Source organism: Perca flavescens, chromosome 18, assembly GCF_004354835.1.
Source record: "Perca flavescens isolate YP-PL-M2 chromosome 18, PFLA_1.0, whole genome shotgun sequence".
In the NCBI taxonomy this organism is placed as follows: Eukaryota; Metazoa; Chordata; class Actinopteri; order Perciformes; family Percidae; genus Perca; species Perca flavescens.
In genome coordinates, this window is record NC_041348.1 from 2,826,417 (window position 1) to 2,879,830 (window position 53,414).

Here is a 53,414-nt window from a genome sequence, read left to right on the forward strand (position 1 = left end):
ATGTAAAAGTAATAGGTAATGTATATTATGCAATGATGTGATATGTAGTTCACTGAAAAAACTAACTACAACAAACCTACGACAAACTGAGACTTTCTTCACTTGCAAAATTATCTTTTAAATTGATGAACATCATATGTCATCCACACACACTCGTGGCTAAATTCAAACAGGATCAAAACAAAATTTGTCTCTCCCCATTCACTACCATACATATTTTTTTGGAGAAAGGGTCCCATGGAGTCCATGGGAAGGAGAGGGACTTCTCTATAGTCATTAAACGCGTATTCACTTAACAGTAGGGTTGGGTATCGTTTGGATTTTTACGATTCTGATGCCAAAACCGGTACTTTTAAAACGATTCCGATTCCTAAACCAATTCTTGAAAAACGGAAAAAGTGTAATATGTTTACTAGCGATCACGTGCAGTGAATGGTTAATATGCTTTTACGTCCGTTTTTGGTGAGCCCAGAGGGAAAATATGGCATTTTAAAAGTAGCCTACATTTATGGTAGCTAGCTAACGGTAGACTACAGAGAAAGTGCGATATATTTACGTCCGTTTTGGAGCGACAGAAGGAAAATATTTCAGTCGATACATTAAGTGGAACCGAAATGAGGAACCGAAATTTGCGTTCTAATCCGGTCCAATTCCTACCGATTGCGTAGGAACTGGTTCCATAGTGGAACCGGGTTTAGGTACCCAACCCTACTTAACAGCAGGAAGGGTCTTTGCAGTGCTTACCACTCCAGATCAATCAGATTTGATCAGTCAAATTTAGACATAACAACATGCATACAAAGTAACTCCTGCCATTGCCCATGACGAATATACTGGCATTATAACTGGAGTTGGATTCCGGGCGTCAGACTATGGCTACCCACTGCTCCTGAATAGTTAGGAAAGGTTAAATGCAGAGGATATATAATCCTTGTATACGTGAAAATGTACTTGGCACTTAAATTTCACCAAGTGAATATTTTTTTGTCTGGTCTTTCAGTTCAAGCTGTGGTCAACAGCAATTGGCTGCAGCCACAAAGATCAGCACAGGTTGGGTCAACGTCAACAAATTTGAAGACACACACACACACACACACACACACACACACACACACACACACACACAGACCGACAGACAGACAGACAGACAGACAGACGAGTGAAGTGTGTTTACAATTCCCCAATGGGTGAACACATTGTTATTGTTCTTAACTTGCCAGATTTTCTTACTCACCCTTTTAGGCTTGCTGTCCAACACTACAGGCCTCCTGCACTAAGTACTGCAACTCCAAGTCTTATCTGGTCCACTGTTTGCAGTGTCGGATTGGTTTGAAAAAAAACATTGTTTACACTTTGTTAATGTTAGTCTTTAGTCTCATTTGACCAGACCTGTCTCCAAATTCAGTGCTTCGAATGTGTAGCGTCATCTCAAACTGCCTCCTGTCAACAAATAACAGAGACTTTGGTGAATGAACCATTTTCAATACATACATGAATCCATTCCTCGGTATATAAGGTGTGTGTGTGTGTGGGGGGGGCAGTCATTTGGAGTCATACTAAACAATAAAGACTACAAGCAACATGCTCATGTTTTACCAACATGACCCAGACGCTCTACACTCTCTCTGGACAGAGCACTAACATGCTGCTGTAAATAAGACAGCTTTGTATGGCACACGCCAGGATGAAATGTGTTGTTTCCTCTGGGTGGAGAAGTGTTTCTACACAGCATAGAATAACAACATCAAATCTACAAGGTAACAATAAGTGATAACAGGAAGCTTAGATAGATAGGTAGGTATATAGATAGATATATAGATAGATAGATAGGTAGGTAGATAGGTAGATAGATAGGTAGGTAGATAGGTAGATAGATAGGTAGGTAGATAGATAGATAGGTAGGTAGGTAGATAGATAGATAGATAAATAGGTAAATATATATATAGATAGATAGATAGATAGATAGATAGGTAGGTAGATATGTAGGTAGGTAGATAGATAGATAGATAGATAGGTATGTAGGTAGGTAGGTAGGTAGGTAGATACCGTAGGTAGGTAGATAGATTGGTAGGTAGGTAGATAGATATCTATAGATAGATAGATAGATAGATAGATAGATAGATAGATAGATAGATAGATAGATACTGTATATAGGTATGTAGGTAGGTAGATATATATATATATATATATATATATATATATATATATATACACTACTGGTCAAAAGTTTGGGGTCACTTAGAAATTTCCATTCCAGACACAATACCTGCTGAGATCAGTTGTATTGTTTTTTTTAACCAGGGCAGCAGTTTTCAGATTACATTATGTGCTTACATAATTGCAAAATGGTTCTCGACTGTTGTAGAAAGAAGTGGCTGAAGAAACACTTGAAATTCATGCTTTTGGTCTAAACGTCATACCCAAATTAAAAGTGGTACAGCTCCCATATACTTTGACACTCAGGGGTGTGCCTGATATCATTGGAAAGGTGATTGATGTGGGTTTGTTTGTGTATTTGAGAAGTGTTGTATTTTGTAGTTTTTTGGCTTTTTTATTTGCACTTTTCAAATAGACATAAAAAAACGCACAGACATATTTGTAGAAAAGAATTCATATAAAATCCATTTTTGAGTCTTTTAGCTTCTGAATTTTTTTCTGTAGTAAGCTGAGACGTGGCTAATGCTGTGTTGTCTGTCACCTGTCAGATGTGTTTACAGCAGTGTATTTTAATAATTTTACAGATTTATAACTTGGACAGAAATAAAAAATCTCCATTCTAGCCTCTGTAACTCTGTGTCAGTAAGGCCTAGAATCGCCCTGACACTTGTAACAAAAACTTGAGAATGTTTCCTTTCCAATGATATCAGGCACACCCCTGAGTGTCAAAGTATATGGGAGCTGTACCACTTTTAATTTGAGTATGACGTTTAGACCAAAAAGCATGGATTTCAAGCATTTCTTCAGCCACTTCTTTCTACAACAGTCGAGAACCCTTTTGCAATTATGTAAGCACATAATGTAATCTGAAAACTGCTGCCCTGGTTAAAAAAAAACATACAACTGATCTCAGCAGGTATTGTGTCTGGAATGGAGTGGAATGGAAATTTCTAAGTGACCCCAAACTTTTGACCGGTAGTGTATATATATATATATATATAGGTAGGTAGGTAGGTAGATACCGTAGGTAGGTAGATAGATTGGTAGGTAGGTAGATAGATATCTATAGATAGATAGATAGATAGATAGATAGATAGATAGATAGATAGATAGATAGATAGGTAGGTAGATAGATAGATAGATAGGTAGGTAGGTAGGTAGATAGATAGATAGATAGATAGGTAGGTAGATAGATAGATAGGTAGGTAGGTAGGTAGGTAGATAGATAGATAGATAGATAGATAGATAGATAGGTAGGTAGGTAGATAGATAGGTAGGTAGGTAGATACCATAGGTAGGTAGATAGATTGGTAGGTAGGTAGATAGATATCGATAGATAGATAGATAGATAGATAGGTAGGTAGGTAGGTAGATAGATAGATAGATAGATAGATAGGTAGATAGATAGATAGATATATAGGTATGTAGGTAGGCAGATATATAAATAGATAGATAGATAGGTAGATAGATAGATAGATAGATAGATAGGTATGTAGGTAGGTAGATATATATATATATATATATATATAGATAGATAGATAGGTATATATATATATATATATATATATATATATATATATATATATATATATATATATATATAGATAGATAGATAGATAGATAGATAGGTAGGTAGGTAGGTAGGTAGGTAGGTAGATACTGTAGGTAGGTAGATAGATAGGTAGGTAGATAGATAGATAGATAGATAGATAGATAGATAGATAGGTAGGTAGATAGATAGATACCGTAGGTAGGTAGATAGATAGATAGATAGATAGATAGATAGATAGATAGGTAGGTAGGTAGATAGATAGATAGATAGATAGATAGATAGATAGATAGATAGATAGATAGATAGATAGGTAGGTAGGTAGATAGATAGATAGATAGATAGATAGATAGATAGATAGATAGATAGATAGATTTGATAGATAGATATGTAGGTGACACCAGTAGACATCACACACAACATACACATACATAATAATGATGAAATAAATAGCAAAAAAAAAAAAAATCCACATGAGTGTACCAAGGGATGTATAAGCATGAGATGCTTGCAGTGACAGGGCAGGTAAGGTGCTCTATGAGACCTATGAGAGTGTGTGGGCATGGTGGTAGTGCAAATACAGTGAGTCCAATAGTGCAAGGATAAAGTCTAGAGACCGGCATTAAATATGGACATCGTAGAGAATAATGTAGACATAGTAATATAAAAGCTATATAGCTGTGCAAGGATAAAGTAAAAAAAAAAAAAATACCATTAAATATGGGCATTATAAGGGAATAAAGTAGACAGTAGGATAGACACAAATCAACAGTCAATATTAGAGGTTTGAAGTAATAGGGTTACAGCCATCGTTCAAGTACGAAGTTAGACCTCAGTCCAGGCTGGGGGGAGGAGGGAGGGAGGGGTTGTGCATATGGGCTAATATAGCCAGTAAACAGTGTAAACCGTGTAAGTTTAGTGTAGTATATCACCCCAGATAGTCTGTGATGCAGTAAACCAAGCAGACAACAAAGATCTAAAATAGATAAGTCAGGCTCTTCTCGACAGAATACTTGCTTTCAGGTATTTAGGGAGACACATTTTCTTGTAAATTCCTGCAGAGAGAGAGAGAGAGTTGTCTACACACTCAACAGCACTAGAATGTGGTGTGAGTCCATGGCACTGTGAATAGCAGTGTTGTAAACAAAAGGAAAACGTGCATATGCAAATTCCAATTGTAAGAATGTATTAAGGTGATAATTATAGATTCAGGTGGGGAATGCCACTGGATCAGTCCTTCAACCAGAGCAGGAATTCTCAGACGTATCACTCAAAGGCCCGCATCTGATTTTTATTCCAGGTCAGAGGTCAGGAACAGTTGGAGGTAACAAAAACAGTTAATCAACTCATTTTTTACTTTTAATAGTCAAGTTGAGTACTCCGATTTCCTGCTCTCAACTACACTTTTGTACTGACCAACGGTACCTTTTTTTCGAGCTTCATGAACTAAAAGGACGTTTTGATTTTTTTCCCCCCCAATGCTTTTTGTAGGTTTTCCCAATCTTTATGACTTTTTTTGTTGACATTTGTGTTGCCTTTTTCAACTTTGTTTTTCCTGTGTACATTCAACATCACTAACAATTTATTGATCAATAGAAACATTATTTCAAAATAGAAAATGTTACAATTCATAGCATATTGTATATGCTCTGGGTCCGGATTGACTTACAGTTTGGTCCGGATGGGGACCTTGGTCCGGACTTTGAGAACCCCTGAACTAGAGGTTCAGTCTCCTGCCCAGGTCTCCTTTAGTAGCACAATGAATTCCTATAGTACTACTATATTCAGGACTGCTGCTCTGTAGCCAGGGTTGGGTAGTAATGGATTACATGTAATCGGTATTGCATAATCAGATTAGAAAAAATAACTATTATTATATATTATACATAAGTAACTATTATCAGACCACATTAGGCTGTTGAATACGTACAGTACACCTGTAAAATACAGACAGTACACCTGTAAAATGCACACAGTGCACCTGTAAAATACACACAGTGCACCTGTAAGAATATACACAGTACACCTGTAGAATGCACACAGTACACCTGTACAATACACACAATACATACACCTTTTCAATGGAATTCCATTGCTAGGCAACAGTCTGGACCCTTGCTAACTTCCTCTCATATGATACCATTAACATTACACTGCAACAGGAAATCAACTTGGGGCCATTTAGAATGTTTATTTTTACAACTGTGAAATGGTCTATACATGTAGAATACACACAGTAGGCTACATCTGTAGAATACACACTATACACACAGTACACCTACTTGTGGAACTCACAATTTTGTGGCTGCGTCCATTTTTCTTTTAGTACAGTAAGTGCAATATTTTCTATGTTAGATTTTTGAAGTAATCCAAAAGTATTCCGATTAGATTACATTTTCTTCGTAATCCAATGACTGACTACAATTCAAAGTAATTTGACCCAACCCTGTCTGTAGTTGACCTCTGACCTTCAACCTCTCTCTGAGGAAATGTAAAGAAAATCAATATAGTATATTATTGTTGTCATTGTTCCCTTTGAAGAGTCAGACCAAAGCAGACCTTATTATTTAGCTGTCCCACTTCTCTTGCTTAGTTTGCATTGCAGAAACCTTAAAAATGTTCGGAGTTTTATTTGGCTGCATCTGCACCAGCAGCAGTGCAGCTCAGCTCAACTCTCTCCTCCCTCAGCACAACTTTAGGAAACTAAAAATCTCGCGATAGTAACTTGCTTATGCAGCCGCCATATTCTGTGACAGTATTTTGATTCGTATCTGCTGGAAGTGAGGAAAAAGAGAAAAGTGAAGGGCTGTCGAGGGGAGGGGGGGGGCTGAAGAAGAGGAGCTGTCAAAAAGTTATTCCCGAGTCTCTGTCAAACGGCGGAGAGCTAAAGCTCCCTCCCCTAACGCTATTTCGAGGACACACAAGGCCCGGGGCCTCGGTGCAGTTAGCTCTTCGTCTCCCTGGTAGTAGCTGGACTCCTCTCGGCTTCTCCTGTCCCAGCTCCGCGGCCCTCTGGAGGTCCGGCGGCGGTCTCGGGTGTTGAAGGCGGCCCGGGGAGCGGCGGCGGCGGCAGCAGAGACGGAAAGGTAAGTTACATTAACCAGGCTTTGGCCAATTAGCAACAGCCGGAAGAAAGCAGCTTTAATAGCGTTACTGTGAAATGAAAACGCATTTCAGCGTCCTGTGCGATAAGCGCCTTTACATAATATCCCTTTCTGTTGGAAGAAAATGGAGAGGAAAAACTTTTCAGATGTGGAAAAAGTTTTTGTCTACAGCAAGTAACGTTAGCTAGCTAAGTTAGCTAACTTGAAGTGTTTGGAGGCTGTTGCCGTCTCGGTCGAGTTGGCAAATCACTGTCTTAAGTTCAAAACAGATTTGTTAACTTTCCCCCAAAGTCCTCTTTAATATGAATACATGTAATGTTAAATATATATTATGGGTCTTTTTTATTTTACCCACAAGCTGGCTGACGCTACATGTTTTGTAGCCCATGTTAGGCTACTTTTTTCCATTGAGCTCCACTTTTGAAACGTCGCTTGTCTGGATGGAAACGTTAAATCAGAAAACCCATACAACACGGGTTATTTGATCTCCAATAAGCCTCAAAATGTAGCTGTTAACGTTACACCTTCATTACTTGTTTATCTCTTTGCTATAACACTGACACTATTTGTGTGTGTGTGTGTGTGTGTGTGTGTGTGTGTGTGTGTGTGTGTAACATGGAAACTTTCTCGTAAGTAATCTACCAGTTGTGTGTCCGTCAAATTATCAAACCTACAAGTTAATGTTCTTGTAAGCTTCACTATATGTAGGCCTATTCTGTCATTTTCATAATAAGATGATGCAAATAGAGCACAATAGTTGTGTAGTTGCACAACTGTGGCCAAGTTAAACTAAAGAAGACACAAAAGCAGGTGATGAGTGAGTCACTTCACCTGTTTGATAACTTTCTGACATTTTTGTCCCTCATGGATCAGATGTTCCTGGTAGTTATGAAGGAAACGAATGGGTGGGTCTGAGCCTTTGACAGTTCAGATTTTGTGATGCGTTCTTGGGATAGTTCAGATGAGAGATGTTTATCCTGTCATGTCATATATGCTATAGGTGTCCGATGGGCTGGGAGGCACAGGTTGCAACATTTGAACTATTGGTAAAGTTGAATGTTTGTTTGTAAGAAAAAACCAGAGACATGGAAGTTTTGACCGAACATGATCGAGTGTTTCAGCTTCACCGAAGATCTTTGAGATATTTTCCTGGCTTTGTTCTTGTTGGTGATTTTCACGCAGTCTAAATTGTATTGAATCATGCTGATCGCAACCGAATGTAACACAAATATTACTGTTTGATGACAGGTTTGTCCATTATTTTTTTGTAATTGCAGTGCACGTTTATAAAGCCTCTTTCAATTCATGGTAGCGTTTGTGGTGGTCCACATGGCACAGTGAAACCCCCTCTGGGTGTGTGGAGAGAGTGTTTCTCTATGTTGTATCACTAGGCTGGTCTACATATTAACACCAGCCACTGGTCAGATGATGCAAAATGTTGGTTGTGGCTGAAAAGCTCTACCAGCCAGTTTGGCAGGTAATCAACATGTTTCCAATTATTGTTTTTTTTATTCTAAACCTGGCAGCGAAGAAATGTGTAACGCTCTTTCAAATCCTAAATCGACTTTGTGACATAAAAGGTAGGTTTTCACTCTTGTGTAGTAAGAAATCACAATTCAGAGTACAACCTACCTGATTCCCATTATACTCTCCATCCTCAGCAGACGTTGACTGGCTTCTCAGCCTGTCTGCTTTGAGTTTATTTACAACGCTAAGGAGCTCAGAATCACTTCTGTCGGCCTCTAAACACCTTCAGTCTAAACTGTGTTGTCATAGCTAGACTGTAAGAGTGTATATCATTCATTAGCAGCTTGTGCCTGTCTTGACTTGCAGTCAACATTGCACTTCCTGACCAATAAGCTGCCATGGCCAACTGTTTATAGGTGCAGACCCCTAACTGAAACCATGTGTGCCTGTAGCATGGCAAATATGTTGCTAGGAGGCCTTGCTGATTTACCACTGGTAGGAGACTCCGCAGTGACTACTCAGAGCCTGTATGATAAGTGCTCAGTCGGAATTTTGGTGAGGATCGTGCACTTTTACAGACAAGCAGGCTGCTAATTGCTTTGTTTGGATGTCAATTGGCATACACTAACAGGCTAAACCAACAGGACTAAGTGAGGGCACAGATTCTAGATCTAAACTCAGAGTGCCTTGATGCTTGTTGACAGAGGTGAAGAATTCGGCTCACTTTCGTACGATAAACAAGCAGGACTAATACTTGCGTTTAAGAACTTTTACAACAAGCTGAGGTTGTGGCGTGTTGTCGCGAGGTCTGTGCCAATACTTAAATCTTCTTTCCTGAAAAACCTGTTTCCTGATTTATCGTTTGCAGTTTGCACAACAACTTATCACCAATCGGAGCAAAGGGTGGGGGTCGTGTAGTATTTTCCCCCTTTCACAAGGGGAAGGATAATTACTAGTATGTTTGGATGGAGCACACATGCTAGTTGTTTGGATCAACAGTGCACAGTCAGTTTAACCCAGGGAATTATATTGGCTTACCTTTCTCGTTCTCTGTGAGTCAGAACAGACTCTGAATCAGTGTAGATATAATACATGTTTTCAGGCAGCTCTTTGTCACTGACATGTCCACCTACTGTAGGTTATTATACTGTGTGTGTGTGTGTGTGTGTGTGTGTGTGTGTGTGTGTGTGTGTGTGTGTGTGTGTGTGTGTGTGTGTGTGTGTGTGTGTGTGTGTGTTGTCTTTGGAGTAAAAGTATCGGGGTAATACCTAAAATGCCAAATGGGAATCAAGTTGGTGGAAGGGTGGGATCCATCACATTATGCCCATTGCTGTAGACTCAGGAAGGGAGCTTGGTGTTTTTAACCCTCCCCCACTCCAGTGTGTGGCTGTCAGGAAGAGAGGCTCTTATTAAAGCCCCCTCCCCCTGTCGAGCTCTCCTGACTTCTCCGCTTTAAATGGAGTCCTCCATTACACATGCTGCTCATGGTCCTCTCCAGTTCAAGGGTTAAATTGCACGCATCGGGGCTGACACTGCAAAGTCCACTACACCTTTAGCTGTCGCCTCCTCAGCGCTTCTTCATTTTGCTGAGTGCATTTTGTAGGTTTTGCTACTTTTGCAGCAGTTAAAAAAAAAAAAAAAAAAAAGTATCCACAATTACGATAGCAATTCCACAAGATCATTTTAGGGTTTTCATTGCTTATCTGTGACACTTTGTAGTTGTGCATGACTAGGCTTTATTGTGACACAATAAAGCTGCATGTATTGATTTTCTTTATTTTCTTTGGCCACTTGAAGGCAGAAGAACTCCTCAACAAGCTGACAAACCCCCAACCTTGACAAATTCTGACTTTACAGTTGCCTGTTGTTTACACAGCTAGCAGACACCGCATAAGCATTCATTTGGAGATGTGTTTCTGGCCACCTGATATATGCAAGTCCAATATTACCTCTCCTTTAAGCTCTGGGTTGGTCTAGTTCAACCCATAGACAGTATATAATGGACCAATAGACCCCGTTGCTCTGGACGGAGACCAGTGAAGGCTATTAGAAGCACTTTTCCGGTGATGGCCAGCTTTACTACGCAGCCTCCAACTGAGAGAGACAACGTAAATGTGACGTGAGCAACGTGTCTGAAAGTTGTAAGTCTTCTGGTAGCTGTGCCAAGAGAAATCTCAATCATTACATTACAGAGAAGGAGAGTGTAGGTATATGTAAGGAGAAAACATGGGCACAGGCTAATTATTGACTAACTAAAATGCTAGTTAACATTAGTAATTAATCCTAAACAGCTCATGTAAGTTGAAACTGCCTGCAAGCTTATCCTGTACTATACGGTAATTCCTCTACTATGTGACACAATCGCCTATTTTTACAAAAACGTTTGCTACGGAGCCATAATGTGAGGTACAAGGTAATGGAGCCTTTTATACATTGTCGGGTTTCTTTAGAACTAAACAATGGACAAATAGAGTCTTTAAACGCTTCAGATGTAAAGTTATTAGCTGTCAAGTGGCGCCAAAATGAATGCTAGTCAGTGGAATGCTAACAGGAGGTGATGGCCAGGTAGCAACAAAATGGCGCCATGGGAGGTTCGAGTTCTGAAGCGAAGCTTACCCCCGCCCCTTGGTTCAACCCCAGTGAGTAACATGTGGGTCTTTAGTAGGGTTGGGTACCGTTTACATTTTTACCGATACCTGAAATTGTGTTCCGGTACCTTTTTTCATTACCTTCACTCTTTACATACGATTTTATTTTAGTTGTAAAAATAATTCCAAACCTAGTTATCATATTTACTTAGAACATTTTGTTATTTATTTATTTTGTGTAAAATACACACCACACAACATAAAACCCCACTCTCCCCTCCCAAACCTGTCCCTACAACCTATCAAATCAAATAATTATTAATTTCTTACACCACACTGAACTTTTATTCTATTTGCTATAGAAATAAAGTTGCCTTGCCCTACAACCTCCAGCCTGTCAGTCAGTCACCAGGGCATAGAGCAGGGGTCTTCAACGTTTTTTAGGCCAGGGACCCCTTAACTGAAAGCGACCGAGTAGGGACAACTACTGCATACATATATTGTATTCAACTGAGTTGCATATTAAACTGGGCTGAAAAGATGAAAATGGTTACTATTTATACATCATGTTTTAACGTTAAACATACCATACATGTACCTTCATGGTTGAATGCACTTAATGGAAGTAGCTTTGGATAAAAGCGTCAGCTAAATGTAATGTAATCTAATACATGTGAAAGGCACAGTTGATCCTTAAGCTTAACTGTATGGCTACCATAGTGGCCACCTTATCTATAGTAAGCTTATCTTCAATTTTTTTTCTTTTCACAAATAGGCCAGTTTATCTTTGCTATTAATATGTTGGATTCATATTAATGTATGTTTTCAGACAGAGATATTAACTCTGAGGATCCCCCTAGGAAGCACGGACCCCCTGTTGAAGATCTCCTGCATAGAAAACACTGCTGTTCCTGCCTGTCTCAGAGGAAGTGTAACCTGGGGCTGGGCAATATATCGATACTATATCAATATCGTGATATGAGACTAGATATCGTCTTAGATTTTGGATATCGTAATATCGTGATATGACGTAAGTGTTGTCTTTTCCTGGTTTTAAAGGCTGCATTACAGTAAAGTGATGTACTTTTCTGAACTTACCAGACTGTTCTAGCTGTTCTATTATTTGCCTTTTCCTCACTTAGACATTATGTCCACATGAATGAAATCTGACTGAAAATAAGTGTGAAGATATTTTATTAAAGCACCAATGGTCAACCCTAGAATATCGCCGCAATATCGATATCGAGGTATTTGGTCAAGAATATCGTGATATCTGATTTTCTCCATATCGCCCAGCCCTAGTGTAACCGCACCGCGGCCGTTTTCGGCTCGCTATAATATTATATTGCAGTGAACGCTGTCCGCGTGGAATTTTGAAAAGTGTAATGACACTTGCAAGCGCTTTACCAGCATTGCCATGACTCAAACAAACTGCTGAGGTGGTGTGTGTGTGTGTGTGTGTGTGTGTGTGTGTGTGTGTGTGTGTGTGTGTGTGTGTGTGTGTGTGTGTGTGTGTGTGTGTGTGTGTGTGTGTGTGTGTGTGTGTGTGTGTGTGTGTGTGTGTGTGTGTGTGTGTGTGTGTGTGAACCAAAACACTCGGCTAAATGAGGCTCAAAAGCTCCATAAAGCAAGAGTTGAGCGATGATTCTCAAATTTGACATTGTGAGCAACCCCTTTTAGATAAGTGGAGCTTTATATGTGAACTTTGTCAAAATAAAATACGGCAGTTAATAAAAAGTAATCTCCATCAAGCAGAGAATGAATAGTCATGACAAACATGGACGGTTATGTTACTCTGCTATGGATACAATTTGGTTTGTGCTCAGAAGTATTGAGCTAACTGCAAATGTGTTGCAGTAACACACAGATTCGGTAATGGAGATATATGAAGATTTAAATCATAGAAATGATAGATTATAAAAGAGAGCAGTGATGTTCCTATAACTGCCCCAGGCCATTTCTGTGTAGCTAAAACTGAGCTACCAACACATAGATACCTCACACATGTGTACAGTCTTCCATTTGCTTGATCTGGAAAAATAAAGAGAAGTGCCACCGACAATTTCCATTTTAGTTGCTTGGCACATTGATGGTTCTCCTGAGCTCTTAGTGACTGTCATTTATGGCATTTCTGTTGTTCTCGTACATTTCGATGTGGTGGCTTTTCTCGTTATATGACTGGTTGAGATCTTCTAAGAAATGACACTGAGGTAGTAATTTTAATCACAGTTTGCGTAACAAAAGCTGTCCTAGTAATTGTGAAGGGCTGTGGTGCTGCTGTCCGGGACTCAGTTTGCTCATGTTGTGTGAAAGATACTAGTGATAATTTGTGTGTAATCTTGCTGCTGTTGCCCGATTTTGTCAGGGCCTGTGTAACCTACAATTTGTGGATCCCAAGTAGTAACTCTAGCTTTAGTGTGTAACAACTCACACTTTGGTTTAGATTTTAAACTTGTAATATAGTCAACTTTGCCACACTACGCAACTTCAGGTGAAAGCTGCTTTAGGCAGCTTTACCCGGCGTTGCTGTCAACCGTGGGTTATTGCAATGCTGTGCACATGGGATTCAGTTCCACTTTGTTGGCCTTCTGTCGTCATGCCACACACTCTGCAGTCAAAGGTATTATTATAGCGTACCTTCTTTTTGTCTCTCTCGTTACATGCATCAATAAACAGGAGAAGAGTGAGGGAAGTCCCCTCCCCCACCCCTGTGCCCTTGACTTAGGTTGGCTCTAGGTTTCCTCTCTGATGGCTTTTCTATTCCCCTAAAATCACTGCCCCAGCTTCCCCACACTGACACATGCTCTTTCACACGCTGCAAAGACCTTGAACTACTTGGTTGGTCTACTTTCTCGAAAACTATCTATAATTTTACTTTAGGACAAAATCCAGGCAAAGTCAGCTTGACAAGTTCACTATCGGCACTCTCTTGGTTCAAATTTGCACAGGCGCACACATGTACACTTTGGAGCGGCCGTGCAAAACCACAGTCTTCAACTATATGGAGAGAGCAGTATAGGTGGAGCAGTAGATGGTAAAATGTCCTGGTTACCTGGGGGTTGGAGAATTGACCTGGCGGCCTTCTTTTCCTGTCCCTTGTATGTCAAGGCAACTGATGCTCCATATTTATTAGAGATAACCACGTCAAAATGTTTTTGTTCACCAGAATTGGAATCTTAATTACATATTCACCTGGTAGGTTTATTCATGCACAGTAATCAACACATTACGGTAGGGTTGTAAGAAAAAATCGATACACTTGAGTATTGCGATATTTTATTTTGCAATAATGTATTGATTTTCAAAAACGCAATATCAATTTTTAATATATATATTTTTAGTTTACGTTCAAAAATATTCATGTAAGACAGTGGTTCACGTTTATGTTGTGTTTGAACACCCTACCACTAGATGACTATGCTGAGACACACCACTAGTGTCCTTGCCTAACAGTGCCTAACAGTACCTGACTTTTTGCTAGAAGCTAACAATGTAGCTATGGTTGAACTTTGGCCTACTTTAGCATATAAACATTTGCTCACTAAGAACCTGTGAACCACAATCCCAAATTGGCAGTTTGCACAGCATGTCTTTTTTTAAATATTAGTTTTTCTAAAATTATACTATCGCCTTACGCACAGTATCGAAATATATTGCAATATATTGAATCGTGACGCATGTATCATGATACGTATCGCAAGATTCTTGCCAATACACAGCCCTACATTACGGTGTAATGCATCTGCAACAGTGGTGGAAGAAGTATTCAGATCCTTTACTTAAGTAAAAGTACTAATACCATACTGTAAAAATACTCTGTTACAAGTAAAAGTCCTGCATTGAAAATGTTACTTAAGTAAAAATATGTAGGTATTATCAGTAAAATGTACTTAAAGTATTAAAAGTAAAAGTACTGGAAAAGAAGCGAAACAGTCTAATCATTTCAGCTGTAGGCTACTTGGAGGGTGTTATATTGTTGGGTACTTTAATTAAATATTAAAACATTGTATGTTCTAAACTACATGTGTTTTGTGTGCAAACATCCTAATTTGTAAAGTAATTAGTAACTAAAGCTGTCAAAAGAATGTAGTGGAGTAAAAAGTCCAATATTTCTCCCTGAAATGTAGCGGAGTAGAAGTAGAAAGTGGCATGAAAAGACTTAAGTAAAGTACAACTACCAAAAGTGTTCACTTAAGTACAGTACTTGAGTAAATGTATTTAGTTACATTCCACCACTGGTCTGCAATAGAATAATACAGTGGTGATTCACTCATTAAGCGTGATAGCTATTTTGACAGCCCATTAAAATACTACTCTCTGCATTTGTTAATTATAGTAGGACGTTTGTGAAGTTACTATTCATCATTCAAACTTGATGGAAGCTTAGTGTTAGCAATAACTCTTAGTTTCAGTGATGAATAAAAGAAAAACAAATCGACAAATGCAGTAACGTGTCCTGTCAGTGGTGTGTAGAGATGAGGAATTACTGACTGAAATTGTCATGTTTAGGGCTGGATACCGAATTCAAGACTTTTTAGGCGCCGTCCGTATTGCCTCTAAAGTATAGAGTGTTGAAAAATGCCTCGTCATTCAATACCCAATTTCAATACCTAAGGAGGAAATCTCATGAGCGTCAGTGAGCCAATAAGCACGCAGCATGCTGTTACCAAGACCTAATAATGTCTGTGATTGGCTGTCTTAACGTTAGGCCGGTTACACACTGCACGCGTCGCGCGAGCGTGTCAGCCGCGTGGCTTGTCCGTTTATATTTCGGCTCCCATGTTAACAGGTTAGAGCTTACACACTGTCGGCGTGAGACGCGCGTAGGCCTGTCACAATAACAAATTTTGCTGGACGATAAATTGTCCCAGAAATTATTGCGATAAACAATAATATTGTCATCGAGAGACCATTTGCATCTAATATAATGATAATGTCATAATAATAATAATAATACTACAGGTACACCTTTTCAAAGATCAATACACTTTTATTTCTAAAGAATATTTAACACTGGAACTGGAAGACATTTTAAATATCCACAATATGTGTTTGATCTCCTTTGGTATGTCGTCTTTCACGCTGATGTACAGTTGTGGAATTGCCATTTGTGACACGTAAGTTCTCAGACTAGAGACTGTACTACATTTTACAATTATTTAACACTAAATATTACATTTAAATAATATATAATTAATAAATAAAATCTATATGTATGGCTATCTGCCACGTGGCGAGTAAATGTACCAAAATAGTTCTGTTTTTCAGTCTTCATTTTGGCGAAGGTGCGGCTTTTCTGCAGGTCGGAGCTTCGTGGGGGCGGGCCGACACGCACGCACGCACGCACGCACGCACGCACGCACGCACGCGCGCCAACTCTGACATACTTTCCACACTCTGTGTCCGCGGACAGCTGTAGGCTTGTACCGTTAATGTTCTGTGCATTGTCGGACACATGCAGCCACTTTCCTGAAACCGCTTGCGAGACTGACGAGTCTACAACGGCGTGTATGTCCGAGCCCGTCTCCACAGTCTCCACCTGCAGGTTGTCAGCTGTGTGGTTTGGAATGAAAGGGAGAAAATGGGACGCCGAGTAACACGGTGGATGTTGCTGATATACTTTTTTTTTTAACGGCGCCTTAACTGCAAAGTGCTGCAGGAAACCCTGCTCCAACTCTCTCGCTCTCGCCTGGAGTAGCCTACCGCCCACACAAAGACCATGCGACTGACAAGAGGGTTCACTCCTCGTTACGCTAAGGAACCGAGAGTGGAAATTATCGCGGCCGGAAAAATTATCGAGCTCATTTTTTTTTTATCATGCGATAACTCGATTTATTGACTATTGCGACAGGCCTAGACGCGGGTCTCCGGCGCGGCTCGAGGCGCGTGCCTGCTAGAAATAGAACCGACGCCTATTTTTCACGCGAGCGTGTTGGAAGCGTTTCCAGGCAAAATAGAATAGGAAAATATGTTTATATGTCATTTAGACATGAATGCATATTAATAAATGACATCTTGATGTTTGAAAGTCTAGATTTTGACATCAATGTAGATATAAATGTAATACAAAATTTCAGAGAAAACATTTTCAAATGTTGCACTGGTCATACAGAACGAAATATTCTGTAACATATTTTGCAGTCAATACTGCCAATGTTGTCTTGCTTTAATCAAATCAGTAGGCTATATAAGGGTAGTAGGATAGGCTACGATAACAACGTGAGTGACGGTCCAACATCAGATAGGCTGTATAGGCTCTTTACAGCTACACAGACAGCCCACTTACCCATTTTTCAGAGTTTGAATCTCTCGGCACTATGTCCCGAGATCAGCCCTCCCTGTATCTAGCAGCAGGAGCAGCGCCACGTCAGACACGCTTCTGGTGTGTAGGACACAGAAAAATCCACGCAGCTGAGACGCAACAGAAACGCCACGCTCGCAAGACGCGTGCAGTGTGTAACCGGCCTTACATGTCGTAGAGACACGCAGGAGAAACTCTACGTTACGCACACGTAATCAGAGCTGTAAAAAATGACTAAAAAAGATTAGTGCCGTCATTTCTTTCTGTATTATAAAATTGGTATTGGAAAAAAAACCATTGATTAAGAACCGGTATCGAAGTCACGGTATTGGTACCGGTATCCAACATTTTTGAACGATACCCAGCCCTAGTCATGTTATTATTCATTAGCTGAATTGTTCAGCTAAATAAATGAACTCAAAAAAAGACATCTCGTGTAATGGCACTTGTAAATCAGGCTCTAACGCGGTGGAATAATTAAAGAGTAGCTTTTCATGCTAATGAAGTGTTTTTCAAGTTGCCTTTGCAAAAACTTGGCTATGAAATAGGATAGTAGTGCAACCATCAATTAAAGGAATATAGTAGAGCTCCTCCGCCGGTTCCCTTTGAATGTAGCATTTAAACTAATTGGAACCAGAACTACTGGTGTGTTAAACAGGCATGTTTTGGAAAGACAGCTGTGCAGCTCTTGAGACACTTCGGCATTGTTAGTGGGATCAGTGTTGTGCTCGAAGTGCTCTTTTCCACCCTTGCTTTGTTTTTCTGATTTATTGGTCAATAGAAGCAGCGCACCAGTAGGATTACATTGCCCTTTATTCTGAGTGACAAGAAAATGTGCTGTCACAACAGCATAATACGCAATCACTTGAACCCACAGAAAAGTTGTTTACTTCCTGTTGTCTGACTTGAGTTATGAGTGTGATTTACTTTCACGTGAAACCAGGTGCCAGGAGCCAGCAGGTTTAGGATTCAGTTTGACAAAACGAAAGCGGTTAGAAAAGAATCTTTTTTTTTTTTTGAAGATTGCATTTTCTAATGTTAACTGCATTATGGTTTATCCCTGAAAGGTCAAGCTGGCGGCTGTGTCACATTCTTCCACATCAGTTAATGGCTGCTTTGAATTTTCAGCAGAAAACATCTCTCCGATTACAAATTGGCCGTCTGTGACTTTTCCGAGCCGCGCTCGCGCTGTTCAACGTGAACAAACAAGCCATTTAATATAAGTATATTTAAGTATCCCCTTCAATTGCTTGTTGGCTTTCTTTACATCCACAGATCTCCTGTCCTTTCTCGTGTTACGTGTCGCTGCACTCCCACATGAGCGCCGTTCTGACATGGGCTACGTTTGCCCCTGAGTGACAGGCAGCACACAGGAAGATGGTTCAGTGGTTATCTTTGGCTTCTGTGCTCCTCAGAGTCGTGCAAACCGTAGCCTGTGCAGCAGGGTGTGTGTGTGTGTGACACAAACACTTCCTCCCATAGTGCATTGCTCTGAGAAACAGCTCAGTTTGCATTTTCACAATTGGCCTCCACTGCCTAATTTAGTTTGGGGGTGCAGAGGCCAATTGCATAGTACAATCATTTAAAAAAAAAAAAAAATGGGTAAATGCAGCTTACTCCATAGTTTGCAAGTTTCTTTGAAAGATATAATCTTACATTTGAGCACTATAAATGTTTGAATGATTTAGCACTTACTAGGTGTGGTGGAAAAATGGATTCTTAGATGCATCGCGATTCTCTCATGAAAAATTATGGCTCGATGCAACCAACACGCTGCCAGCGCAACCGCACTGTTGAGCTCTCATGTTATGAGGCGGAGCTCTCAGGATGGCTGCTAATAAACCTGAGATTGCAGATTCCCCTGGCACATTCAAGTCAGCAGTTCCCCACTCCAAACACACATTTCATTTACGATGGCGTCACCCCAATGTATGAATATGCAGAACGAGACAAAAACAGACGGGAAGGCAAGTCCTTCTCCCCACAGCATTCAGTCAGCCTCCCGCTGCAGATTCGGACCGTGCCAACATGTTAATAATCGCTGTGTATATGTGACCACACTCTACGGCGTAGAGAATACAGGATTAAAGCATGCGGTCCAAGTGCTCGAGCACTGTTACAATGTGCCTTCGTATGCATAACCCATTCTCATTCGCAACTTGTGCGTTTGAATCACCCATTAAAAGATAATGGGAGTAAATTCAACTGTTTATTTTAATTGTTGCTTATTACACATACACTATGTTTTAAAAGTAGCAAGTAGTCACACCGTAAGCAAGAATAAATTATGTATAGAAATACAAGATGTTGATGCATCAAGATGAATAGGTAATCGATTTATCATTGCTCTCACAAACCTCTGAATCGGAATTGAATCGTGAGGTTGCTAGAGATTCCCACCCCTCGTGTTTACTGTTACAGGAGAGCACTGTTAATCACAGTTGATACTTAACAGGACCCTTTGGTGGGGAGTCTTGGAGAATAGCAGACACGCACTCTGGTCTACAGGTCAACCCATTTCTTCTCTACAATACATGAAGATATAGAGTCTCCTTTCCGTGTGTATTTTAAAGAATTGACAACCTGATAAGATGAGTTAAAGGACAATTCCGGCGCAAAATGAACCTGGGGGTTAATATAAACCATCTTTTTTTAAAAACTGTCTGTATACTTACACTTCATTATGCTACCGTGGAAGTGTGGTGCTATTTTGAGCCTTGTTAGTGGTATAAAATAGCAATTTATTTTTACTCTACCAGTGTCCCAAATGCCTAGTGTTAAGCTAATCAGCGGTTCGCACTAGCTTGTTTCAAGCTACATACGTGTCCCAGAGAAAGGTTGACTCGGTACACGTGTTATTAACCCCTAGGTTCATTTTGCGCCTGAATTGTCCTTTTAAGATGCCTACATTGATGCACCTGTCATTTGGTCTTGAGGAGGGTCTGGCTAGTCCACACAGCATTCTGGGATACTCTGGTTTATCGGCATGGCTTTATAACAATCACAATCGTCATGGGTGGCGCTCCTGCAAAATAGCCTCGGGAAGGAACTTGTTTTGGTGGAACATGTGTACTAGGAGTGGGGGAAAAATCAATACAGCATAGTATCACAATATTTTCCATGGCAATACTGTATTGATACACAGATGCCAAGTATCGATCTTTTATGATATATGTGTTGGTAAGTTTGGATGCTTGACAATCCCATTTTGCAGCAATGAAATTGAAGTGAGATGAACAAACAGAGAAATGTATCTTTTTAGATAAAACAGATGTTGACAAAGTTTCCTTCTGGGGACATCATTTGAAATTGGGAAAAATTTGAAGTTGGTAACAAGGTAATAAATTGCAATATATCGCAGAATATTGCAATATGTTTAAAAATCGCAATAATATCGTATCGTGACATAAATATTGTGATGATATCGTATCGTGAGGCCTCTGGGGATTCCCACCCCTAATGTGTACGTTTTAAAAAGTAGTTTTAGTCGTGCAACAGAAAACTCCGATTGGACAGATAGTCTAGCTAGCTGTCTGGATTTACCCTGCAGAGATCTGAGGAGCAGTTAACCATAGTCCTCACAAATCCACCGGAGGTTAGAATTCCAACATAAGGAAAGCGTAAGGCAATGGACATCTGGCCGAAAAGAAGACATCTGGCCGAAAAGAAGGACATCTGGCGGAATTTCCGGCGGCACAGGCAATCCGGGAAGTGGAACATCTTGGATGTAGACTACTACTTAAGTAGCAGCGGTGAAGTCTCCACAGCGCCTGCTAGCAGCAAATTATGCAAATATGGAGATAAGACCCGAGTCGCCTGAAATTTTGATTCAGTTGGAGCGGTCAACAATAAATAATGTTTTTAGGGATAAACCTGCCTCCTGCGTGAAATGTCCGTAGCTGAATAGGGTAGGCCTTTGCTTCTCTATTTTAACGTGGGCCCTAATGGTGGTCCTTAGAGGGGCTTATATTTTCTGAAGTGGTACATGGTGTAAGAAGTTTGAGAAACACTGCACACAAAGGCATTGTAAAAGATGCACATCCACAGTGAGCGGATCAGAAATCAAAAATCTTTAGCAGATGGATCCCTGTGAATGAGGATTTACTAGAATAGTTTTGCAATGCCTCCATGGAATTGATGTGTGAGTAAGCAGATTGTGAGTTGTTTTCTGTACAATGGATATTGCAGGCCGCGGTCTTATCACTCCCCTGCTTATCCTGTGTGCAGGTTCTGGCCCCACTTCCCCCTAGACTCCCTCCAGACGCAGTACAGAATGCTTTTCTTATTCTGTCCTCTTTCTAAATGCCATACAGGGACGGCTCTGTCCTTCATCATTTCTCCCACTGTCTGCTGATGGTCTTTCATCCCTCTCAGGTTTTCAGACGATGGGAAAGGGCTTTGATCTAGTATCCTATCAGTAACCGCGTGGGCTTCGGGCTCTCATACTCCCCTTGCTCCCTTGCTGTCTCACTCTGAAAACATATTGTCAGGGCGTGGTGGACAATGGAGTCCACCCAGCTGAAAAGCCTTTGTTTGTTGTGGTTCAGTGTAGCTTTGCCAATGGCAACTGCCTGTGTGGGTCTCTATGAAATTCTTGCAGCAGTAGTGGTCTATTAAATTAGACCCTATATTTGCAGCGATGATGTTTTGCAACCTTTCACATCTCCGATATAACCACCTGAGCTCCGGGAGAAGAAAACAAACCTTGCGTCTCAGAACACTTACAAGGGGATCTTTTTTTCCCTTCCACTGGAGATTGCACAACAGCGCTGCAAACATACACACATGTAAAGCTTGAGCCCTCACCCTTGCCTCCACACTGCGCAAAGAAATCAGATTCTTTGTTTGTTGCGATGACAACTTTCTAGAACTAACCAGATCCAGGAGCATGTTGAGTAAAAGCTTGTAAAAGTGGAATCAACTGAAGAAGACGGGGGCTTTGCACTTTCCCCTCTCCCCCGCTTGCCTAAAGTCTCCCTTTGTTTGAAATGTTTCCGATAGTTTCCCCTCAAAGTTACTGATCCATGGAAACTTGTCTTCAATTTAAAGTGGAAAGCTGAGAGCTCAGTGCAGGGATATCCCTGGGTTAGCTAAGTCCACCCCACTCCCCTCACCCCCTTCCCTAACCCCCGTACCCTTTTCCTCTATTTGTTTCATGGCGCCCTTTAGCTTCTAGCCTTTAGCCCCCCAAACCCACTGGCCTGCCTCCGCTCCTGGTTAGAGATGTCATAACAGAGCCGTTCTGCTGTGGTATTCCTTAGAGGAATGTGCTGCCTTCGATGTGTATGTATATGTGTGTGTGTGTGTGTGTGTGTGTGTGTGGGGGGGTTTGGCTGCTGTCTGTGCGCTGTATCAGGCCGGTCTGGGGCTGGCAGCCTCCAAGGCACACCTGTTGGTGCCAGTCTACGCTGAACCAGCGCTGTGTTGTCCCTCCCGTCCTGCAGGCACCAGCACAGCCGATCACTGCCTGCACACGCTGGTCCCCGAATGTGGGTGTGTGGGAAAAGAGAGCCATGCACATTAAACCTGCCCATCCTGCAGTATAGGGCATGGGTGGTTGATTGAGCATCTCAAAGTGTACATGCAAAGGTCTCAAAGTGAAATTGACAGTAAGTATAACTTTTACTGTCCACTATATAGTCCAAAATCACCTTTATAAACAGAATGGGTGTGGGGTTCGTTTCTGTTTTTTATCGATTCTCAGTTCTGATTCTTTGAGGGGTGGAGTTGAAACGGGTCACATGCTTATTTCACAGATGAGAGGAACATTTAATTCGATTCAATGGTGATTTACAGTTTTATCGGGCTTTTTCAACGTGAAAACAAAGCCGCACAACAAAACAAGCACCTTGAAGTACGGTGGCCGCTACGGAAACCAAAACTCGCGCATGTTAAATTTGGAACCGATGATTGTATTCGAAACCAAATTTTCCCCCAAAAAAAAAAAAACGTTTTGATACGATTCCAAGTTGGAACCGGTTCTCGATGCCCAATCCTATTGATGCCTCAACAACATCTCGGGCAAGTGCTGCAGATCTCACTCTGCAGGCCATACTTAGATTTAGACCACAAAATCAACAGCCCTTATAATCTCCCCTATAATTAGAATTCGTTGCTTGATAATGGAACACAACACATTTCAGATACAAAATTATTTTAATCCTTGTTCAAGACAAAAGTAGATCAACACAAAAAGCAACTGTTCAACACTTTGGGAACATGCGTGTTTTCCATCTTTTCCAGAGTCCTCTTAGCACAGGGATCGTACCAGATCGTTCCAGAACATGTTTAGCCTAGCTTCAATTTGGTGGTGAAATAAAATCCACTTTCCAACAATTCCGATCACTTTACATAATCACTTCACATGCTGGATCTTGTTAGCTAGCACGCTATCAGTTACTTCCAAGAGTCTTTTTTTTTTTTTTTTTCTAGTATTTTTTAACATGGCATATCACATGAGGACAGGACTTTCAATCATGCAGTCAAGCTTACTTGACCAACGCCAACTGCTCCTAAAACCACAATATCTCCTTTTATTAGTTTTATGTCTGCACACAAAACAAGTTAAAGCATGTAAATATACTTTAATAGCTTTGGAGTTGTTGGATTTTACCTCTGTTTTGATGGAGCCAGGCTAGCAGTTTCCCGTTGCTTCCAACCAGTGTATATTTACAAAAATGTAGGACTGTCCTTTTGAATTATTATGAAATAAAATATATACTCCTCATAGATCAACATTCTCTGACATGAATGATTTGATCTATTATGTGATTAAAACATTGCCGGGGGGATGTAGAGAGAAATACTTTAATATATACTTATCACCAATAGCAGAAGGCTTATGCAATTTAGTTTTGGATAGATGTGGTGGTATTAAACAGGGTTGTATTACAAGTCAATTACCCTAATGTAGGTGAAAAGGGCCTGCTCACTGAGGGAGACAAGTATGACTTGAATGTTTTGAGAGGGCTGGAATAAGAGCGAATGGCATCTCCGCAGCAGAGGAGTCACGTGCCCTGGCTGCTATTTGTCTTTTGGTTGGCCTCAAGGTGGAGAATGATACTCCTAACAGCTGCAGGAAGCATTTCCGGTGAAGGGTTTTCTCCTCAGCCAAGCACACGGACGTCCAGCAATACACTGAAGCAGGGATGTATCGATGACGACTTCTCCACCACCAATACATATTCTTAGCACAACATTTTGAAAATGTAGAATTGTGCTGGTTACAAGGGATTACTTTGACTGAACCTTAGATAGATTTTTTTTTTTTTCCTCTGGAGAAATCTGAAAGCATCATATTTACAATAAAGAAAGACATTCCTTCAGATGGAATACCTTTATATCTGACAAAATAGATTTGTTTAATCAGATAGAGGTATCATTACCCTGTTTTAGCCTTAACCAAGATCTGATACAGCATCTGTAATAAGGACCTGTCGAACGTGTGGCCTTTTTTCCTGTGTGTCAGGACCTGATAACACCACGAGCGGTGGAGTGAACTTATGGAATGAGCTGACCAAAGACAGAAGTGCTCTTAATATCCTGCTGTCTGTGTGCTTCAAAGAGCATGCTGACATACAGTAAGTGCATTTCGTAAGGCAATAAAGGGTGAAGATTTGGCTGGTGCATACTTGGCATGTCATCGCTAAGCGCCTGAGTGCAAAGCAGTCACATTGTGCTCAATTGCCTCGCAGTGAGTGTTGAGAGACAGCGCTGCCACCCAAGCTCCAGCTCCAGTGGGCCAGAAGGTCACCAGTTTGAATCCCAGGCCAGCAGAATCTATGAGGTGGAAGTGGATCAGAAATGCTTTTGCCTTCCTTAGTAGCTAAAGTGGAGGTGCCTTTGAGCAGGGCACTTGGAGCTACTTGAACAGTGAACAGTAGAAAGTTACAATGTAAATAAAAACTGTACCTTTTAACACAGCTAAAGTGATTTAGTGTTGCACTAATTGGTCCACTAATAAATAAGAAAATGTAGGACTAATTCTAAGAAAGGATAAATGTTAGGGTTGGGGTTGTAATTATTGTTATCGATTAGTCTGCTGATTATTTTCTCAATTTTTATATATATATATATATATATATATATATATATATATATATATATATATATATATATATATATATATATATATATATATATATATATATATATATCTGAAGAATGCCCATCACATTATCCTAGAACCCAGGGTGACTTCATCAAATGTCTTGTTTTGTCCGACCAATACTTCAGAACCCAATAATATTTAATTACAAATGTATCGGTTACAAAATAGTTAATTAGGGATGCACGGATGCATGGGCTGAGCATTGGATTCGGCCGATGTCCGACCTATTTCCTGTCATTGGCCTATCGGCAAATAAGGTGACACGCGCCGATGGCAGTAGCAGATTATCTATTTTGCGCTGCAATTCCACACATCAGTGCATCCCTAGAATGAATTATTAGTTGCAACTGTAGTTTGCAGTAATCTATTCTGGATCCCAGGGTTAACTCTGCAAATGTCAAGCAGGACATTGTATTGCATTAAAAAGGAAGAAGTTTTGCAGATAAATAAAGGTTTTAAAAGAGAGGAAATATTGTGTGTGTGTGTGTGTGTGTGTGTGACTTCCTCTTGAAGGTGGGGCTGTGGAATGGGATTGACATGGAAGTTATGTCTGGTATTTTTGGCTTTTTGTATGCAGCTTTGTTATCTCAAGGACAAGGCATGGAAGGCTATTAAAGAACCAGACTACCAACTAGATATTAGTCAACCTCCAGGCTATTGTGTAGATGTTACTCATGATTTGGAGTTCACATACAGTCTTTCAAAAGTCTCTCAACAGTCAATACGCTGCACTATTCCTGAAGCTGACATATACATAGCCCTGCATCTGAGTAATTGAAAATGAGATATAAATGAAATATGAAAAATAATCAAGATGACTGCACAATTTCTCTAGTTGTATTTGTATATACAGTAATTGCTGATGTACATATCTAAATACTTACTACCTTGCTAAAGCTTCAACTGATAACTTCTGTCAGATCCTGATTTGTATGGGTTTGAGGCTAAGCTAAAGATAGCCCAATGAATTCTCAAGCAGCCCTTAATGGGGCAGCCCGCAGCAAAAATAGTACGAGAGGTTGTAACCGTGCCTCTGAAACTGACAAATAATCTGTAATTGTGAATCATGGAGGGGAGGGAACTACTGCCATGCAGCTGGCCAGTAAAGCCGAGCAGCCTTAGAAACTACTGGCGCAAAATCTATCAGAACCAACTGTTTCTCAACCTTTTTTTAGCCCACCACCACCATGCTGCAGTCCATGTCCTCCCAACCCTCACTGGTATCGGATCAGTTTTCACATAATTTTGGTTTCCTTTAATTCGTTGCAGTCTGTCTGTGATATTACAACAAAAATTATCAGTTGTGTTATTCCGAGCTGGTCAGTGGCCAGTTTCCCAGTTTAGTCAACTTTAACAGGCTTTGAATGTTTTGTACCTGGTAAATGTAGTTCACAGGCTGCTTGCACAACACTCTCTTCCACTTAACAGCTCAGCTGGTATATAGTTGTTTTTAGTAGCAGCCAGCAGGTTCACTCTGCCACATGTCCATGAGTCACTGTATGACTCGTTGTTTTGGATAGACGGACTACTTCAAGTCATTTTGATGCAGCAGTTTCTGAATCGTGTTTTGCTGACCTTTTAAACTTATATCGACAGAATGATCATTTGCAGCTGACTGAAGAGTTAGCAGTAAGTAAAGGCAGTGCTTCCATTCACTCTGTGTTTGTGACTCAGAATCCGAACACAGTGGCTTTATAATTACTACTTGACAGCTGGTAAATGGGAGCTTTGGACAAACACATGAAGGCAGCGTTAGTCCCTCCGGTGATTGGCGGCTACCTGCCAAAACCTCTGGCAAAGTCGACCTGCCACGACCTACATTTACTAACAGTTGGTTATGTCTGGTCAGTTTTTCACACTTAAAGACTGAGTCGGTGATACAAGCCCATTAGCTCTTCATTTCAAATGACGATGATGGTAACATGCCTTGTTTTAAAGGAGAATTCCAGTCGATTTCAACACGTACCTCTGTTTGTAAATTTGGAGTGCTGTCAGCGAGAAAAACGAACAATCGGTGTTGCCTATACCGTGTTATCCTCCTGCTGGCGTTTGCACCCAGGAGGTTACAACTGGGCTTAAAACACCCTCGAGCATCTGGGCAGGTCTCAATTTACCTGGGGGGTGTGCCCAAGTAGCATCTATGTATGAAAAACACTGGGAGGCAGAGGAATAGCTTAACATTTGACTAGTGTAACGCTAGGTTTAAATGTAAAGTGCATAATTAGCCGCCGTGATGAAGAATATGACAAAAATAACTGCGTTGAGCTACCGAAAAAAGACGCTATCAACACAGAAGCATGTCAGCAAAGCAGGATGCAGGACAGGCAAGCCTGTGTAGTTTCATTGATTGGTCAATGTACCGTGTCAGACTGGCGAGCTATAGTAACCACGAATGGATGATATGAAAATATTAGAGATCGCCCAAGCCTAGTTAACAGCCACATAGAGTGGAAAAAGTGGATTTAGCCTGACCTCTGGCTAGTGTGTATAATGATGAAATGGAATGATAAGTTGATCAATTGATTAGTTGAACAACAGAAAACTGAAATGGATTCATCATTGAACTCTTTAATCACCAAACATTCTCTGGTTCAGCTTCTCCAATGTGAGGATTTCCGACTCTTCTGTTTTATATGATATCTCCAGATTTTGGACTGTTGGTGGGACAAAACAAGACCATAGTAGACATTACCTTGGAAACTGTAGGAGACATTTACACTCAATCAATTACTGAAGAAAAGAATTGTCAGAGTTATAAACAATACAAAATAATAGTTGGTTGCAGCCTACTTTAATCCTATAATAAAATGTCCTCATTTAATAGCTGGTTTTTAACCATTATTGTCTCTTGTTCAAAGACAAAATCCTTTCTGTAAATACACAAAAGTCAAAACCATGACTTATTCACAGTTAACAATAGATTTAGCAAACTGACATTTTCATTTCGGTAATTGTATTTGTCCATATACTAATTGGGAAAAGATGATGAAGTTGTCATAATCGGTGAAGGACAGGTTGACTGCGTTTGGGTTAAAGAAACAGGAAGAGCAGGGGGCTTTCTGTGACTCGAAATGTGTCAGCCTTCTCAGAAGACAGGAAAATGGCTTTATCTGTCTGGTCACCCTTCCTGGTGCTCACCAGCGAAATCTGTCTCATCTGCATTCAGGGTATTCCATTATTTGCTGCCTCACACATTGTTGTTGGAGCTTGTTCTTTTGGAAGAAGATCTGAAGAGTTCTCTCTGGACAAAACCAAAATCTGTCTTAACTGCTGCCCAAATACAACAGGATTCACCAAGACGTGCAGAGATGGGAATAACGATATATGGAGCAGAAAGCCAATAGCTATTCAGCAGAGCACTGCTGCCGTACTGTGCTGACTCAGTGCTATCCTGTGATATAAAGTGCTCAGACATGCATCCAACTGCTTTACATACCCATTTTAAAGGTTTGTATTGAGGTTTTTTTTCTCCCATTGTCTCTGCTTGGATTGGTTGGGTAAAATCTCCACCCTCCTCTTGGCCTGTGGCAGTATTTTGCAGAATACTGCACTACTTGCAATGAATGCCAACAGTTTGTAAAGTGCTTGCCTCCTTCCAAGCACGCTATCCCAATAAGGTGTGAAAGTAATGTACACGGTCACAGAGTTTGGATGCTGCTGCTTTACTGAACATTTAATGGCTGGAAAAATACCCTCTATCATGTAACCTATCTTCCCTGAGAGTTGCTTTGGAAAGTTTACCTTATAGATAATACTTTTAGCTGCTCAATGAGAGTATGTGTTGGGGCTTGTCAGCTGGCAATTAATGTTTCCACAATAGGAAAAAGAAAAAACACTGCACAGTGCTCTGCTGGGATTGGTCTTTCTTTTCACTTATTAATTATTGCTTTGTAGATTGGTCACGCCCTCTTTTTTTAATTCAGATTTTATTGGAAGAAACCATACAAAAAGATTAGTGGTTGAGGATAAGACTTCATCTTGCGGAGGTTTCTATTTTAAGCTCAGGCTGTGGTCCTGACATATAATGCCTAAAGAAAGGAAAGTAAAGCAAGGAGGAAGGTCCTCAGACACAACTGTTGTGCAGAGGTGGAAGATTGTTGCATAGCCGCTCACTAAACAGCTGCACCTTTGGCTAAATTCATACCTTTTAAAATATTGTGAATGTGAATCCTTGTTATGTCTCGATAGAATTTGTATAGGCTGCTGCTAGGGCTGCACAATTAATCGCAATTGTATTGAAATTGCAATATGGACTAGTGCAATATCCAAATCGCAGGGCGTTTATTTGTTAATGGCAAAATATGTGTCAAACCATTCTGAATTAAGTATTGTGGTGCTGCAGAGATGTCCCGGCCTACAAATCGTATCCTACAGACTAAAGAATTTGTTTTGTTTGGTACAGATCCTCACAAAAATCACACTAATCATTTTACTTTCTTTCAATGTTAATAATTTTCAATGAGAATAATGATACAAAAATGATCATTCCCTCCAATATCGTGAATCCTATCGTGATCAGTCAAAATAATCACATTCAGATATTTTCCTCATATCGTGCAGCCCTAGCTGTTGCACAGTATTGTTTTAAACACATGAGTTTGAAAACACCAGTCTTGTGAGATTGTACTCACCGGCTCACAGTATTTCACCAAATAATGTGTAATCGCACCATCACCATTGGGATCTGTTTTGGGCTAGTGTCTTTCGGATTGCACTGGAGTGATCAAAACTCACAGCAGTATCTGTAGATAGCTGGTAAATAGCTAGATAGCTGGCCCAATTGTGTGATGACGTTAGTCCCCATAATAAGGGATGCAGCGATTCTTCGGCAGAACATCAGTATCAGCCGATATTCGCCTTGTTGACTGTTTTTTTTTGTGTGGGACTCAGACAATGGCCTGCAAGCATATGCTGCTAATGCAGCTGCTGATTTGGAGAAGAAGCCACTGAGTGGACGCAACGCTTGCATGGCGCAAGAGGTCAAAGGGGGCCGTGCACACGTGTGGTTTAGGGAGAAATTTCCCCACGGACAGCGCCAAGGTTTAATAGATTACTGACAAGATGATGGAGTTTATAGCATTAGATGACCAGCGCTTTTTTAAAGCCTACACAGCCCTGTAGTCATTTTGCTGATGTCTGTCGTGGCCACACACATTCATGAGCCATTGGCTTGTGTGAGTTTACTAGCCTCACGGCTCAGTGTATTGACAAAGATTTTACCTTAAAAGCAGTGTTGCACTCCAAGGATAGTATATTCATATTTTATTGCTATTGTGCTGTTGCTTTTACATTTACATTTAATTTATGTTAACAAGAATCTTTTTGTTGGGCTGTGTAGCCTAAGTACTGAAAGATTATCGTCACTGATTGGGTAACATTAGTTGTGTAGCAGGCTGAAAGTTATTTTTCATGTGAAAGGATATATTGAAGGTTGTTTCATACATTTGTACATTGGTGCATCCCTAATAGTAACCATTTCATTGTGGTGAGACCATTTGTTGAAACTCGACTCACTGTATAAAATGACCTGCTGTGACCTCGAGGATAATCACAGCCTCATGAAACTTTACAAATACCAGCTAAAGACCGAGGGCAAATGGGACGATGTATGGTTTTCCTAGGTATGTCGACAATAAGGATTTTTTTTGAGCAGTGCTCACCATCCAATAACTGAAAAGTGCAATTCTTGCAGAAATCTCCAAATGTCAACTGTGTTGCACCAAATCGGTGTAACAAATGGTAGCAACCCAAAGATTGCTGCAACAACTTAAGAGACCTAATTGAGTATGGGAGTGGGCATTATATACTTCCATCATAATGTTCTTAGCCCTTATAAACTCTAAACTTACAACATTTAATAGGGTTAGGGTTAGACCACAATGTTTGTTACAGATTTATGACTAGCACAAGTTGACACACAGTGCTGAGCTGCATCCCATATTAATCTTCAGGTTCCCAGCTGTAAGATGATGTATAACATGCCTATATGGCATCTACTGCTGACCTGAACATCCCCTGCCCTCCCCTAACAAATACAGAAATGGGTCTATGTGGGTCTCAGAGGGTTAAAGGACTTTGTGGTTGTAATGGTTTTGTTTGACAGAAATTTGTAAGGAAGCTTTGGTGTCCCTTTACCAGTTGTTCCCGTGTGGCCTTTTACTTGGTTTATTCCTTCTATCAAACCTCTCTCTCATCCACTGAAACCATTTTCTTTTCCAAAGAATGAGCCAGCCTGTCTTTACAGAAATAAAAAATCCTCTTGTTAAAATGATAACTTATGTTCTCGAATGGGCTACGAATATTTCTGATTCATAAAGCCTTGTTGAGGAAAGAAAATCCCAAATGAAAATGCCATGTATAATTATGCAGATCTAGCTTGTCATAAACAGTTTGCTGTTATAGATACTTCCTGATCTTTCTCAATAAGGGCATCTGTTGATTGTTTGCTGTGTCACTCAGCTTCGTGGCTTCACTGGCACCAGAAAATAAGCCTCCTGTGATCATCTGTGGCGCAATCATTCTGTTGTCATTGTGGTTCGTGTTGTTCCTTTTTCAGAAGGAATAACACTGTGTATTATAGTCAATGTATCTGTTGTTGAATTCAGCCCTATTGGAATATGTAGTTTGCCTGAAATGAAGATGTCACTTGTTGGTGCTCTTCATTTTATTCAACCTGTAGTAGAAGTACAACTTCTAAAAACAGTGTATGAAGAGTGTGTCACATTAAAAGTTGAGAATAGTCATTATCATATCATATATCCACTGAAATGCAGGCCTGCCTTCTTGCCTTAACCATTACAAACCACCGGCTGACGCTGTGCAATGTTATATTTACGATCCGCTTGCTTGGGAATCACTTTCATGGTGTGCAATGTTAATTTTCAGTTAGTCACTCCACTAATTCAGACCAGACGCGTTGTTGACTATGCATTTGCATTTCTGTTGCAGTGTTTCTTTTAAACTGTGTATCCTAGAACTCTGCATCTCTTTCATACCACAAAGGAGACACAGCTCTGTGAAGATGAGCTTGTCCATGTGTGCTTATGGGTGGTTGACCTTCTGATCGTCTGTTTTCACATGTGGGCATGGAGTTGGAAGATGGTTCATAGTAGTTTGTCATGAATCCATAGTTTAGACTAACCTAACTTTTTCTCATTTATTGCCTGGAAGCATTTTCTTATGATCTCTTCAGAGTGAGCAAGTCTGCAAAATGTAGCCCACATCTCCCAAAGGCTGGGATTCAAACGACACAAATAATTGTGGTGGAACTGATTTCAGCTGTCAAACTTTTCAAACATGCCCAAGTATCGGTTGTTTACAATTCTCTTTTAGTTATTTAAAGTGAAATAGATATTTCAGGAGTGTTTTGTAATATAAGAAGACAATCTTTGTTTGCAATACAAATCAGAGTGGGTGTCAGAATGTTGCATGGTGTTTTAAGATGAGATGAATTATGCATTAGATTATTATGCAGTAAATGCACAACAAAAGTTGGTGGTAATAAAAAATAAGGAGGAGCTAAATAATGTAGGTTTCAAAGCATTCAAAAACAGCAAATGTTCTATGAAGAAGGAAATGTTTTCATCCTTTTCAAGACTGTAAGGTACATACTCAGTATGTGTTGGTATGTTTAACTATGCTACCGTGGAAGTGTGGTGCTATTTTGAGCCTTGTTAGTGGTATAGAAATGACAATTTCTTTTGACTTTACCCTCTGCCCCGACGACTAGAGTTATAAGCTAGTTAGCGGTTTGAGCTAAAACTGGTCACATTCAATTAGCATGAAAACATATCCCAGAGAACGGTCGACTCGGTACCCATGTGTTATTAACCCCTAGGTTCATTTTGCGCCGGAATTGTCCTTTAAATGTCTACACATGACGCAGTTGTCTGAGTTGTTTAATTTAAATAGTAGAAAGATTAGAGAAGTCGGGAATATGTTTTGTTCATTGTTAATATTTGTTCATTGTTAATTATCTTGAGTCTTTATTGTGCACGCCCCGACTTACTGCTTCTAATTACCCCCCTTTCCTCCTCTTCTTTCCTTATACGGTCAAGACAGACACAATGGGCCAGAAAGTTTTTCAATCAATATTTACAGTGTTTAGAGGGGAAAACATAAGGTTGGACTGGCAGTCCATTGACTGCCCAGGGGAGAGAGGCGCTCCTCCATGTTTCTAATGCCTCCCAGTTTCACACAGTGCCTTGGAAGGGGTTGGTCGACCTGGGGAGCTGGTGCCCTTGCCTGCTTCCAATAAACCACCAGCTGCAGGCTGCGGTGCTGAAGAATTTTTGATTTCCTGCGCGCACACTCCCCCACCACCACACACACACACACACACACACACACACACACACACACACACACACACACACACACACAAACACAAACTCTCTCAAACCCCTGTTTTCAAAAGTGGGCAACTAAAAGCCGAGCAGGCTGTCTTGCAGAGCTGATCCCAGCTCTGTGTGCACTGTGAGGCCCAGGCTTCATTGCACAGTTGAGTGCAATTTGGGTACTGCACATAAAGTGTGGTTTGTTTCTGTTCTGGAGACATTGCCTGGAACAAAAGAACTGCTTCATGTGTGGGGCTCATGTGCAGGCCTGACATATTTACAGTAGATGTGTTGTCGTTATGATGAATGTAAATTGTTAAAGGAAAATGTTATTGTCTAAAATGTGTTTACCTCAGTAATGTGGAGTATTGTTCATTCCGAGCACATAAACCGGTAATAAGATTCCAGATTTACGCTCTCAGCTTGGCCTGACCTTCCCAGATGAAGTTTCAGGATGTTTTAAGACAATCTCGTTGAAGATGCACAAAAGTTTCCGTTGATGACACAATTGCAGTTTATCTTTTAAAGTTTATTTTAGTTGGACTGGTGACATTAATATGGTGGGGAATTACTTTGATTCAGTGGGTCACAGCATTTGTGATGACGTGAAAAGCTCCTCTGTTAAGACTAGTCTCCTCGGTAAAGTTTCCATGCAAGCCTGCGCGTTCCTACGCTCCGTGGGAGGCAAGGTATGGCCTGTGGTTCTTCAGAGTCACTGAATCAGAATGAAATGTAAAAAATCAAGTTGCATTCTTTAACGACGACGAGTGTATATGAGTAGTTCACAGAAAAAAAAGACGGAATAGCATGAGAGAAGTAGTGTAGCAGTGTGCTGTTTGGTTGTTTCCATCAGAGCTGAGGTGTACCACCCTGTAGTCTGTGCAGTAATCTGTAATCAGCTTGGATTGTTTTTGTTTGCATTATCAGGCGTTAATAACAATTTGATATTTCAAATTGACTTATTAACAGCTAATGTGAATGTGTCACTCAGGTGCAGAATTACTCTCTGGAGATATTAGCTGTGTTGTGAAAGTAAGATCAAGGCTCATGCACGTGATTGGATATTGGTCCTTTGAGTACCTTCAGCAGTTTGTATGCCGCTCCGCAGTGCAGCATACTTGCGAATGCACATGCATGTGCGTGTACTGCAGTACGCGCACACACAAGCATGTCCGTTGCTTCTTTGGAGGACTGGGGCGCCTGCCAGCAGCCCTCAACAGCGTCCTCTGCCAATTAGTCCTTTTATTTGTTTAAATTTTGCTGGACCAAGACACAGCAGTTAGACATTCCATGCAATGCCACTGGGCTGCTCCTTAAAGCTGCAGAGCATGTTTCAGATTGTAGCGCAGATGGGACCCTTACTGTTTCCACCATGTTGATCAATGCTGATCATGTTTGAACTACCATTTCCGCAAATCTGTTGGAAGATTTGGTTTGACAAGATCTGCAGTGTCCCAAACAATCATGATCGGAGCATCTAGTCTTTGCACGCTGAAGAGAGAATGGCATGACATTTTGTTGTGTGTGTGTGTTTTGTCCACAGTAATGTGTAGCCCCTTTGTTTACCCCAGCTAGTGTTGTGTGGGCTATCGCTGTGGCCACAGCACCAGGTGCTGGGCTGATACTTCTGCCAAAGGCTCCTGTTGATTATTTATACATTTTATTTAGGCTTTAATTGATTTGGACGTTTTTAGGTGCATTCACTCTGGCAGAGTGAATAAGCCCATTGATGGAGCATGGCAGGCCTGCTACTTCCAAAAATGAGAGTGGGACTGTGGGTCAATGCTTTGGCATGGTCAATAACAGCCTCAGCAATAGCAGCTTTGTCCCTATCTCTGCTTGCAGCGACGCGCTGCCTCAGGCCCTGTTCCACCAGCTCCTCCAGGGACAGCAAGGACTAATCTGCCCCACTTGGAGCCACCCCTACACATGGACTGGCTGCAGGCCTATAATTACGCACAGTGAAGAGGTGTGGACCTTTTTTGTTTTTGAAGCCAGGAAACAATCTAACCACACTGTTGACCCGTAACTGGGTCAGCCGCCAAGTAGTGAGTTTCCTTTCCCACAATGGTTGAGCTGCCCAGCCTCCTGAGCAGAGCCTGAATGGTGGACTGTTGTTCTCTGGCTATGTGCAGTGATGTCTCATCTCTTCCTGTAATTTAAACAGGTACATGTAAACTGATAACCTTTTGGGCTCCAAAAGTGGTGTGTGAAGTTGAATACTTTAAGGGCCTCATTTCCTGTAGACTTAATTTGCTGGAGGAGATGGAAAATGCTTTAAACTAAACCCTCAAGGATTTCACTGCCTTTTTAAAAAAAAAAAGTTGTTGCGGCTCAAAATGCCTGATTTTTGCGGGAGCTTTTCTAAAAAATTGCAATAAAAGTTGCGATGTCTTTTGTATTTTTGTTGCAATATAGTTACAAGACACAGTGAAAATTGCAACAACAAAAAAAAAAGTTGAGAATTTTTCGGGGTATAATTTTTGCTAGTAACCTTACCAAAAAAGGCTCAGGATGCTGCAGATGTTGGTATAATATGAAAATGGCAGGTAGATTTAAGACAAAAAATACTAATTTATTGAATTAATCAAATTTGAACATATCTGTCAGTGGCTTGTTGATCTTTACATTGTTAGTTAATTTCCTATCCTGGGCTGGGACACAGTGCACAGTAGCTGTCCTCAATTTAGGTCATCCTGTACATCTCATCTCCGGTTTTTCCTGCATCCACCGTGTGTGTTTGTGTGTGCTTGTGTGTGCGTGTGTCAGGCGCGGGGGAGAACGGAGCAGCAGCCCCCCCACACGTCACATACTGACGCAAAGTCTGGCATGTGGGACTGCTGGGATTGGTTGAAGTCGCGGGAAACTCCGGTGATTGGTCAAAATTGCGAGTCGCGCCGTATTCACGGTGATTGGTTGAATTTGCGTGAATTGTTGCGATCGCGACATCGCGAATTCCTGCAGGGACTGTTTAAACATGTAATCTTGTATTGCACGATTCTGATCCAGATTTAGATGTTGACATTCACATGGGGCTTAATAGTATCTCAGAATGTGGGTCACTTAGGTTGAACAAGCTTTTTCCACTCAGTTACCTCCTGTTAGTAGCTCAGGACCCTCTCTCTGAGTTTCAGCCTCTCCTTGCAGCTGGCATACTCCTATTGACAGTAGCCAAATGGCTCCTCCTTCCGTTATCCGCTGCATGCAGATGTTTTACAAAGCCAATTTACAACTTTTCAGTTATGGCATTACACATCCTCATAGCTGAGATAAGACAGAAGCACAGCAGCTCAGATAAATACTTTGTCTACTTGGCAGAAATAAGAGGCCGGTGTGATTTGAAGCACACTCTTGACTTTTCCTCATCATTAAATACATGTGTTCAAGTGTTATTTCAGGCCTCAATATTCACGTTCTCTGATGTATTAAGATTGTTGTCGAGAGGCTTCTCACTTGTTCCTTCTCCCTGCATCACACTACTGTACGTTGATCACCCCAGAGGAGAACAGGGCGGGCTTCATGTGTCACAATGTTTTGAATGGCATATCTGAACCTCCCACAGGAAGATGTTTTGAAAGAGTGCGGTTAGAAGAAAAGTGTGGGATAACACAAGACACGGCTGTCATGCACTTAACACTTTCAAGTTCTCATGACTGTTCTGTTCCACGTCACATTTGTCTGTATTTTTCGTCCCTTAACGTAGTCGGGTCACGGTTGGAGAAGTGAACTTGCACCTGAGGGTGTGCCAGATAGAATCCCTGGACTAGCTTTGTAAAACCTGGGTCCAACAAGTGAATGAGACACAGCTACAAGGCAAGTCCTGTCTTGAGCAAAGCCTTGCCTGCTGTAGTGAAGTCGCACGGTGGCTAGTAGTAAAATAGTGTGGTTGCCTTGGCTAGCTCCCAGGTATGAGTGGAGCTTATGCGTAGACTGTGGATGGGAAACAGTCAAGCACATTTTCGGTGAACAGCTACCAGACAGTCTCATTTTTCTCACAGCCAACATTTGAAACATGCATTGTTAGCCAGTTTATTAGGGAACACCTAGGTAAAACAAATGCAGTCTAGTACATCAGCCCGGCAAAATCCTCCATCATGAAGGTTATAATGTTCACTTTAGAGAGGCTATTTTTTCCGTCGTCATTTTGTAGGCTGTATATTGTGGTGCTGTTGAACTGTATTCAGAGGTACGCTGATAGGCGTTTCTAATATTTTGTAGGGTAGACTAAATATTAAGGGTGGGGAAAAAATCAATTCATGTGTGCATCATGATTTTTTTGGTGCCGATTCTTTTTTTTAAACGTTTATACGGTACCGCCGACGGCAACTACATTGTATCTGACTGACTGGCTGACATGTGATGTGCATTCTTTTTAGAAAACAATTAGTTTTTAGAAATGTCTCATGATATATTGTCTGGAAGTGTATTATTCAACTTTTGTTTTTGTTAAAGAAGGAAAAGAAAAAAATCACAATACTATCGAATCGCAATACTTGTAGAAGTGCAATAAATGAAAATCGCAGTACAAATTCAATCGGCACCCATGTATATAGGCATAAAGCATAGGTATATCAATTAACACCCTTTAGGCCTGTAGATGTTGCATGTTAAGCAGCTGATGACAGAAGAAGACAAAATGATTATTTGCTCATTTCTGGTTGGAAACGATGAGTCAGTCCTGCATTAATCTCCGGTTAAAAAAACCAGTGTTAAACCATTCACACCACTGGTAAACTCCTAAGTCCTTGTTCCTTTGTGAAAGGGGATGTCGGGGCAGTTAGACATGGCTAAAGGACTTGGGTCACTCAAGTAACCCTTTTCGTGTGACATTATGCTAGCAACCGTCCCGTTACGGCACAAACCTATCCAAATCTTAAAAAATAGAGCTGGAAAGGGACATGTTTTCTTATAGTTGTATGAGCTGTAAATTATTCCCAATTCGTAACTGTGAAGTTTGGAGAGTTCATGTGAGCATGCAGTTTGAATGTATCCTATTTCATGCATATTCTCTTGTGTGCAGTTCTCCCAATAGCAGTTTAACTGTGATTCGTTCAGAAGCTGTTGTAGCAATATAAGCCAGCACCAGCATCATTACTGCCAATATGGAGCTCAAGAGCACTAAGGAAAATGCTGCACACAACTCCACACAGCCCTACTGTTGTCTTGCTCTTTTTAGTTCCACTGTATGTGCAAGAAAGTTTGCCGTTAGACCCTTTGGAAAAGCCTTTTCTCTGATTAATGTAGGGTCATGGGATAAATAAAAGTGAATGTGAGACAGTCAGAGGCAAACCCAGTTTATAGCCCTGCAGCTCTGTCTTTGTGCTGCAGTGTCAGAAATAAAGCAGTGGTTCTCGGGAATCAACTGTTCTGCAGAACTGCCTTGCGTTGGAGCTTAAGAGAACTTTATGTAGAGATTTTCCTCCAGACCAGACTGTTGTTTGCCCTCCTTCTGTCCTTAATAAGTGAATGTTGATGTTAAGATCAGTTGGAAAGGCTGTTTTTCACGGTAGTCAGTCAGAGGAGGTTTCCTTCATCTGCTACTCTTTTATTAAGGAGCTCCGTGTGGAGAAGGGCTTCGTAAACGAATCCCATCTATTCTCAGTCATTGATGTCTTGCAGTAGGGGACTTGCAGTAGACACATTGGCTCCGTCCCTGTCACTTGGACATGCTTACTTTTTCGTAGAAGAATAACAAAACCTAGACTTCTCCATCTCATAGTGTAAAGATTGGATTTTGCACGTATGTTGTTTTTACAAAAGTCATATTGAGAGTCATATTTCTCATCAGATGTTTTCCTTTTTTTCCTTGTTTGAATTTAGAAGATGTTCAAGATGAAGGCGGTTTGCTCCCACTACTGACGCCCCAGTGCGCTGAACAGAACAAGCAGTCCTGACCTGGCAACATACGAATGGCCCAGGGAAGCCACCAAATTGACATTCAGGTTTTGCATGACCTGCGCCAGAAGTTCCCTGAAGTCCCAGAGGGTGTTGTCTCCCAGTGTGTTCTGCAGGTGGGCAAGTTTAAACGTCTGACACCACAAAAGATGATTTCTGCAAAGTAAAGCCAGACTGATAAATTATCCTTATTTAATATATACACGGTACATTGTGGTCGATAAGTAATATGCAGCAAGTGTTTAGAAACTATTGCATGGTTTAGTTTTTTTCTCAACAATATCCCACAAATATCCTGGTCACAATTCTTTAATAACAATAAGAAACTATTGAATTGGATGTTTTCAGTCTCAGCCTGGGCTCAGCTGCTAAGCATTGTTGTTTTAATTTCAGTCCAACAATATTACTACCTGAAGGACTGCAGTTAATACACAGATAACCGATAACAAATAATACAGTCATGAGAGAGAAGTGCCAGGAATGATCTGAGGAAAAATTATAAATTAGATGTAAATCAACATTGAGGACCAGATGTACTAACGCTTTTGGACCCACTTCGGGTGTATTTGTTTCGCACCGTGCGCGTAAAAGCATGGCGAGGCATGTACAAACAGGCTGCACTGAGGTAAAAGTGCAGACTGCCTGTTGTGGGAACTGAAAATGGCAAATTGCGCTTTTCCTGTCATGCATATGCATTCACGGGAGGGTCAAGGGAAAAGTGGGAGTTCCCCATAAAGAGATGGGAGGGGAAGCCTAAAGTGCGCCTAATTATGTATTCCGCGATATGTACGAAACCCGCGCGTGACAACGCGCCTCTATTTTGCCGTTTACGCCTCTTAAAAACAGGTGTAAACCAGCCGTATTCACACTTTTTCAGTTGAGTGAACACAAAATCATTAAGCGTTACAGATTAAGCAGCCATACAATATTACGGTTACTGAAAGAAATCAAAGATGACCTTGAATCTCCGACTCAGTGTTCACATTCCATTCCAGCAGTTGTTAAACTCCTCGCTACATTACAAATATTGGCATCGGGATCATTTCAAACAGTCATAGCATCAGCAGTGGGGATATCACGGTCTGCACTCAGCCGTATAATAGCACCAATACTTAACGCTTTGCTACAGCACAATTTAGGGTATAGCGGGTGGAGAAAGGCGTCGATTACCCAATGAGCTGCAGGTTTGGTAAATACGACGTAAGCTGAAGTATCACAGCGTGCGCTTTCTTGGACACAGCGCTAATAACGCTACATTCACAAATGTACGTACATCTGGCCCTAAGTGTTTTGTTTTATGTCAGCCTGTGTGATTTTATTGACTGTACCTCTGTGTCTTGCTGTCTACTGCAACAGATGAACCAGGCCTTACATTTAGCTGTTGTGTTTCCTAAACCTTAATGATATAGACAAAACTGTATGTGTCTTTGGAAGGAGTTGCAAACGTACAATATAGCAAGCCAGTTAAGAACGTTATAATTTAATGGTATGGTATAAAATGTTAGCATCTTCTCATTTGAAACACTGATGTTGCATAATAAGTGTATTTCCTCTCTGTTTTCAACAGAACAATAACAATTTAGACGCCTGCTGTGAATACTTGTCCCAGGTCAGTCCGGGCTACCTGTACAGCGAAGAAGGAAACCTCGGCTTCTCTGACGACCCTAGCTTCATCAGGTTTCGTAATCACATGACCCAGCTGAACCTGGGCCTGCAGTCTCAGAATGTGCATGTGGCCCTGGGCCGGGACGGCCTGAGAATGAACGGCAGTCGCACTCTGGCCCACAGCCTGAGTGACGGGCCCCTCCAGACAGGCCAGGCCCCCAACAGTGACTTCTTTCAGCAGGAGCCCCAGTCAGCCCCAGTGCAGTTGCCCTCCAGCATCAATGTGTCTGGTGTGATGGAGCCCACAAGCAAACCGAAGCCTCCACAGCACCTTGGACTCTACCCTCTGGGTGTCAAAGGAGCATCTATGGGTGTCCAACAGACACCACGCTTCAACCCCATTACCGTGACGCTAGCCCCCCAGAAAGGCCGCAACACTCCCACTTCTTTGCACATACACGGTGGTCCACAGTCGGGCCTCAGCAGTCCACAGGGTAACTCTATTTACATCAGGCCCTATGTTAGCCAGTCTGGTACGACCCGGCAGAACCAGCAGCAGGGAGGCAGGGCCCAGTACAGCCCCACCTCCCAGCCCCAGCAGCAGATATACCAGATTTCACACCCCTCCTCCATTTCCGGCTCCTGGTCCGGCCCTCAGCACGGCTCCTCCTCACATACCTCACAGCACCAGACCCAGGGCCACCAGACTTCTCACGTCTACATGCCAATCAGCTCCCCCACAAATCCCCAGGCGCCCTCCATTCTTCCCACTGGAAGCCAGGCCTCGTCCTCCGGTGTCTCCTCATGCCCTTCTTCCTCTTCCTCCTCCTCCGTCATGCCCACCTCCCTGTCTACCATCAGCCAGTACAACATCCAGAACATCTCCACTGGCCCACGGAAGAATCAGATAGAGATCAAACTTGAATCTCCTCAGAGGAGCAACTCCACAACCACAACTGCCGTGTTGCGGACGAGCAGTGGGACCCGGTCCTCCTCCACCTCCTCCTCCTGCCCTGCCTCTTCCTCCTCTTCAACCGGGGTGGCTACTGTCCCCACCACCCCTCTCTCCATTGGAGGCCCAGGTCTGAGCCGCAGCCAGCCCACTGTTTACATCTCTGCCAGCCCGCCTACTGCTGCTACCGCTCCCTCTGAGGAGGCTATCGTGGCCTCAGCCGGCTCCCGCTCCCAACCTAAGTTTTACATTTCGGCCAATGCCTCCAGCGATGACAGTGGGGGAAGGAACCCTCCCACAGTCTACATCTCAGCCAACCCTCCTTTACAGGGGTCCTCAGGGGCCAGGAACATGGGGGGCCAAGTGAGCATGGGCCCCGCCTACATCCACCACCATCCACCTAAGTCTCGTGCCTCTTTAGGAGGGGGAGGCACAGCTTCTTCCCCACGTGTGGTGGTGACTCAGCCCAACACCAAATACACTTTTAAAATCACAGTGTCCCCCAATAAGCCCCCAGCTGTGTCACCCGGAGTCGTGTCCCCTACTTTTGATCCCAAAAACCTCCTCAGCCTACCCTCAGACCACCACTATGTGGAGCCAGACCCCCACCATCTCTCAGACCCGCTGTCACCACATAAGGAGAGACAGAGTGAGCCTCGCAGACTCAGCATGGGCTCTGATGATGCAGCGTACACACAAGGTGAGCAAAAAAGTGTCATCACTTTGATCATGATCCCGGTCTTTAAAGTATTCACTTCATATAAGTTCTTTCTCAAGAGTATATTATAAATAAAGTAATTACCATCCATCCATCCATCCATCTTCGTCCGCTTATCCGGTGTCGGGTCGCGGGGGGAGCAGCTCCAGCAAGGGACCCCAAACTTCCCTTTCCCGAGCAACATTTTTATATATTTTTTTTTTAAACAATACTTGACATTACAGTGAGCATCGCAAAGTACTGTTGGCCAATTTCTTGAAGCTATTTTCACAGATCTGCTCTCACTACATACATACCCGTTGGAGCTGTTTGCTTCACCGTTTATTGGTTGTTTAGCAAATGTCAAGTGGCTAAAGGGTGCACAGTTGATGGCGAGAAGGCAAAAAGACCAGTTTTCAGACCGACGTTAACCATGAGGTTGATGAGATAGTATGCAGGTCTTTTGCAAGCAGCAGTGGGTCTAAATTAGACTGGGTGAACCCAGCCTGATGTGCCGGCGATTTGATTTCTCCCTGCAGCTCAGGCTGGAAACCTGTACATTATTCTATCCTGCTTCCGTTACAAATATGCGGAGAACAATCACAAACTGGCTTATCCACCTGGCGCGCTATTGGCGGGTTTAACACCATGATGATAGAGAAGCGACCGCAAGCAGCTTTTTGTTTACATTCAATATGGCGGCCACCGAAGCGCAGCAACCCGTTGCAAAGTACGTCATCCGGATCGTTGGTCTGATTGGTTGAAGGTAGGGGTGTGACGAGACGCTTACTCCACGAGACGAGACACATCACGAGATTGGGTTCACGAGAACGAGACGAGACGAGATTTTAAATTTTTTTTTTTAAAGAAATCCTCAATGATGAAATATATGAATGGAAAATAGTTTTTTATTCAACTGAAAAATCACAAAATGCAAAACAATTTAGGTGCCTTTTGAAATCAACTATTAATGATGAATGTTATTTAACTTTTTTTTTACTATTTTAATGAATCATATGCAGTAAAGGACATGCAAACACTGCAAAATGTTTTGTATAAAATCTACCAACTGGCTTCTGCCCTGTGAAATCTAACTCCTTTCCACAAATCGAACATAAAAAAATAAACAGTATAAATAAAATAAATGTGTAAACAACAGAAAATGTTTAAATGCAAACAGTAAGTGTATCAATAACCAAAGTACTGCTCTCTCAAAACTACAAGTGCAAACAGAAACAATTTTTTTCTATAAGATAAACTACACAGAACAGCCTAAGATATGGTCATGTTATTTTTCAAGAATATAAGCATGTCGACTATTTCTGGCAGCAGTTGAGACCTTTGGGCAGTAACTATGTCTCCTGCAGTAGAAAAAACACACTCACTTGGAACTGAGGTAGCAGGGATGGAAAGGTATGCTTTGGCAAGTGGAGACAGCAAAAGAGTTGCCGAAATCCGACATTTTCCACCACAGAAAATGGCCTCATATCAGCTGCAATGAAAACGCCTATGTCCCTCGTTATTGCCGTGGCTCTTGCACTTACCGGTGGCAGAGATGCAAAGGCTTTTAGAGTTGTTTGGCCTTTTAATGTTTTCGTCACGGGTGCAGTAGTTGGTAGAGAGCTGTGGTGGTGCTGTAAGTGTTTTTGCATAGTGCTCGTGTTAGCTGCGGTATACGGCATTTTTTTCTTACAATATTTACATATTGTGTTCGTCTTGTCTGTCACTCTTTCGCCGTTTATTATTTCCGCAGGAAAACCAAAATGTTTGCACACAAATGATTTAAAAGTGGCAGGGGGATCTTCAATAGTAATTTCACGCTCCATCACGCTGACATAACATCGCCTCACGAGACAACTTTTCACCTCGACGAGAAGTCTCGTCACGTTTTAATCTCGCGAGATCTCGTTTTACGAGATCTCGTCACACCCTTAGTTGAAGGACTATCCAATTGCGTACAGAGTCATTTGAACTATGCCCGTTAATCACGCCTCTTGTGCAGTAGAAAATACAGAGCAGACTTCCCAGAGCTTGGTCTGGTGATAGCCAGACTAGGTCTAAATGCTTTTTCCATCGCTTCCTGCCAAGAATATAATTTTACTATAAAGTATACTGTGGGATTTTAAAAGTCTCTTAACATAACATGGACTGTAATGCATTTCTTTAGCCAAACTGTGCTGCTCCGCATGTCAATCTCCATGAGGTACTGTAGATACAAGGTGACTGGCTCAGTGAGGGCCGGTAGGATGACGGTAGTGTGAGTCCTCCACACTGAATGCAGTGTTTGCTCCGATGACCCCTGAGACTGGTGGATTCTGTAGTGTGAGTCAAACGTGTCAGAGCACACCGCTGTTTCCTTTTTTGGGCTTTTGACTGTATTACGTGTGAGTCACCGGCTGTGGCTCCTGCACTGCGGTGACTACCACTAACAGGGGCTTCACACCAGGCATGCTGCCTCTACTGACCCTCATCAGCCCACTTTCCCTCCTACTCTATCTGCTTGGCCTTAAAACATGTATATTCGCACCAAAACTGTACCTGATAAAGACACACCTCACCACACAACTAACGTAATTAAACATTAAGCATTCACACCAGAACTGAAGCTGTTCCTGTTTGGCAGCAGAATAACATTATGGTAATTACATAACTTTGTTGAAGACCTGGTTCTGGTTGGTGTGGTTGGTGCTGTGAAGGCCTGTTTCAAATGCAATCACAGACTAAAAGGGGTAGTTTAGATATTTTAAAGTGTCGTTGTATGAGGTACTTATCTAAAGTCGGTGTATTGGCTACAGTAGGTGGCGGTTGGCACGCCTCTGGTTTGGAGAAGCAGGCAGGAGTACCGACATTGAAGCTAAGCAATGTACGGCTGTGGACGGGGGCAGCAGCAGCAAAATATATTTTGAGACCCCTAAAAAAAAAAAGAAGTATGCTATATTTAGAATATTTTCACTGCTTTATTCTTGCCGTCAGACAGCCCTGTTTTTAGTTTAGGCGGGGGGAACTGAAGCCGTTATCTACACTCTTCAAAGCCACCAGGCTCCTTTTTGGAAAAATGTACTGTAATTTTACAGTACACAGGAAGTACTTGTCTACCGCTGCCTCGATTGGTTAGTTTTTGTGTTACTGTGTGACTGGTGTTTTAAAAGGTTAGTTCAGATTGACCAAAGTTGCCCAATACCACAAACTAACCAGCTGATTGAGCCAGCGGTAGACCAGCAACACTTGTGTTCTGTGAGGTAAAATTACTGTTTTTGTCAAAGGAGTCAGGTGGCCTTGAAGAGAGCAAAGATAACTGCTTCAGTTCCCTGTCGTAAAGGGCTGTCTGACAGCAAGGGAAAGCAGTGAAAATAATCTAAATAAAGCATCCACTTAAATTGATATAGATGTTTTTAGGTGTCTAAAATGTGTTAAGCTGCTGCCCCCGTCCACAGCAGAACATTGCTTAGCTTCTGTGTCGGTACTCCTGCTTGCTTCTCCAAACTGGGGGCGTGCCGACCGCCATCTACTGTAGCTAACACACTGACTATGCATAAGTACCTCCACGTACAACCACACTTAAAAAGATGTGAATTATCGCGTCAAGTCAGGAAGCTAAGTCAGTTAAGATGGAAGCATCAAATAAAACTTGGTGCAATAAGACCTTGCCCTTTTGATTCCAGCCAGTATTTCTGCTGGGTGAATAACCATACACAGCCAGATTACATCTTGTGAGCCAAATTTAGGCATCATTTTTGAAAAATAATTTAATTTAGTATGTCATTTTAGAATGTAAGGTTTAGTAATTTAGATGTGTACCAGATCTTTCAGTGAACCTTTGCATAATGATGTGACTTGTTGCCTTCCTAAACTCCTGAATTAAAAGTAGGCGTTTAAAAGTTCTAAAATTAAGTGTTATTCCCTGTGTAACCTATTTGTCAGATTAATTTTGAGGCTAGTTTAGAAGAAATGTGATGGCGGGCAAGTGTCCCGTTTGTCTAATCCTGTGTAAGACAGGGTCATGTTGATTTCTTAGTAAAGAAGAGCATTGTCAGTCATCTATTGTACAGCGTAGCGTGTCTGCCCGTAACATTTGCCTTTTCAGCTAAAAAAAGAAATGGTAGTTGCTGGATTCTGTAAGTGGGAGAACTGCAAGGAGCGCAAGAGGGACACCTGGGCGGGAGATGCGATCCATGACCACATTACCATAGTTTAAAAAAATGCAGCACAGTGAGGATACAGAGATTTCATACACCATATAACGTGCACCTGCAGATGTGCATTCAACCCGCTCATATGAGTCAGCCGTCACTTTGTTTGTCACTCGCCCTCTCTCTCTGGGGGAGTACAGCAAACCTCTCGCTCCACAGGAAACACTGCAGCTTACTTGAAATGACAAAAATGGTGGGATATCATGTGTTTGCCAAGAAGGAAGATTAGCTTAAACAACATTGTTATCCCATAATAAATAAAATAGTGGAGTTAATCCAAGAGCCAAACACCAAGACTATTATCCGTCGTGGTAATAAAAGAAGGCACCTTTTGCCTCACCATAGCTGAACTAAAATCACTGTAACATTACGTGCATCGTGTTCAGTTTACATTCAGCTGTACGAGTGTTGGGCTGTTGTCACATTTAGTTCTTCCTCTCACACTGTGACTCATAGTAAGCAGGCGGGTAGCAGTTAAGCCCGAGGACATTTTGACAGGAGAACAGGTACGTGATCACCAGAAGACCATCTTCCCATAAGCTGTGAAGTGTGTGTTTGTGTGTAGCAGAAGAGAGAGTTGTTTGTCATTGAATGTCTGCGTAGGAGGTGTTACAACCTGTCAACAGAATCAGCAACTTGAATGAATTATGGGACACATGCTGTAGAGACTTGAGCAGATCATGTGCACAGTGAAGGTTCTGTTTTAAAGACTGCTGCAGAATGTGCCTGCAGCAGTGTGCTAACCTGGATACGCCTGATGATCTCTTCGTGTTACCACAATAGGTGATGAAACGCAGTCTGAGAGACAACGGGGAAGAATCTGATGTGGTTCCCCTGTCTCTCCTTTAGGTCCGAAACTTGTTTGACTGGTGTATGCAGAGACCATCCTGTGTTCAGTACAGCAGTGATTGTTGTCAGCAGTTTTTATGTTGATCTGCAGTTTTTAGTTATATGAGTTTCTTAATATAATATTCTTTTGATTGTGTATGATGCTAAATTATGTTGTTTACTAGTGAATGAATGTAGCCTAGGGGAGGCAGTTGATGACAGTACGGTGTGTGTGTGTGTGTGTGTGTGTGTGTGTGTGTGTGTGTGTGTGTGTGTGTGTGTGTGTGTGTGTGTGTGTGTGTGTGTGTGTGTGTGTGTGTGTGTGTGTGTGTGTGTGTGTGTGTGTGTGTGTGTGTGTGTGTGTGTGTGTGTGTGTGTGTTCTCCAGCGTTGTTGGTCCATCAGAAGGCCCGCATGGAGAGGCTATGGCACGAGCTGGAGCTGAAGAAGAAGAAGCTGGAGGAGCTAAAAGAGGAGGTCAACGAGATGGAAAACGACCTGACCCGGAGACGGCTGGAGAGATCCAACTCAGCCTCCCAAATTCCTTCTGTAAGCTCCGTGATTTTATGTGTCCATTGTGAACTTTTTTTTAAATTATTATCTTGCTTTAAGTTGATATTGACAGTTCAAGAGAAGACCTATGGGGGTATGTAATGCTACAAAGGTCTCCAAGCTGAATCAAACGTTGCAGTTATATATGGTATACTGTAGGCCTTAACCAGGAGACCTCCTGCCGCCCAATTCTAATTTTACAAACTGTGATATCTGTTGTTGGGAACAGTAGTTTAGTATAAATGAGTTGATAGTCATATTTCAGCTAACACCAGCCAGAATGTAGAAAAATGGGGACATTTGAACGGGAAAATGTCAGGGAACTCTAACCAACATCTTTCATTGGCAGATCAATCTATTTAAAAAAAAAAAAAAAAAAAAAAAAAGTTTGATAGGATTTTATTAGCAGCTATGTGAGATGTTCTTCATAACGGCAAACAAATGTTTTTTTCTGGTTATTACTAACAGATAAAGGCTGAACAGACAAAAAAGACTGAAAGAGCACACTGATTCACTTCACAGTTCATTCTGCAGCTAAAACGGAGAAAGTGACAGTTCAAAAGAAAACAAAGGGAACTTTCCACATTTATCTTCTGCACTACTTCATGTTTATGTAAGATCTGCAGCTGTAAGTTTGTTGAAACCCCTTGGGTTCAGATCAAATGGCGCTCTAAGCTTTTGGTCGAGTCAGCTGTTTTTGTCGGCTCATACGGTTGAGTCAACAGAGGGGGACGTGGCTGCGGGAGGTTAATTGGCTGGCGTTGCCGAGCTCAGTAGCTCCTTGGTGCCTTGTTTACCGAGGCGAGCCAGCTCTGGGGAGTGGAGCAGCTCTCCTTCTGACACTGGCTGAGAAGCTGGGTGTCCAACCTTTTTAGAGCTGCCTGAGTGCGATGGCTAACCGGCTGATCCCTTCCTGTCTCACTCTTTTTCAGATTGAGGAAATGAAGCAGCTGCGATGCAAAAACAGGTTACTGCAGATCGACATTGACTGCCTCACCAAAGAAATTGATCTCCTTCAAACAAGAGGTATGATTCTGTTGGTTCTCTCTCTTTCTCTGATATATAATCTTCAATATTCTCAAACTAGTACACAAGTCTAGTACACAAGTCTGTGTCGTATTATTATAATAATAATAATACTAATAATAAAAAGGTAACCCTAAGTAATTGAGTGAGGAGATTTGAGCCAGGCTCTGCAGCTGCTCACATCCTCTCTATACACACGCTTAAGGTGCTGCCATTGTGCTGTTAACTACCACTTCTTCCTGAATTGCATCCTGTTGCTGGCTGGTAACAAGGGATTTATTGCCCCCCTGGCAGCACTCCACTGCTGACAGAGACTGCTAACATAAATGAATAGTACCTGTCACACACACAACCCCCCCCCCCCAACAGTGCCTGAACTGATATTTAAAAAAATAAAAAAAAATAAAAAAGAAGGAAAGCACAAAATTGTCATTCGGTCCGGTAGATACCGGTGGTATAGGAACGCGCCATGTTGCGGTACCCAACCCTAGTCACAGACCTGGTGGTACCTGGGATTTAATGTTAGGCAAAAACAGTCAGTTTTCTAATTGTTTATTTATAGTTAATGTTGAGTAGTGATGGCTATGGAACGAAAGCTGAAATGTTATTTGATCCAAGTCCCGGGGAGGCACACCAAGCCACAGCTTTAATAATATTACAGGACAGACAATCATTAGTTGTTTAAGTTTCTGGTGGATAAATCGGACAGTGTGTCAGTGCAGTGTGTGGTTTAAAAGTTGTATATTTGTAAATGGATGTATTCCTTATTGTTTTATAGTCTATTCAAAATGTGATGAATGATTACCTTTCTGAACATACGATGCTTTTAATGTGTCTTATTGTGTGTGTATATGTGCTCAATCCACTCTTTTCCATCTGTTTACAGGACCACACTTTAATCCCAGTGCAATCCATAATTTCTATGACAACATTGGATTCCTCGGTCCTGTCCCACCCAAACCCAAAGGTACTTTATCTATTGGTAAGTTTAGAAAAGGTTGCATGCTCATGTCTGGTTATTCCTCATTCCATTGACACTTTCATCCTTAGATTTACTTTATTGGACTTCTTATATTGGATTCACTTTATTAGTATTGGCTCCTGTTACAGTCCTAGAGATGACATACTGTATATTTCCTTATGTGCTTTTTATTCATTTATTTATTGCACGGTGTCATTATTTTCAGACTGTACTTACTGACTTAAGTGACTGTCAGTGGTGTTGCATGTTTAGATAACAGGCCAACATCTGCAGAAGCACCTGTATGGCCCTAGTCTATATCTAAGACCTTCCACAACTGCTCTGTTGCTGCTGGACATTCTACCGCATGTGCTTCTTTTTGGCCAGATGTCCGTCACCTTACGCTTTCTTTGTTCTGGAATTTTAAACTCTGGTGGATTTGTGAGGACTATGGTTAACTGCTCCTCAGATCTCTGCAGGGTAAATCCAGACAGCTAGCTAGACTATCTGTCCAATCGGAGTTTTCTGTCGCACGACTAAAACTACTTTTGAACGTACACGTTCCACCAAAACAAGTTCCTTCCCGAGACTATTTGGCAGCAGCGCCAGGGCTCCTTGCTGCGCTTAGCACCGCCCAAGGCGATTGTGATTGGTTTAAAGAAATGCCAATAAACCGGAGCACGTTTCTCTCCCATCCCAGAATGCTGTGTGGACTAGCCAGACCCTCCTCCGCAGCGCTGTGGAGGAAGGTCTGGCGAAGCGAGACTAGTTTGGCCCTAAAGTGTTCTCAAAGGTCCATGGTACTAACTTCACTGTTCCATTCATGTTTTTATCAGGGTTATACCAATATAGGTTGTTAAAGACCAATACCAAAATCTTTAAAACGACATTGGCAGTGTTTTATGACTGTAACGGACATTTCAGCACTCACTGTTTTGCCCCCTTATGATTCTACTGAAACGTAAATAAATGGAGCTCCCAGCTGTTAAAGACACAGGGGTGAATACACCTCTGCCAAATGAGGGATGCATTAATAATAGATTAAGGATTGTTTCCCTTATTTACATCAATCATTACATTACAAATCATCCCAAATATTGGTTTAACCCTGTTTTATGTCTTCATTTCTGCACTTTTCTTGTTCCTCCCTACCTGCTGTGTAATCTTTGTTCACCCATCAATTTACCTCCTTCCTCTCATCCATCCATCCATCCCTTGCTCCCTGCTCGGCTCCATCATACCTGGGCCAGGCAGGAGAGGCTGCAGATATAATGTGACCTCTGAGCTCATGATGGAGCCCTCCTCTGGTCCTTCCCTTCCTCTCCCACTCGGTTGGTATCTCTGTCCTTCTCCTCCTCTTCTTTCATTCCTCCTCCCTGTATCGTCAACCATATATACGGTCTTTAACCAGCGTCTTGGTTTTTAGATTTGAAATTCAAACCCCTCGTCTTAATGTAGCAAGTCTTTTAATTATCGTAAGCTATTTGCTTATTATTTGGAAATCCATAGCCATCCCTCGGTATTTAGGCTTTGATAAAACCATGAAAGTGTTTTATGAACTAAAATGTTCTGTAGCAACACAACACCATCCAGAAGCACCTAGCACAGTGTATCTTTTTTTGGGGGGGGCTTGGGACCATTTTAAATGAACTGCATTGAATGCTTTTTAGAGTTCCCGAAGAGGTAAAACTATCCAGTATTTCACAATAGAAATGCTAGAGATTAATGTTAATGAAATAAACTTAGTTGTATATTGTCTATCTTGTTAATCATCACACAGCCTCTGAGGTTTATCTTGCTCTGACATCACAGTATATGCTTTCCATGTCTAGACGTCACGTCACGAAATAGAGCGATCTAGAATCCTGAGAGGTTTGCTCAGAATTTGCTTGACAATTGCACTTCTTCTTCTTCTTCTTCTTCTTCTTCTTCTTCTTCTTCTTCTTCTTCTTCTTCTTGTTCCATGTCCTGACCTTCTTCTCCTCTCCACAGACCCGGGCAGTAAGATTGTGAAGCCCATCGCAGACCAGGAGGAGGATGAGGGGACGCAGTGGAGCTGCACCGCCTGCACCTTCCTCAACCATCCTGCCCTCAACCGCTGTGAACAGTGCGAGTTCCCGCGGCACTTCTGAGCCAACGAGGCTGCCGCGCGCCGCCACCGCCACCGCCTGTCTTCTACCAGACCAGACTGCCAAAGGGCCTTTCTGTTTATTCTTTTTCGGCCGTTGTATGGAAACTCGGACGGGGGGGGGGCATCATCGCGCATCATGCATCCTGTTTTTTTATTTTTTCCTTTCTCCTCTCTAAGGTTTGTAGGACGCTGTCCACGGGAAGGCTTGACTGGCTAGTGTTTACAGCTTGTGTTTTTCATAACGGCTGGCAGAGTGGGATGATACCTCCCCTTAGAGACTCGGATGGCGTGGGGGGTCACTCGACGGGGTGACACTTTGACCCCCCCCCAGGGATACCTCGCTGCTCCCACTTACAGTATTACGAGTGTGGCCCTGCAGTGTGACGGCACACATACGCACGCCTACATACAGTAAGCACCTACATGCACACACAACCCAGGCGCCAACGTGCCTTTTTTTTTTTTTGCAGATTACATTTTAGTTTTTGGTTTTATTTTCCTCTGTGGTGGCATGGTCGCGGGATTGGGAACTGTGTTCAGCCACTGCTCTCCATCTGAAGGGAAACCTAACGGACTCATCGTGGACTTTAAAGTTTGTTTTGCTGTTTTGAGGATGCCAAAGGGGGACCACTCAAACGTGCCTCTTGTCCTCCCCCTTCACCTTTTCTGTCTCTTCAGTCATGAATTAATAAAAGAAAAAGAAAAAAAGAGAGAAACTACGTTGCATGCTTTGTGTACAGTACACGGAGGCAGAACTCCCCTCAAGCTTTTTACTGTACATACTTTTAGAATGTGCCTCGAAAGCCGTCTTCCTCACACTATGAATCACTTGTATTTCTTGTAAGTATAGCTTTATAGACTTTATTAACTTTTTTTTTTTGTCTTATTTTGTTTCCCTCCTTTCAAACGAATAAGCACCATGCTCCCTTTTTTTTAAAGCTTTTGACTTGATTTCTGTGAGAGTTG

The 53,414-nt window shown here is 41.7% G+C and overlaps 1 protein-coding gene across 5 annotated transcripts; it reads left to right on the top strand.

The window, feature by feature from the left end:
* Window positions 1-6,263: 6,263 nt before the first annotated feature.
* tab2 (TGF-beta activated kinase 1 (MAP3K7) binding protein 2) lies at window positions 6,264-53,104 on the top strand. 5 transcript variants are annotated; one of them, XM_028605125.1, is made up of 8 exons: window positions 6,264-6,792; window positions 39,433-39,623; window positions 41,075-42,764; window positions 48,167-48,327; window positions 49,263-49,356; window positions 50,243-50,338; window positions 51,568-51,648; window positions 52,310-53,104. In XM_028605125.1, exons 2-8 carry the CDS (start codon window positions 39,522-39,524, stop codon window positions 52,447-52,449), a joined length of 2,364 nt encoding a protein of 787 aa, XP_028460926.1. In that variant the 5' UTR covers window positions 6,264-6,792; window positions 39,433-39,521; the 3' UTR covers window positions 52,450-53,104. The 5 variants fall into 5 exon arrangements, with proteins under 5 accessions (XP_028460926.1, XP_028460928.1, XP_028460927.1 ...); XM_028605127.1 differs by having other exon boundaries at window positions 50,243-50,323; XM_028605126.1 differs by having other exon boundaries at window positions 39,436-39,623.
* The last annotated feature ends 310 nt before the right edge of the window (window positions 53,105-53,414 follow it).

What these genes read in the sequence shown, in the direction of transcription:
- tab2 (XM_028605125.1), top strand. Translation starts at nt 39,522, where the DNA reads ATGGCCCAGGGAAGCCACCAAATTGACATTCAGGTTTTGCATGACCTG. An exon ending in TGATCTCCTTCAAACAAGAG is followed by an intron (nt 49,357 to 50,242) that starts GTATGATTCTGT and finishes ATCTGTTTACAG; the next exon opens with GACCACACTTTAATCCCAGT. An exon ending in TTCCCTTCCTCTCCCACTCG is followed by an intron (nt 51,649 to 52,309) that starts GTTGGTATCTCT and finishes TCCTCTCCACAG; the next exon opens with ACCCGGGCAGTAAGATTGTG.